This window comes from Phacochoerus africanus, chromosome 15, assembly GCF_016906955.1.
Source record: "Phacochoerus africanus isolate WHEZ1 chromosome 15, ROS_Pafr_v1, whole genome shotgun sequence".
NCBI lineage: Eukaryota > Metazoa > Chordata > Mammalia > Artiodactyla > Suidae > Phacochoerus > Phacochoerus africanus.
In genome coordinates, this window is record NC_062558.1 from 106,735,674 (window position 1) to 106,807,762 (window position 72,089).

A 72,089-nucleotide genomic window follows, 5' to 3' on the forward strand; every position below is an offset into this window, starting at 1 on the left:
TCAATAAAAAAATAATTGTGATATTCCTCATAGGGCTAAGGAATCAGAATTCTCATGGGGAGTGCTCCATAGGTGATTCTGAGGTGGTCATCCCAGTGTTTCTTCAAAGACAGGCTTTAAGGATTGATATTTTGTTCAAGGATCAGAGGTTGAATAAGGGTTTGAGATTTGAATCCTCTATATAGTATCCATGGGATGTTGGATATTAGTTGAAATTCCTTGACCAAGGAATTGCCCCTAATTTATGTGGGGAAAAGGAACTTGCTGAAGGTGCTCATATGGGGATTAATTGCAGTTTGTACCAATTACCTGGACCATTGCCTTGCACATCACAGGACATCCATAAGCCAGAGCTATCATCATCATCATCATATTTATGTATTAAATTCAGAAATAGTTTAGGCTATATGTGGTAGAATAAAGACATAATGGTAGGCTGATAATACATTCTGCATCAGGCCCAATATATGATCAGATATTGACTTCTTTTGCTCTTACATGCATCGCCATTCCCAGCTCTCAAAAGCCTATGGCCCCGCATACACTCTGTATTTTGGCATGAAGCCAGTGGTGGTGTTCTGTGGATATGAAGCAGTGAAAGAAGCCCTGATTCATCTTGGAGAGGAGTTTTCTGGATGAGCCAGTAACCCAGTGTGTGAAAAATCTAGGAAAGGCCTTGGTGAGTGTGCATGTGCACATGTTTGGCATTGGTAATAAGATTGGAGTGGGTGAAAGAGAGGTATGTGAAGAGGCTCCCAGCAGAGCTCAGTCCTTCTGCGAGGCTTCCAAGTGTCAGCTCACTCCTCATGGCCTAGGCCTTCCCTTGTTTGGTTCCCTTCCTGGTAGGAATCATGTTCAGCAATGGAAAGAGATGGAAGCAGATCTGGTGCTTCTCCCTCATGATGCTGTGGAACTTGGGGATGGGGAAGAGGAGCATTGAGGACGGAGTTCAAGAGGAAGCCCTCTGCCTTGTGGAGGAGTTGAGAAGAACCAATGGTGGGTGAGTCTATGCTCTGTAACTGTGACCTTAACAGATGCTCGCTCTCTCCTGCGACGTCCTTGGAAACATTTCAGGGGCAGCCACATCTTCCATATAGGCTGTGGTTGTCAGCCCTCGTGTGGAGGAGGGAGCGTGTGAAGCAGAGCCAAGGGGGCTTTTGAGTATCTATGCTTCTCGTGTGTGTCCACCCCTGATGGTGCACACTGTGTGGGTACAAGGGTCACTTAATCATACTTTACCCTGACTTTTGTGTGTTTTCAATCCAGGATTCACAAATTATAGTTTGAGACATTTCCTGAAAGAGTTAGAGAACAATGTTTTTCCTATAATGTAAATGTGATGATCTATTCCAGAACATTTCCCCAGGGAATACTGGTTAAGCAGACAGGGTGGGAATGACCTCATCACATCCTTACAGAGCATGAAACAAGTGCTGTGTGTTTACTTAATTGGACTGTATTTACATGTTCGGCCTCACAGACATGTCAGAGAGTTACTTACATGAGGCTAGGCATACAGTTCTGGTCAAGAGTAACCCCATCTCTGTTTTGACCATTTAGGGATATCTTACTGAAATTCTCATAAATTATGATTTCTCTACAAAGGCAACACTATTTAAAAATATCAGCATTCATTGTTTCTTGTTAATCACTACTCTCTATATTGACATATTTTGAATAAATATTTGCTACATTATAACTCTGCAAAATACCAAGTTATAAAATGTTTTATTTAACTAGATTTCAGCGTTATTAACACCTGCTTCTCCTATTTTCTCTAAGTGGACTTTGACTCTCTTTACCATTTGCAAACTTTGCCCCATCCTTTTGGATTTTTGTAACAAATGTACGGTAATTATTTACCTTCCATTACCTAGTGTTGCAATGACTCTGATTTTCAGCTATTACAAATTGTACTGGGTTAAAATTCTTTCTTCTACATTAAGTGAAATGAAAGATGGAAAATCAGATTTTACCTGTGAATCACATAGAGACAAAAAAGTGTCCAAGGCTTTCCAGATTACCCTCTACCCATCCATCTAAAATAAAAGTTGTTTTAAGTCTTTGAGGGAGTTCCTATCATGGCTCAGTGGAAACGAATCTGACTAGCATCCACAAGAACACAGGTTTGATCCCTGGCCCAACTCAGTGGGTTAAGGATCCGGTGTTGCTCTGAGCTGTGGTGTAGGTCTCAGATGTGGCTCGGATCCTGTGTTGCTGTGGTGTAGGCGAGAGACTACAGCTCTGATTTTACCCCTAGCCTGGGAACCTCCATATTCTGCAGGTGTAGCCCTAAAAGATTAAAAAATAAGTAAATAAAAATAAAATTAAAAAAGACTTTGAGCCCAGGAATGCTTAAAAGAGCATGGCATAGAAGCCACGAACTCTACACATTTCTTTTATTATCTGACCTACCATTTGTTCCCTACACTTTTAGAAAATTTATAGCAAAAAAAAAAACAAAACAAAACACATAACATGAGATCTGCCATCTAAACAAACTCTTAAGCGAACACTACTGTGTTGAGTATTGGTAACTATAATCCCACTGTTGTATAACAGATCTCTAGAACTTTTCATCTTGCATGGTGACCCTCGGTACCCACTGAACTGTCACTCTGTTACCAAACCAGATGGAGTTCACTTTTTGGTGAGTTTTTAATCAGAGACGACACCAAGATGAATTGTCACACAAGGCGAAGTTTTTATTTGCAGCAAGTAAGGAGACCACAGGGAATCATTTCTCAACGCTGTGGCACCCTGAGCAAGGAAAGATTAGTTGTTAGGGCAGGGGATGGATCTTCAAGCAAGAAAGTGTTGTTATTGTATGGAAAGAGGGGGCATAATCTTACATAAGCACAGTTTGGGAAGATGCTTCTTCATATATTGCATGTTATGTTAATGGATCTTAAGCTCTAACTAGGGAGGGGATTATATTATTTATTTTTTAATTAAAAGTTTTAATTAATCATTATGTCTTTAATATTTATTTCCCCAATACAATTTTTTTCTATTGTACAGCATGGTGACCCAGTTACACATACATGTACCCATTCTGTTTTTACACATTATCATTTTCCTTCATAAGTGACTAGACATGGTTCCCAGTGCTACACAGCAGGATCTCCTTGCTAATCCATTCCAAAGGCAATAGTTATCTATTAACTCCAAGCTCCCCAACCACCCCACCCTCCCCCTCGCCCTTGGCAACCACAAGTCTATTCGGCAAGTCCATGATTTTCTTTTCTGTGGAAAGGTTCATTTGTGCCTTAGATTAGATTCCAGAGATAAGTGATATCATAGGGTATTTGTCTCTCTCTTTCTGACTGACTTCACTCAGGATGAGTCTCTAGTTCCATGCATGTTGCTGCATATGGCATTATTTCATTCTTTTTTAATGGCTGAGTAGTATTCCATTGTGTATATATACCACACCTTCCGAATCCAACCCTCTGTCGATGGACACTTGGGTTGTATCCATTATTTGACTATTGTGAATAGAACTGCACTGAACATGTGGGTGCATATGTCTTTTTTAAGGAAAGTTTTGTCTTGATACATGCTCAAGAGTGGGATTGCTGGGTCATATGGTAGTTCTCTGTGGAGATTTCTAAGGTATCTCCATACTGATCTCCATAGTGATTGTACCAGCTTACAGTCCCACCACCAGTGCAGGAGGGTTTCCTTTTCTTCGGGAGGGGATATTAGCATTAATATGAAGCAAAAGTAACTTCTGGACAATTTTTGGCTTGAGTGCTCAGGTTCCCATCTTGTTGTTGAGCCCAACTTGTGTTGCTTCTGTATCTTGACTATTGTAAATGATGCTACAAAAAATGGGGTTCATATATCTCTTCAGATTAGTGTGTTTCCTTTCTTTAGATGTATACCCAGCAGTGGAATTGATGGATTATAGATCTATTTTTACTTTTGGTGAAACTCCATCCTGTTTTCCACAGTAGTTGTACCACTGTACATTCCCACCAACAGTGTATGAGGATTCTCTTTTCTTGACATCCTCTCCAACATTTGTTTTCTGTGGTCTTTTCTTGGCAGCCACTTTGACAGGTATGAGGTGATATCTCATTGTGGTTTGGATTTGCATTTCTCTGATGATTATCAATGTTGAGAATCTTTTCATATGCCTAGTAGCCATTTGCATGTCTTCTTTAGAAAATGTCTATTCAGGTCTTCTGCCTGTTTTTTAATTGAACTGGGTTTGTATTTTTTTATTGAGTTATAAGAGCTGTATATATATTTTGGATATTATATATTTATATAATATATATTTATATATAACATATTTTGGAAATTAACCCTTTATCGGTCACATCATTTGCAAATATTTTCTCCTATTCTGAGGTTGTCTTTTCTTTTTGTTGATGACTTCCTTTGCTGTGCAAAGCTTTTAAGTTTAATTAGGTCCCATTTGTTTAGTTTTGCTTTTGTTTCCTTTGCCTAGGAAACAGATCCCTCCAAATATTTCTATGTGATTTGTCAAACAGAATTATACTTACATTTTCTTCTAGGAGTCTCATGGTTTGCAGCCTTATATTTAGGTCTTTAATTTGTTTTGAGTTTATGTTTGTATGCACTCTGAGGAAATGTTCCAACTTTATTGTTTTACATATAGCTGTTTCATTTTCCCAGCACCACCTATTGAAGAGACTGTTTTCTCACTATTGTATATTCTAGCTTCCTTGGTCATAGATTAATTGACTATAGGTGTGTGGGTTTATTTCTGTGCTCTCCATTCTGTTCCATGGATCCATGTGTCTGTTTTTGTGCCAGTTGCATACTGTTTTGATTGCTGTGGCTTTTTAGTGTATAGTGTGAAGTCAAGGCGCATGATACCTCCAGCTCTGTTCTTCCTTCTCAAGAGTGTTTTGGCTTTCTGGTGTCTTTTGTGTTTCCACATGAATTGTTACAATTCTTAGTTCTCATTGTGTGAAAAATGCCATTGGTATTTCATAGGGATTACATTGAATTGGTAGGCTGCATTGGTTTTATGGTCACTTTAACAGTCTATGAACAAAGTACATCTTTCCCTCTGTTTATGTCATCTTCAGTTTCTTTCAACAGTGTCTTATAGTTTTCCAAGTATCTGTCTTTTTTGTTGTTGTTTTGGTTTGTTTTTTTTTTTTTTTTTAGGTCCACACCCACAGCCTATGGAAGTTCCCATGCTCGGGGTTGAGTGGGAGCTGCAACTGCTGGCCTACACCACAGCCACAGCAGTGTAGGATCTGAGCCTCATCTGCAACCTATACCACAGCTCATGGCAATGCCAGATCCTGAGCCTGCCAAGTGGGGCCAGGGATCAAACCTGCATCCTCATGGATACCAGTTGGGTTCATTACCACTGAGCCACAATGTGAACTGTCCAATTACACATCTTTTACCTCCTTAGATAATTTTATTTCTAGATATTTTCCTCTTTTTGATGTGATTCGAAGTGGGATGATTATTTTTTACTCTCTTTCTGATAGTTTGTTTTTAGTGTGGAGAAATGCAAGTGAAATATGTTTGTTAATTTTGTATCCTGCAGCTTTACTGGATTCATTGATGATTTCTGATAGGTTTGGGTAGCATCTTTCGGCTTTTCTGGGTCTAGTGTCATGTGAATTTCAAACAGTTCAATCTGTTTTACCTCTTCCTTTCAAATTTGGGTTCCTTTAGTTTTTTTCTTGTCTGATTGCTATGGTCAGGACTGCCAATACTCTGTTGATAGAGGGGGCTTACTTGTTTTGTACCTGGTCTTAGGGGAACCACTTTCAACTTTGCACCATTATTTATTTTTATGGCTGCACTCATGGCATATGGAAATGCCTGGGCCAGAGATTGAATGTGAGCTGTAGCTGTGACCTATGTCGGAGCTGTGGCATGCTGGATCCTTTCACCCTCTGCACTGGGCTGTGGCTCTAACCCATTCCTCTGTAGCCAGTCCTGCTGTTGAGTTGGAGTCTTAACCCACTGTGCCACAGGAGGTCAATGTGCCTCACCATTGACCACGATGTTAGCTCTGGACTTTATTGTGCGGAGTGATGTTCCCTCTGCACCTGCTTTGTGGAGAGTTTTTTATGATGAATCTCTGTTGAATTTTGTCAAAAGCTTTTTCTGCATCTCTTGAGATAATCTTATGGTTTTAACTCTTCGGTGTGTAGATGTGGTATATCACATTGACTGATTTGCAGATATGGAACCTTTCCTGTATCCCTGAGATACATACCACTGGGTCATATGGTGTGTGATCCTTTCACTGTATGGTTGGATCCAGTTTGCTAATATTTTGTGGAGGCTTTTTACATCTGTATTCATCAGTGACATTGGCCTGTACATTTCTTTTTTTGTGCTATCTTTGTGTGATGTGGTATCAGTGGTGATGTTTGGCTCCTAGAATGAGTAGAGGATCATTTGTTCCTCTGAAATTTCTGGAATAATTTGAGGACAGGTATTAACTCTTAACTCTTCTCTAGATGTTGGGTAGAATTCACCTATGAAGCTGTCTGATCCTGGACTATTATGTATTTGGAAAATTTTTTAAAATAGTTGATTCAAATTCGTCACTGGTAAATGATCTATTCCAGACACATGTACTCTGATGTTCGTTGCAGCACTATTTGCAGTAGCCAAGACATGGCCACAACCTAAATGTCCATCGACAGAAGAGTGGATTAAGAAGATATGGTACATATACACAGTGGAATATTACTCAGCCATTAAAAGGAACAAAATACCAGCATTTTTAGAAACATGAATGGACCTAGGAATTACCATGCTAAGTGAAGTCAGCCATACAATGAGACACCAACATCAAATGCTTTCACTTACATGTGTAATCTGAAAAAAGGACAGACTGAAATTCTTTGCAGAACAGATGCTGACTCATATACACTGAAAAATTTATGGTGTCCGGAGGAGACATTTTGGGGGGTGGGGTGATGTGCTTGGGTTATAGGATGGAAATCCTGTGAAATTGGATTGTTATGATCATTATATAACTACAGATGAGGTAAATTCATCTGAGCAATAAATTGTTAGTAAAGACATGACATTTTATAGTCATAAAATGTGCAATCCACCATGAATGTATAGCAATTGTAAATATATATGTATGTAATACCAGAATACATAAAAAAAAAACCTGACAGAACTGAGTAGTACATTACTCAGAACTCTTGAATGTACTAAGAATTCTTAAAACTCAACAGCTGAAAATATAACAACCCAAATGTCATCACCAGATGACTGGATTTGGAAGATGTGGTATATATACACAATGGAATACTACTCAGCCATAAAAAAGAATGACATAATGCCATTTGCAGTAACATGGATGGAACTAGAGACTCTCATCCTGACTGAAGTCAGTCAGAAAGACAAATACCATATGATATCACTTATCTCTGGAATCTAACATATGGCACAAATGACCCTTTCCAATGAAAAGAAAATCATAGACTTGGAGAAGAGACTTGTGGTTGCCAAGGGGGAGGGAGTGAGATAGATTTGGAGCTTGGGGTTAATAGATGCAGCCTATTGCCTTTGTAATGGATTAGCAATGACATCCTGCTGGGTAGCACTGGGAATTATGTCTAGTCACTTATGATGGAGCATGATCATGTGAGAAAAAAGAATCTATACATGTATGTATAACCGGGTCACCATGCTATATGGTACAAAAAAAATGTATTGGGCAAATAACAATTGATTACAATCAAAAAAATTTAAATTAAAAAAATATAATATCCTGATTTAGGAAGTTCCTATTGTGGCTCAGCAGTCACAAACCTGACTCAGATCCATGAAGATGTGGGTTCAATCCCTGGCTCTGCTGAGTGGGTTAAGGATCTGGCATTGCTCTGAGCTGCAGTGTAGGTTTCAGACATGGCTCTGATCTCACATTGTTGTGGCTGTAGTGCAGGCCAGAAGCTGCAGGTCCTATTCAACCCCTAGTCTGGGAACTTCCATATGCTGTGCATCCAGCCCTGAAAAGACAAAAAAAAGTGCACAAAAGATTTGTACAGGCACCTCACCAAAGTAGATATACATCTGACCAATGGACGTATGAAATGCTCATCATCATATATCATTAGGTGCTTGTAAACAAAAACAGCAATGAAATACCACTGCACACCTAGGATGGTTAAAATCCAATTCATTAATGAAACCAAATATTGGCAGGGACATGGAAACAACAAGGGATAGTGGTTGTTGTTGGGGGAAATGTGAAATGGTACAGCTACTCTGGAAGACACTTGGCAGTTTCTTATAAAACTAAAGGTATGCTTATGAGATGATCCAGCATTCACACTCCTTGGTATTTATCGAATGAGTTGAAAACTTATGGAGTTCCTGTGGTGGCTCAGTGGAAATGAATCTGACTAGCATCTGTGAGGACCCAGGTTCAATCCCTGGCCTCACTCAGTGGATTAAGGATCTGGCATTGCCATGAACTGTGGTGTATGTCACAGACGTGGCTTGGATCCCGTGTTGCTGTGGCTCTGGAGTAGGCCGGCAGTTACAGCTCCAGTTTGACCCCTAACCTGGGAACCTCCATATGCCATGGGTGCGGCTCTAAAGGACCAAAATAAAAAGGAGAGAGAGTAAAGTAAACTTATGTCCCTATAAAAACTTGCACATGTGCTTAGAAACCTGGACAGTTACATGCGAAAGAATGAAACTAGACCATTCTCTAACAGCGTCCACGAAAATAAACTTATTGACTAAAGTTCTAAACGTAAGACCAGATGCTATACATCTCCTAGAAGGAAACATAAGCAGAACACTCTAACATCAAATGCAGCAATATCTTTTGGGATGCTTCTCTTAGAGGAATGGAAATAAAAACAAAAATAAAGAGTTTCCATTGTGGCTCAGTGGTAACAAACCTGACTAGTATCCATGAGGACGAGGGTTTGCTCCCTGGCCTTGCTCAGTGTGTTAAGAATCCCATGTTGCTGTGGCAGTGGTGTAGGCTGGTAGCTACAGATCTGATTCAAACCCTACCCTGGAATTTCCCTTTACCACAGATGTGGCCCTGATAAAAAAATGACAAAAAAAGGTTAAATAAACTTAGAATGTTTGCACAGCAAAGGTAACGAGAAACAAGGTGAAAAGAACCTACAGAATGGAGAAACTATTTGCAAATGATGTGACCTACAAGTGATTAATATACAAAGTGTATAAACATCCCATGTAGCTTAACAGCAAAGAGAAAGAAATAAACAAACAAACAAAAAAACACCCCGAAACACATAAAAACATGAACTGAAGGTCTAAATAGACATTTCTCCAAAGAAAACATGGATGGCCAGAAGGCACATGAAAAGATGCTCAATATTACTAATTATTAGAGAAACACACATCAGAACTGCAATGAAGTATCATCTCACACCAGTCAGAATGGCCATCATCGACACGTCTACAAACCATAAGGCTGGAGGGTGTGGAGAAAAAGGAACCCTAGTACACTGTTGGGGATGTAAATTGGTACAGCCACCATGGAAGACAGTATGGATGGTCCTTAAAAAACTAAAAATAGAGCTACTGAATGATCCTTCACTTTCACCCCTGGACATATATCTGGAGAAAAACATATTTGGAAAGATAAATGCACCTCCTTTTTCATAGCAGCACTATTTACAATAGCCGAACATAGAAGCAATCTAAATGTCCATAAACAGATGAATGGACAAAGAAAATATGGTGTGTGTATCCATCCATCCATACATACAATGGAATATTAGCCAGAAAAAAATAGAATGAAATAATGCCATTTGTAGCAACATTGATTAACCTAGAGATTATCAAGCTAACTGGAGTAAGCCAGACAGAGAGATACAAATACGGTATAGTGTCACTTATATGTGGCATCTTAAAAATGATACAAATGAACTTATATAAAAAACAGAAATTTACTTATATATATAGAAATTAAACTACTGGGTAAAGGAGAAAGGAAAGGGAGAGATAAATTGGGAGTTTGAGATGAACAGACACATGCTACTAAATATAACACAGTTAACCAACAAGGATGTGCTGTATATCTCAGGGAACTATACTCATCATTTTGTAATAACCTAAAACAAACAAAGCTGGTATGGTTCTCTTAGAGTCATATGAGTTAGGAAGCAAATTAGTGCTTCAGTTTGTCCACATTAAAGTGTTCATGGAGACCTAGGTTCACTCAGCCCTAAAGTTTACAAAACCGAACTTTTCTAACCCTCATTTTAGTAAACAGCTGCCATAATTATTAACTACATTTTGAAATTCACTTTTCATTTTGAAATTCACTTAGGAGGGTCAATCATGAACTACTGAACAACGGCACATCCTCAGTAAATGTCAGTGAACTTATTCAAACTGAATGTTTTGTTGGAAGAGTCCAAGACCAGGCATAAGGGTTCCCATGTGAGCTCAAAAACTTGCAGTCTGTGTGGCCTTGCCTTAACTACTGACTCTGAGAGAGCCTGCTTCTTCCTTCCTCAAATGGGAATAATGTACATGAGGCAGATTTAATTGAGAAAATCCAAAGGGAAATGGTGGCATGGAAATCGTCTAAATTGTCAATCTCCCTAAACATATGCGGGATAAAATACTTTGTATATCCTGCAGTTAAGTGCTAATGACATCATTCAATCCTTAAGCAAGGTAAGTCTGCTCTGTGGTCCACTAGCATCCTGGAAAGGGGAAGGAAATTGATCTGCATGTAAAAGATAAAATACATTCTTGGAGGCACATTATTAAAATCGGTCATTGTGATGTAAATAACTCCTGTCAATTTTTCTGTTTGGTTGCCTTTTCTGGTCTGGAAATATCAGAAATAGAGCAATGAAATAATTCATTTTTGTGAGTAAAAAACCATTTAGGTCTTTTTGTGGTAGAATCCAAATAATAAAGTGGCAGAAGTGTGATTCTTTCTTCTTTTCTTTGTTTCATGGCCATTTTCTAGATTTTTGGCAGAAGGGAAATGTTAAGTAACATGTTTTGTAAGTATGGTATTTCATTCAAGAGGTCATGTGGGGAGGTCCCACGTGGGCTCAATGGGTTAAGAACCTGACTAGTATCCATGAGAATGCAGGTTCAATTCCTGCATTCCTCACTCAGTGGGTTAAGGATCGAGTGTTGCCACAAGCTGCAGTGTAGGTTGCAGATGCAGCCTGGATCTGGCATCACTGTGGCTGTGGTGTAGGGTGGCAGCTGTGGCTCCAATTCAGCCCCTAGCCTGGGAACTTCCATATGCTTTGGGTGCAGCCCTAAAAACACAAAAGAAGTCATTTTGTTCACAATGGCCATGAAAATGGAATTTCTCCACAGAATCAAATTAGGCATGATGTCAAGAAAGTAGCTCTGGTTTCAGCATGAGTATGATTGAATGAATGAAAGTGGGAAGCAGTGTATCAGAGCCCAAATGGAAGAAATTCTTTCATCACATGCTGCATGTCTTGGCACTACCTCTGTGGTGCTCAGACTCTTTCAGTGTCCATAAATGTAGTTAATATCAAAATAGGGTGGGCATTAAAATCACCTGGGATAATTTTAAAGAATACATATGTATATAAAGTTTATATCCACACATGCACACATATATACATTATACAACATGTAATATTCATCACAGGGATAGGGAGTCAGAATCCCCATGGGAACACTATGCAGGTGATCCTGAAGCAATTAGCTGTGTATTGGTCCAAATGTAGTACTGGGGACTGATAAACTTCTGAAGCATTTTTTTAACTTAATGAATTTTATTACATTTACAGATGTACAGCAGTCATCACACCCAAACCACACAGCGTGTCCATCCCAAATCCTCAGTACATCCCCCATCCCCAAAACCTGTCTCATTTGGAAACCATAAGTTTTTCAAAGTCTGTAAGTCAAGATCTGTTCTGCAAAGAAGTTCATTGTGTCTTTTTGTTAGATTCTACATGTAAGTAATAGTATTTGATGTTGGTGTCTCATTGACTGACTTCACTTAGCATGATAATTTCTAGGTCCATCCGTCTTGCAAAAAAAGCTGTTATTTCATTCCTTTTCATGGCTGAGTAATATTCCATTGTGTATATGTACCACCTCTTCTTGATCCACTCCTCTATCAATGGACATTTAGGTTGTGGCCATGTCTTGGCTATTGTAAATAGTGCTGCAGTGAACATCAGAGTACGTGTGTCTTTGCGAGTCATGGTTTTCTCTGGAGAGATGCCCAGGAGTGGGATTGCTGGATCAAATGGTAGTTCTCTTTTGAATTTTCTGAGGACTCTCCATACTGGTTTCCACAGTGGTTGCACCAGTTTACAATGCAACCAACACTGTACTAGGGTGCCTTTTTCTGCACACCCTCTCCAGCTTTTATGGTTTGTAGACTTTTGGATGATGGCCATTCTGGCTGGTGTAAGGTGGTTCCTCATAGTGGTTTTGATTTGCATTTCTCTAACAATGAGTGATGTTTCACATCTTTTCATGTGTGTTTTGGCCATACATATGTCTTCTTTGGAGAATTGTGTGCTTAGATCTTCTGGCCATTTTTGGATGGGGTTGTTTGTTTTTTTGGTGTTGAGCTGAAGAAGGTGTTTCTAAATTTTGGAGATGAATCCCTTGTCAGTTGATTCTTTTGCAAAGATTTTCTCCCATTGTGTGGGTTGTCTTTTTGTGTTGTTTAGGGTTTCCTTTGCTGTGCAGAAACTTTGAAGTTTGATTAGGTCCCATTTGTTTATTTTTGTTTTTACCATCATTACTCTAAGAGGTGGATCTGAGAAGATGTTGCTGTCGTTTATGTCAGAGAGTGTTTGGCCTATGTTTTCCTCTAGGAGTTTGATAGTGTCTGGTCTTATATCTAGGTTTTTCATCCATTTTGAGTTTATTTTTGTGTATGGTGTTAGGGAGTGTTCTAATTTCATTCTTTTCCATGTGGCCATCCAGTTTTCCCAGCACCACTTAATGAAGGGGTGGTCTTTCCTCCAGTGTGTATTCTTGCCTCCTTTGTCATAGATGAGTTGGCTGTAGGTGCATGGGTTGAATTCTGGGCTTTCTATCCTGTTCCACTGATCTATATGTCTGTCTTTGTGCCAGTACCATATGGTGTTGATGACTGTTGCTTTGTGGTATGATCTGAAGTCATAGGGCCTGATTCTTCCAGCTCCGTTTTTCTTTTTAAGGATGTCTTTGGCTATTCTGGGTGTTCCGTGGTTGCAAACAAACTTTAAAATATTTTGTTGGAGTTCTGTGAAAAATGTTCTTGGTAATTTGATAGGGATTGCACTGAATCTGTAGATTGCCTTGGGTAGTATCATCATTTTGACAATATCGACTTGTCCAATCCACGAGCATGGTATATCTTTCCATCTGTTTGTGTCATCTTGGATTTCTTTCATCAGTGTCTTATAGTTTTCATGGTACAGGTCTTTTGTCTCTTTAGGTAGGTTTACTCCCAGGTATTTTATTCTTTTGGATGTGATTAGAAATGGGATTGCTTCCCTAATTTCTCTTTCTGCTCTTTCATTGTTAGTGTATAGAAATGCCATCAATTTCTGTGTATTGATTTTATATCCTGTGACTTTGCCAAATTCATGGATGAGCTCTAACAGTTTTCTGGTAGAGTCTTTTGGATTCTCTAGGTGTAGTAGCATCATGTCATCTGCAAATAGTGATAGATTTACTTCTTCCTTTCTAATTTGGATTCCTTTTACTTATTTTACTTCTCTGATTGCTGTGGCTAGGACTTCCAAAACTATCTTGAATAGCAATGGTGAGAGCCACTTGCCTTGGTACTGATCTCAGTGGGAATTCTTTCAGCTTTTCACCATTGAGAATGATGTTAGGTGTGGGTTTGTCATATATGGCCTTTATGATGTTGAGGTGGGTTCCCTCCAGGCCCACTTTCTGAAGGGTTTTTATCAGAAATGGGTGTTGGATTTTGTCAAAGGTTTTTTCTACATCTATTGAGAGAATCATATGGTTGTCATTCTTCTGTTAGTTCATGTGGTGTATCACGCTGATGGATTTGTGGGTATTGAAGAATCCTTGCATCTCTGGGATAAATCCCACTTGATCATGATGTTCAATCCTTTTAATGTATTGTTGGATGCAGTTTGCTAGTATTTTGTTGAGGATTTTTGCATCAATGTTCATCAGTGAAATTGGCCTGTACTTTTCTTTTTGTGTGGTACTTTTGACTGGTTTTGGTGTCAAGATGATGGTGGCCTCATAGAATGAGTTTGGGAGTGTCCCTTCCTCTGTGATTTTTTTTTTTGGAATAGTTTCATAAAGATAGGTGTGAACTCTTCTCTAAAAGTTTGATAGAATTCGCCTGTGAAGCCATCTGGTCCTGGACTTTTGTTTGTTCGAAATTTTTTAAGTCACAGTTTCAATTTCAGTTCTTGTGATGGGTCCATTCATCTTTTCTATTTCATCTTGGTTTAGTCTTGGAAGATTGTACTTCTCATAGAACTTCTCCATTTCTTCTATGTTTTCCATTTTATTAGCATATAGTTGCATGTAGTAGTCTCTTATGATCCTTTGTATTTCTGTGGTGTCCATTGTTACTTCTCCTTTTTCATTTCTAATTTTATTAATTTGAGTCCTCTCTCTTTTTTTCTGATATGATTGGCTGAGGGTTTATCAATTTTGTTGATCTTTTCAAAGAACCAGCTTTTCGTTTCACTGGTCTTTTCTATGGTTTTCTTTGTTTCTATTTCATTGATTTCTGCTGTGATCTTTATGATTTCTTCCCTTCTACCCACTTTAGGTCTTGTCTGTTCTTCTCTCTCGAGCTGCTTTAGCTGCCAAGTTAGCTTGTTAATTTGAGCTTTTTCTTGCTTCCTGAGGTAGGCTTGTCTTGCTATAAGTGTTCCTCTAAGAACGGCTTTTGCTGCATCCCATAGGTTTTGAATGTCATATCTTTGTTGTCGTTTGTTCCTAGGTATTTTTTAATTTCCTCTTTGCTTTATCCAGTGATCTATTGGCTGTTTAGTAGCATGGTGTTTAGTCTCCACGTGTTTGTGTTTTTGCAGTTTTGTTGTTGTTGTTGTTGATTTCCAGTCAAGTAGCATTGTGTTTGGAAAAGTTGCTTGGTATGATTTCAGTTTTCGTAAAGTTACCGAGGCTTGATTTGTAGCCTAGGATGTGATCAATCTTACAGAATATTCCATGTGCACTTGAGAAGAATGTGTATTCTGTTGCTTTTGGATGGAATATCCTATAAATATCTATTAAGTCCATCTGGTCTAAGGCTTCCTTCAGGGCCTGTGTTTCCTTATTGATTTTCTGCCTAGATGATCTGTCAGTTGCTGTAAGTGGGGTGTTAAAGTCCCCCACTATGATTATATTATTGTCAATTTCTCCTTTTAAGGTTGTTAGCAGTTGCCTTATATATTGTGGTGAACCTATGTTGGGTGCGTATATATTTAAAATGGTTATATCTTCTTCTTGGATTGATCATTTGATCATTATTCAGTGACCGTCCTTGTCTCTTAAAATATTCTTCATTTTAAAATCTATTTTGTCTGATAGGAGTATGGCTACTCCAGCTTTCTTTTGATTCCCGTTTGTATGGAATATTTTCTTCCATCCTCTCACTTTCAATTTGTATGTGTCCCTAGAAGTGAAGTGGGTATCTTGAAGACAGCATATGTATGGGTCTTGTTTTTGTATCCGTTCAGCCAGTCTATGTCTTTTGGTTGGGGTGTTTAGTCCATTAACACTTAAGGTAATTTTTGATATGTATATTCTTATCGCCATTTTATTAATTGCTTTGGGTTTGTTTTTGTTGCTCTTTTTTCTTCCCTTTTTCTCTCATTTTCTCCTCTTGTGGTCTGAGGACTATCTTTAGTGTTGTATTTGAGTTGATTTTTCTTATTGGTTTGTGTATCAATTGCAGATTTTTGGTTTGCAGTTTCTCCAAAGTTTTGATATAAGAGACTATGTATATATGGGATTGTTTTAAGTTGTTGGTCTCTTATTTGCAAGTGCATCTCCAGTGTCCTGCATTTGTACCCTCCTCTTCTCAAGATTTCTGATTTTGGTGGCATAATTGTATGTGGATCATTTCATCTCTTTAGTGTATATATACCTTTACTGGTGAGCTTTGTCATTTGTGGTATTTTTGTTTCTTGTTGTGGCCTTTTCTTTTCTACCTAGAGAAGTTCCTTTAGTATTTGTTGTGAAGCTGGTTTAGTGTTGCTGAATGCTCTTAGCTTTTGCTTATCTGAGAAGCTTTTGATTTCTCCTTCAAATCTGAATGAGAGCCTTGCTGGTTAAAGTCTTATGGTTGGGGTTTTTTTCCTTTCTCCACATTAAGTATATCATGCCACTTCCTTCTGTCCTGCACAGTATCTGCTGAAAATTCTGCCAATAACCTTATTGGGGTTCCCTCATATGGTTTTGTTTTATTTCCCTAGCTGCTTTCAAGCTTTTCTCTTTGTCTTTAATTTTGGTTAGGTTGATTAATATGTGTCTTGGGGTGTTCCTCCTTGGGTTTATTTTATATGGTAGTTGTTGCACTTCCTGTATTTGAATGAGTGGTTCCTTTCCCATGTTAGGAAAGTTTTTGACTATTTTCTCTTAGAATATTTTTTCTGTCCCCATCTCTCTCTTCTCCTTCTGGCACCCCTATGAAACAGATGTTGGTGTGTTTAATGTTGTCCCAGAGTTCTCTGAGACTCTCTTCACTTGTTGTCAATCTGTTTTCTCATTTCTGTTCCACATCCGTGATTTCCACTAATCTGTCCTCCACCTTGCTTATTCATTCTTCTGTCTCCTGTATTCTGCTGTTGGCTGTTTCTAATTAATTTTTTATTTCAGTTATTGTATTTTGCATCTCTTCTTGCTTAAGTTTTATATCTTGTATCTCTTTGCTCAGTGTTTCCTGTAAATTATCCATCTTTGCCTCCAGCTTATTTCCGATGTCTTGCATCATCTTTGGCATCCACAGTCTAAAGTCCTCTTCCTGGAGGCCAAGAAGGCCACGAATCTCCTGATCACTTAGCTGTTGTTCTGGGGTTTTTTCTTTCTCCCTTCTCTGAGTTATAGTTGTCTGTCTGTTCATTGTTATAGGTTTTTGGTGTGGTGCCCTTTTTACAGAGAATAGAGTTGTAGCCTCTCTTAACTTCTGGTGTCTGCCTTCCTTGTGGCTGAAGTTGGTATGGGGACTTCCTGTAGGCTTCCCGATGGGAAGGACTGATTGCCTGCCCACTGGTAGGTGGAGCTTATTCCTATCCCTCTGGTGGGTGGGGCCTTGTCTCTGGGTAAGAATAGAGGGGGCTGTGTGCCTGTGAGGTCTTTAAGCAGCCTCTTTACTGAAAGGCGGGGATTGTTGTTTGGCCTGGGGCTTCTCAGTGCTGATGGGTGGGGCCAGATTTTCCCAAAATGGCCACCTCCAGAGAAATGCAAGCAGATGAATATTCCCCAGGGCTTTGCTTCCAATGCCATTCCCCCACAACAAGCCACCTTCACCCGCTGTTTTCCCAGGAGGTCTTCCAAGAATTGCAGTCAGGTCTGACCCAGATAGGGAGTCTTTGCTTTGCCCTGGGACCCTGCACACGTGAAAGTCTGTGTGTGCCTTTTAAGAATGGGCTCTCTGTTTCCCCCACTCCCGTGGAGCTCCTTCCCACAAGCCCCACTGGCCTTCGATGCCAGATGCCCCAGGGGCTCTTTCTCTCAGTGCCAGATCCCTAGGCATGGAGACTTGACATGGGGCTCAGAACTCTCACTCCTGTAGGTGAGTCTCTGTGATACAGTTACTTTTTTCCAGTCTGTGGGGCTCTCCATTCAGGAGGTATGGGGTTGTTTATCTCATGTAATCACCCCTCCTACCTCTTGATGTGGCCTCCTCTTTGTCTTCCTGGAGTAGGGAATCATTTTGAAAGTTTCTGGTCCATTTGGTCGAAGATTGCTCAGCATTTGGTTGTAATTTTGTTGTTTTTAGGAGAGAAGTTGAGCTCCAGTCCTTCTATTCTGCCACCTTAACCCTGTATCTCTCCGGAAATTATGTAACAGCTAATCTTAGCTTACCTAACCAGCCTGCCTTGCCCATCCCATCATTTCATCTACTAAAACCACAGCTTTTTCCCATGCGCTCCCCTCATGCCAGCTCTGCCCCCTGACCACCCTGGGGGCATCTTCATGTGGCTCTGCCTGGTGTGTCCTGATTCTAGGGAGCTGTGAGCAACATCTTCTTTCACTTCAGGCCTTTTTCTATCTCTGTGTCTTACCAAATCCAATTAAAAGAAATCCTGTGTACATATTAATGTAAGTAGATTTTACAACCAAATGCAGATTTTTCTACACATAAATTCATATCTGTAGTGAAGATGGAAATTCTTACCTCCTCCTTTTCAATATTCTTGTCTGTTTTCTCTCTCTGTCTCTCTCTCTGACATATTTCACTTACTAAATCTGTTACCTAATGTTGAGTAGAAGTGATGAGAGCTTGCCTTGTTCTCCCTAGTGTGGGAGAACAGTTCCATGTTTCACCGGTAAAGATAGTGCTAGCTCTAGACTCCTCACGGATGTGCTTTATCAATAGAGGAAATGTTCCCTGTATTCTAATTTTTCTGTGATGTTTTTACATAATGAATGGGTAATGATTTTCTTCCAAATTTCCCCAAATCTACTGAGATGACTTTGTCTTTTTTTCCTTAGTTAACAACAGTGGACTTAAAATTTGTATTTTTAAAAGTTTACTTTCATTTCTGTTCATAAAGGCCACTTGGTAATGATATTATGCTTGGTGCTGGATCAATATATTTTAAGACAATGTGAGCATGATCCTGAACATATTGTGGCATAATTCTATTTCTGAGTGATGTCTTTCCCACATTTGGTGTCAGGATAATAATTGGTTTCTGCAGGACATCAGGAAGGGTTCTTTCTTCCTCTAACTTTCTGAACGAGTTTGCTGTTGGTTCCTTCAATTTGAGGGAAGTTATGTGGAAAGCCATCTGAACTCAAAGTTGACTTTGTGTGGTCAATTCTGATTATCAAATCAATTTATTTGACCAACATGACTTCTTAGATTTTCTGTCTGATCCTCTGTCATTTGTGCGAAGATTGATAGTTGGTGCATTTTGTAGCCTATCCTCAGATGAAAAGCTCTTCCCTTAGTGATCTCACCCTTCCAGTTGCTTTTTCTCAAGTAAGCTCTTCTAGCATCTATTGGATTTGGTTGGGGGGCTCGCCAATGTGTTCTGTGAATTGTTTTCTTATGAAAAAATTTCTCAGACTTGAGAGTTGTTCTCTGTGAGAAGGTGAGATGAGATTAGCTTGTCCAGCATTAGTAGAAGGTGAAACTCTCCCCTCACATCACTGAACTGAAAGGAAAGGGGCCCTCCTGCTTCAGGATGAGTAAGGGGAATAGTTCTGGGCAATAGGTTTATCCTGATTTGAAGACACTACTCATATTGGAAGCTTCCCAGGATGACTGCTGGGACGTTCCTAATGGTGGATCCAGGTAGCAGTTGGGAACCTGAGACTTGGTGGTGGTCAGACCATGTGCAGTTTCTCTTGGCTGACACTAAGGATCTGTAACACAGCTCCCTTGATGACTCTGGAAGCTGCTTTGCCCTGAATGTTTGTGTTTCTGGATGGGACTCAGGATCAGCACAGTGTGGTCTATTGCTTGTAGGATGGAACTGGCCTGGGCCTCAGACTCAGGACACTTTGCCTAAATGCTTGAGACTGCAGTTGTGCTCTCTGCTCCCAAACCCTTCCACATGCCAGTCCTGGGGATATGCCTGACTCTGTGTCTGCCTTGCTACTGAGCAGAGCTGCCTCCAGTCCTTGTCCTCCAGTCCCAAGGCCCCATACCCAAGATCTTGGGGCAAGATACCACTGAGCACATGATCATATGAAGCCTAGAGACACCAGTTTGAAGAGGGGGTGATACTGGGATAGGTCCATCTTTCTGATAAAGATTTGCAGGGTCCCAGTGGCCACCAGGTCTCCTGATGAGTTAGGGCAGAGGCAAGGAGCAATAGCCTGAGGCTGCCTCCCTCTTCTTTGAGCATCAACACTCACACTGAGCATTACAATTACACTGAGCATTTATAATTAGTAGAGCCCCGTCCAGAGCTGCACACAGTCAGAGGTCACTAGACACGGATGGGCCTAGTCTTACTAAGCTCCCCGTTCATAGATGGCCCTCTCCACTCAATCATCACACATTAGCCATTCAAAAATTCAACTACAGGAGTTCCTTTGAGGTGCAGTGAGTTAAGGATCTGGCATTGTTATTGCAGTGGCTCAAGTCACTGCTGTGGTGCTGATTGGATCCCTGTCCCAGGACCTTCCACCTGCTGTGAATACAGCCAAAAAAAAAAAAAAACTCCCCCAAACAAAAACACTCATCTCTATTGGAGCCAACAGCAATTAGAAAAAATAACAAACTTAAAAATATTCAACTCTAATTTATTGAGACCTTGAAATAATTTCCATCTCTCATAACACTGATGGATAAAACATTAACAGAGAAAAGTATTTTTAATTTCAAGCTTTTTGGTGGCTCACACTGCTCACAGTATTGTATTGTTTAAAGGAAAATGAAATGTCTCATCAAATCAATATCTACTGCTTCTAATTTCTAGACATATAATGTAAGTGGAATGACTTAAATGGAATCAATTCTGAAATATTAGTGTCACGATGAAAGAAAGTAAATCTCTTTGCCAAAAATGAGCTTTGTATTCTAAAAGCAATACACATAGAGTTCCACAGTATTTTGAGGAAATAAGAAACTCAGTGCGAAAACGTTTTCCAGTGTATTAGGGATTTTACAACTAGTATCACAAGTAACACACTTCAATTTTCAGAATGGAGGTGTCTAGGGAAAAAAGCCAGGCCATGATGGACAAAAAGATGGACAAACACCCCTTGATGGGATCTGATCCAGAGGGGTGTATGCACACAGGCTTCCTGGAATGGTGGGGAATATCCTCCTGCCAGGAGCTGCACCCTTAGACTCCCAGGGACATGGGTAGGGGAATGGAGACACAGGGGGAGGTCTGCCTGTCGCTCAAGGGTCTGTGGAGAGGGAAGCCCATGCACAGGGACTGGGGAGCAAATGGTCCCTGCCAAATGCTCCTTGGGGAGCATCAGATGTCTGAGGAGCCACTTCTAGAAGCTCAAGTTTAATCACAGGGTTTCTCTTTGTCTCAGAGCCACAACCTCTTCTCTGTAGATGATGAACTTTCATTCACTTCCCTCCCAAACTCTCAGGAAGTTTCAGTTCAAGGGATATATCATGCCTCTGGGAAGAAAGTGTTCTTTCCCGCTTTTTTTGGAGATATTTGAATTATTTTCAGTAAGTCCTGAGCTCATTTCTTTCATGGTTCATCAGGTCATATGCTTTAGAACTTCTCATCTCTTGCTGCCAAGTCATGATCCTCCATGACATAATTCTGAGACATTCTTGTTTCTGTTGCTAAAGCTCAACAACGCAGTCATTTCACTTCCTCCCATCTCAGGATGTTGATATGACCATTTGATTGAGGCTTCTTCAGTTTGGACATCTTCCTGATGACCTGTCTGGTGGGCTTTTTCATCTCTGCTTTAGCTGTGTTTGTGTAGCATGTATTCTTCTTGCTACTCTGAGTGCTTGAATGCGCATTTGACTTTGGAGCATCCCTCTAGGTCCTCCTGGATCCTTCTGCTGGGTGGTCAGCATTCTCCCAATCCTCTGAGTCCAGGTTATCACCTGTGTCCACTTCCTCCAGCATCCCGCAGAGACATGACTAGACTCTACACTCGGGCCCTAGACCTCACAGGGAATGCCCTAAGCCTTTTCTCAACCACCACAGTAGTTTTTACTGTGGTTTAGTTTCTTCCACATTCTTGATAGGATGGGTTTCATCACCCAAAGGCTGGACATTTTTTTTAGGATCATAGATGAACTGCTCCTGGCCTGAATACTGAGGGGTTTCTTTCCCCCCATGTATTACCATGGTGCTTATGATCTTCCCCACCATATGGCTGAACATATCCAGGACACCAGATGCTTCTGCATTTGTATCTTCTTCCCTCACAGGACAAAACTGGACAAGAGTGCTACATTTTTCTACAGCTCTGGCTAAACTGCTACTGGCAGATTCCTTGTCTCCCTGTAGAGGAAGACTCTCTTTGACTGTCTGAAAAATTCTGCCTAAAATTAAGTGAGCTATGAGCATCTGAACAATCATAACACACTCTACCAACTCCCATTGATATCTAGGGATAGCTAGACCAGATGTCTCACTGTCATTGGGTTCTGCCAGGAAACTCTTCAGAATCTGGAGCGGTGGCTATAAGTATACATCTTTGCCAGGACATCGTTCCTCTATAGTGTCCTTTGTTACAGGGGATGGGCAGTGGCCGCTTACCTTGACCAGGTGGACCACACCACACTGTGGGGAAATTGAGCTAGGTTCTGCCCAGCATCACTCCTGTGGCAGATAACTGGGGCAGACCATGCATGCAGAGGCTAGAGAGAGCAACACCAAAGGGAGAAAAAACACACACCATGAGTTGGCATTTTCTTTCCTCTACTTCAACTCCTTTCGCTGTGGCCCCAGAAAGCCCATCCAACCCTCTAGGCATTCTGTACTCTCAGCCTGAAATGGGCTCCCCCGCAACTGCCCATGTGGGTTCATGCCCCTTCCTTTAACAAGTATACTCAACTACTTGAGAACAACTACTTGAAAAATGGGCAAAAGACTTGAATAGACATTGCTCCAAAGAAGATATACAGATGACCAACAAGCACATGAAAAAGTGGTCAACATCACTGATTATTAGAGAAATGCAAATCAAAACTACCACATGATTCCACCTCATACCCGTCAGAATGGCCAACACTAATCAGTCCACAAATAACAAAGGCTGGAAGGAGTATGGAGAAAAGGGAGCCCTCCTTCACTGTTGGTGGGAATGCAAGCTGGTACAACCACTATGGAAACCATATGAAGGTACCTTAGAAAACTATACATAGAACTACCTTACAACCCAGTAATACCACTCTTGGGCATATATCTGGGCAAAACCTTCCTTGAAAAAGACACCTGAACCTTCATTTCATTGCAGCACTATTCACAATAGCCAACCCAAATATCCATTGACAGATGACTAGATTAGGAAGATGAGGTATATGTACACAATGGAATACTACTCAGCCATAAAAAAGAACAAAATAATGCCATTTGCAGCAACATGGATGGAACCAGAGACTCTTATCCTGAGTGAAGTAAGTCAGAAAGAGAAAGACAAATACCATATGATATCACTTATATCTGGAATCTAGTATAGGGCACAAATGACCTTTCCATAGAAAAAAACCTCATGGACTTGGAGAATAGACTTGTGGTTGCCAAGGGGGAGGGGGCGGGATGGATAGGGAACTTGGGGTCAACTGATACAGATTATTGCCTTTGGAATGAATAAGCAATGAGGTCCTGTTGTGTAGCACTGGGAACTCTGTCTAGTCACTTATGATGGAGCATGATAATGTGAGAAAAAAAATCTATACATGTGTGTGTAACTGGGTCACCGTACTATACAGTAGAAACTTGACAGAACAGTGTAAACAAGCTATAATTTTAAAAAAGTCATTATATAAAAAGAAATCAAAACAAAAAAACACCTTCCTGGAAAAGTACATGCTCCTGTACTAGTTACCATAATAAAAGAGAAACAGACTCACAGATATATAGAACGAACTAGTGGTGGGAGATTAAGAGGTAGAAACTGTTATGTATAGAATAAGCTACAAGGATATACTGTACAACATAGCCAATATTTTATGATAACTGTAAATGGTGTATAACCTTTAAAAATTGTGAATCACCATAGTGTACATTTGTAACTTATATAACACTGTTCATCAACAGAAAAACCAAATATGATAATATCTTTACAGAAGATGTCTTTGTACAAGATTACTATTAGTGATCTAGTAATGTATCAGTGGCATTCCAGTGACATTTAGGTCCTCATGACCACTAAATGTTGTTTCCTTTCTTTTTAATAATTGTGCCCACAGCATGTGGAAGTTCTCATGCCAGGGATCAAACCCATACCACAGCAGTGACCCACATGAGAGCAGTGACAATGCTGGATCCTCAACCACTAGACCACCAGGGAACACCTAAATGTTGTTTCCTGTTCAGGTTTCCAGGTTGTGATGGTTCTAGGCTATGAGTCTGTTGAATGAAGTCCCTGCCTCCCATACTCCACTGAATCCACACCTGCTCTTCTGTCTGAAATCTCCCCTCTTCCTGGGCCTCCTTCATTCCATTATTTCTGACGATGACAGGTCAAAGAAAGCAACAGAAACAGCAGGATCTGGAAGTAGCTGGGACCTGGGGGAAATGATGGGTTCTCAAGCCCTTCCCCCTACATTCTCTGAGATGGGCTCTTCACATTGTTACCTGAGCAAGTTTCACCTCTTTTATGTCTTCTCCTGAGAATCCATGACTCTTTCAGCCTTGGAGTCAAGTAAGGAGCATCTATTTAGTGTGAACCTTGTTAGTCTGAGGACATTCAGCAGGGTGTGTATTCAGAGAAGCTAATATGTTGGGGTGGTGGTTTTGTTTTCCTCAAACTGATCTTGAGACAGCAGTGGTGCAAGCCATGGTAGACCACAATGGACCTTAGAAGATATTAGTTCAAATCCCTGTTTTGTCACTTCTGAGCTATATGACACTGGACGCATCTTCTGTTCTTTCTGAATTTCCCTATATGAAAGGTAAAAATTAAAAATTTCTTCCACCTTTTTTACTTGAGGGGAGGAGGATAGTTTAAGGTTAAAATTGTGTATCAATTTAGTTCATTACTTGATACATGTTTGAATTTTCAAGATGTATCAATTGTATTACCTAGTTTATGTTTAGGAAGCTATAATGTTAGTATATTATGGTATATTATTTCAAAAGGCTTTTATTTTCAAGGACAAAGTATATTAATGTTTGGTAAAGAATTAAAGAATAAGCATTTTTTTTACATTTTTTAGTTATTTCCTTAATATATTTTTTCTACTATATAGCATTTTTTAATATAGAAGGATTGCTGTCAAAATCAAATTCTAAACTGGTTGTTAATCTGAGTGTCCAGAATGTTGAGCAATTTATTTCACTCATTTTCAGTCACCTGGGGTGTTTACCTGGGCTTCCTCCCAGACCTGCTAAAACAGAATGTTTTGGCCGTGGCGCTGTAACAAGGGTGAGAGCTAAGAACACCATGTTTTAATATTTATCAAGGGGCCAAAGTCCCTTCAAAAGACATTAAAGTAGACTTGGCTTATTATTCACTTTATAAGTCAAAGAGTGACAAGTAATTAGCAGGGACTGTTATAAAAGCTTTAGATTTCAGGCTCACAGTTGTCTAACTAAGAAGACAAGGCATCATGGGTCTAGTTGTGGTCCTGGTGCTCGGTCTCTCCTGTCTGCTTCTCCTCTCACTCTGGAAACAGAGCTCTGGGAAGGGGAAGCTCCCACCTGGGCCCACTCCTCTCCCAATTCTTGGAAATATCCTGCAGCTAGATATTAAGGACATCAGCAAATCCTTAAGCAATGTAAGTATGTTTTACGACCCTTTGGAGTGCAAAGCGTAAGTGAACAACTATTTTTAAAAAATATATTTATTAAAATATATTTTAAAAAGTTATATTAAAATATGTCTTCATTTTTTTCTCTTTTTAGGGCTGCACCTGTGATACATGGAGGTTCCCAGGCTAGGGGTTTAATCAGAGCTATAGCTGCTAGGCCACACCACAGCCACAGAAATTCCAGATCCAAGCCACATCTTTGACCCACACCACATCTCATGGCAATGCTGGTTCCTTTACCCACTGAGCGAGGCCAGAGATCAAACCCGTGAGCCCATGGATCGTACTCGGATTGGTTTCCACTGTGCCACTATGGGAACTCCCAAAATATGATCATTTTAAAACAATACTTCCTGTTGCAGACTTTTTTTTTGCTTTTTTTTGTCTTTACCTATGGCATGTGGAAGTTCCCATGCTAGGAGTTGAATATGGCAAGGGAAGTGTTTTGTGATTAGAGATTTCATTCAAGAAGTCATCTACCCTATAAACTGTGTGTTTTGTTCCAAACAGACATGAAAATTGGACTTCTGTGAGGAGGCATTTTTTGCCTGATGTTAAGGAAAGATCATGGGATCAGGACAAGTATGAGCAAATGAAAGAAAAAAGTAATCAGTCAGGGCTAGCTGGATGGTAACAAAATCCTTTTGGATTCTGCACAAAGCTACTGTGTGTGGCCAAGAATGCAAGAAATTGTCCTTCCATGAGCTGCTGCGTGACCTGGCACTGCTTCTGTGATGCTTGCATTATGTTTTAGTAAGACCAGCGGATCTCAAACTGGGCAGGGCATGTGAATCAACTGGGGTGGTTTTTAAAAATATAGATTTCTAGCTCTTATCATTACTGAGTCAGAATCCCTGTGGGATGAGCTTTCGAGTGGTCCTGAAAGAGTCAGTATCCAAGGTAGTCATGGGAACAGATAAATTGCTCAAGCATCAGAGGTCAAGGACACAGTGTTGAAACTTGGTTCTTCTATTTATTACCTGTGAGACACTGGAAATAAATAGGAAATTCTTTGAATCTCAATCTCTTTACCCATAAGCCAGAGTAAAGAAACTTAGCTCAAAGTAGTGATATGATGATTAGTAATAATCTGAGTACCAATTGCCCAGGCCATGGCCTGGGACCTCAGAGGTTATTATTAATCACCATCATATGTATCTTTTAAAAATCTTGTATTGAAGTATAGTTGATTTACAATATTGCCTTAATTTCAGGTGCACAGCATAGTGATTCAGTTATTTCCAGAGCAGATTATATTCCATTATAGATTATTACAAGGTATTTTTAAATAAAACAGGGTGAAGGCTTATTATTTAAAGACAAATATCTGTATACACACACATACTCCTAAAGGCCTTCAGGGGGTTGAGAGAAAGGTTTAGAAGATATAGATATTTTTCTGAAATTCCACAGGTAGTTCTTACTACAAATTACAAGTTGTAAGAGAAATTATATATTGAAGATAGCCAAAAATTTAAAGTAATGACATGTATGAAGTGTATTGGCAGGAAAAATATGGCTGTGTCTTTTATATTTAGCTACTGGTACTTATTTACTAAGAAACAATAGGTTCAGCACCTGATCTCAACATATACAAATTCAGGAGTTTCTGTCATAGCTCAGTGGTTAATAAACCTGACTAGCATCCATGAGGATGAAGGTTTGATCCCTGGCCTCGCTCAGTGGATTAAGGATCTGGCATTGCCATGAGCTATGGTGTAAGTTGTAGACATAGCTCAGATCTGGCATTGCTGGGGCTGTGGTGTAGGCCAGTGGCAAAGGCTCCAATTTGACTCCTAGCCTGGGAAACTGCCACCAGTGTGGCTCTAAAAGGCAACAAGATTAAAAAAAAAAAAAACACTCCAAAAGATAAACAGACTCATTCTGATCTATTATGGTGTTGCTTTGAATCTATTAGCTGTACCATCTTCAGAGAATACACTTTTCCTGGAGTTCCTGCTGTGGCATAGTGGGTTAAGAACCCAATGGCAGCAACTCAGGTCACTGCAAATGCTTGGGTTTGACTCCTGGCCTGGTGCAGGGGGTTAAGGATCCACGGCTGAGGCATAGGTAGCAGCCATGGCTTGGATTCATTCCCTGGCCTGGGAACTTCCATTTACTGCAGATATGGCCATAAAGTTAAACAAACTAAAGAATATGTGCTTCCAAGTGTTTGTTAGCACACTTCAAAATCACTCTGCCATCATCAAACATCAGTTTTGAATTTATACCCATCCATGACTTACTTATTGCAGATAGATCAGATAACTATTATTCTATTCTAGCTGTTTGAATTTGTAAGGGAAAAAAAACTTATAATGCACCTTTCTCCTCCAGTGTATCAAACACGTTTCAAATTGAAAATGTTACCTGACATGGTAATGCACTTGCTAGTACCACAAACCTTGTACAAAGAAAAACAGAGGCAAGAGAGGTATGGAAAAAGAAAACCTTTTGTTGGTCCTCAAACTGAGTGAAGTTCTGAAATGTAGAGATGATCTCTGACATCATAATGGACACCTGTTTGTTCTTACTATGTAAATGAAGTTGCCAATATGAAGTGATACTACAGTGTGTCAACAAATAAATTCTTCCTGTTTCAACAAATAAATGAGTCCTCATGGATACCAGTCAGTTTCATTGCCACTGAGCCACAGTGGGAACTACTAATCTATAGCTTTGTTAACAATTAAATCTACTTTGGAATATAGCAATACAGCTTATGGTGTATGAAAGTTTTATGACTTTTCTGCAAATAGATTTTTATAAATGACGAATATTATTACATCTCTATTTCTGCATATGAAGATAGCAACTTGCTCCAAGTAATCCAGGTAGTACGTGGGTAGAATCTGAACTCTAAAGCCATGCTTTGCTGCCTGTCAGACTTTCTAGAACAAACCTCATTGTAAACCATTTTATGTGTATGTTTGTGTTTCATGTGATCTTCGGGGAAAAGATGGGTGTTATTATCTTGATTTTTCAGATGTTGGAAACAGTTCTGGAGGAGCAACTTGCCTAATGAATATAGAGCTTAATTTCACTAAATCCTTTTTTTTTAAGGGCCTCACCCACAGCAGCATGTGGAAATTCCTAGGATAGGGTTTGAATTGGAGCTACAGCTGTGGACTACATCACAGCCACAGCAATATGGGATCTGAGGTGCATCTGTGACCTACACCACAGCTCATGGAAAGGCCAGATCACCCACCCCAGTGAGCAAGGCTGGGGATCAAACCTGCATCCTCATGGATACTAGTGGGATTCGTTTCTGATACACCACCACAAGAACTCCCAGCTAAGTCTTGATTCTGAATCCTTTAAATTTGACCCAAAATTTTTTTATTACTTTTATCTTTTGATACACTCATGTGATTATTTTCTAATTTATTTTGTTGGTTACCTAACTTTTCAGTTTATCTCAAGTTCCAATCAGCTTTGGGACATAATTTGACACTTAAAACTCAAAACTCATAAAGTTATAAAACACTGCAACATTTTTTACTAAGTAAGAAAAAATGCATGGCTGTGACTAATTTTAATTATTCAGAAACAAAGGCAAGGGACTGGAAAACTGAATTAGAAAATTTTTGAATAGTCAAATCAACTTAGTCATTTTTGTTCTTTTTTTGAAAAGAAACTTTTTCTCCTCTAATTTCTAATGCCAACTATGGCTTCCTTTAACTTTTCTCCTTTTTAACGGAGATCTGTATTGGCTTCATAAACAAACAACAAAAATCCAGTGAGATATACACCTGTTATAAAAGTACCCCCAGTTTCTTATACTACCTCTTTTTCATTGCTCCTCCTTGTCTACAAAAGAGCAAGAAGGGCAGGATAGCAAAGACAACATTTAGTTTTTCATGAAGAATAATTATTGAAAGAGATTTACCCTGGAAATCATGCCTTTCTATGGCAGTCCTTAATGTTTAAGTATCCAGAAATAAAATATCGTGCCATTAAACAAACAGCCCATATAAATAATGAAATGACTCACACTGTGAGGCCTAGAGTATATTCCATTCTCTGCTGTTTGATTTGCATAAGCGAATGTAAGTTCACATGTCTTGAAAATGAATGATGTTAAGTCTGAGCCACCAGAAGGATTTTCCAACCAAGTTGAAGCCATTTCAGAAACCCCTTGTTTCTATTTTAAGTAATGAAAGTCCATTCTTAAGAATATGTTGTCCAATAACTAAAACACTCTGAGGATTTGTTACTTGTCTCTGATTTATACTGACTTTGCCTTCTGTCATCAATTGACACCCTGGGGAATGGAATTTGCTTTGCTTCAAGCATCCAGGAAGTCTGTTCCAGGGTCAAGAACTAATTTGGAAAACGAAGCTTGTTTCAACAACTCAGTTAACTCTTGATCAGACAAGCTCCAGGGAAACTATGCTGCTATGATAAAGGGCTTGTGTAGACCTTTTAGCTGAGTCCAGTCCTTCTTGTCCATGAACAAGCTTTGTTACTTCTGTAGCCAAGTCCTTTCTGAGGGCCCTGCTTTTCTGGCTCTTTGACATGCAACCACATTATGGTCAGTTTCTGGAGGTGGAAGGCAAGTGAAGAGCTTCAGGTACCTTTCTACCAAATTATTCTGCTGTCTCAAAACAAGGATACAATTCAAATGAGGATGTCTTATCTCTGTGTAGCCAAACAATAGTTTCAGCTGACGTTCCCAGTTTTGTTTCAGTTGTATTTGTAATCAGAGGTAGAGAGAGTCTGAATCTGTCTTCTCCTGTCAACTTGTGGATGAACTCGGATCTGGACATGATATTACCCAGGTGATCATATCAACCCGGTTGGACCTGGCATGCATAACCCTGGAACAGGTAGCAGAAGTCATAGATTTGGAGCGCCTGGTATAAAAACTTGGCCAAACTCATTCCTCCTGGATCTTAAGTTGAGTCAGCCCACTCTCTGCCTCAGCAGTGAGCCCATGAGGAAGTGGCAGCCCACTACTGCTAGGAAGTCCCCCAGGGCTGCTTCTGGTACTAGGCCAAAAGGTCCAGCACCTCGAAGCTGCCCGAGGGACATCCGTTAGGGAAGAGCTCCCAGCCCCTAGCCTGCCCAGGCCTGGAGCCCTTGTCGCAGGCGCATGCATTGCTTTGCAAGCCCTCTGCATGCAGTGCCCTGTGCATGCTGGGCGTTACTGCTGAGGTCTTAGTCCAGAGGCACTGTAGCACCTCCCACCAGCATGATGATGTTGTGGTTTGCTTCTGGGAGGGAAACAGGACCAAGAGCGCCAGCAAATCCCTCCTGTGAAATGAGATGGTGTCAAAGCCTCTGAGGAAGTTGCCTGCCTTGCCCCAGTCAGAGAGCCCTGGGTGCTCTGTCTTGGCACCCCTCTTGGGGGAAGAACTCCTTGAGCAGACCCCAGGTGGCCTGCACCACCAGCAACCCCTGAACGGTGGAGTGGGGTAAAGTCTTGACCCACATGGAATAGCAAACCACCACACATGGAAATGCACTCCAGTATGGGTGCCAGCATCTCAGTGGAAGTCTGTTACAAGATAGTGAATATAAGTATCTGTGCTATGAAGTAAATCCTTGTTGCTTACCTTTTACATGTACTGGTTTGCATCTGTTAACCCCATACCTCTAATTTGTTCCCCCTCCCCACTTTGGTAAGGATAAATTTTTTCTGAGTCTTGTTTCTATTTCTTTTCTTCTTCTTTTTTTTTTTTTCCCTTTGGCTCTGCCCACTGCTTAGGGAAGTTTCCAGGCCAGGGATGGAACTGTGCCTCAGCAGCGACTCAAGCTGCTGCAGTGACAACGCTGGATCCTTAGCCCATTGTACCACAAGAGAGCTCTTTTCAATTTAATTTTCATTTGTGTCATATTTTAGTTTCCACATATAAGAGATATCATACGGTATTTGTCTTTCTCTGTCAACTTGCTTGGTGTGATAATCTCTAGGTCCATCCATGTTGCTGCATAGGGCATTATTTCATTCTTTTTATTGCTGATTAATATTCCATTGTACACATGTACCACGTCTTCTTCATTCACTCATTTGTTGATGGACATTTAGGTTGTTTCCATGTGTTGTTTATTGTAAATAGCACTGCTATAAACATAGAGATGCATGAATCTTTTTTTTTTTTTTTTTTAAGGGCCACACTTGTGGCATATGGAAGTTCTTGGATTAGGGGTTGAATCAGAGCTTCAGCTGCCGGCCTGTGCCTCAGCCACAGCAGTGCCAAGTCTGAGCTGCAATAAGTGGCCTGTGCTGCAGCTTGTTGCAATGCCACATCCTTTCCTCACTGGTCGAATTATCAAATCCACATCCTCATGGACACTGTATCAGCTTCTTTACCCACTGAACCCCAGCAGGAACTCTGTATCTTTTCACATGAGAGTTTTCTCCTGATATATGCCTAGGAATGGGTCTGCAGTATCATATCATATGGCACCTCTATTTTTATGTTTTTGAGGAATCTCCATACTGTTTTCTATAGTGGCTGCACCAATTTACATTCCCTCCAACAGTGCAGAGGTTTCTCTTTCCCACACCCCCTCCAGTGTTTGTTACTTGAAGACTTTTTTATTTTTTTGGCTGTGCCACAGGATACATAAACTCCTGGCCCAGGGATTAAACCTGTGCTATAGTAATGACCACTGCAGTGACAATGCCAGATCCTTAACTGCTAGGCCACCAGGGAACTCCCTGTAGACTTTTTATTGATGACCATTCTGACCAGTGTGAGGTAGTATCTCACTGTAGTTTTGACTTGCTTTTCTATAATAAAATGCCTAAGCCAGTTGTCTGTTGATGGGCACTTGGGTTGCTTCCATGTATATTGCCTGTTGTAAATAGCACTGCTATTAGCACTGGGGTGCAGGTACTTTTTGAATTACAGTTTTTATTTTCTGGATATGTACCCTGGAGTGGAATGGCTGGATCATATGGTAGTTCTATTTTTAGTTTTTAAAGGCATCTCTATGCAGTTTTGTATAGTGGCTGTAGAACTTCACATTCTCATCAACAGTATAGGAGGGTCCCCTTTCCTCCATACCCTCTCCAGCATTTATTGTTTGTAGACTTTTTGTTGATAGCCATTCTGACTGGTGTTAGGTGGTCTCTCATTGTGGTTTTGATTTGCATTACTCTAATAGCAATGTTGAGCATCTTTTCTTGTGTCTGTTGCCCATCTGAATCTCTTCTTTGAAAAAATGTACATTGAGGTCTTCTGCTTTATTATGTTATGGTATGTTCCCTCTCTACCCACTTTGGTCAGAGTTTTTTGTTTGTTTGTTTATTTTTAATCATGAATGGGTGTTGCTTTTTCACCATATTTATATATAAGATCCTGAAATGCCTGAAGGTATGTATGGTGGAATAACAACTTCAACAATACGATGTTGATTGCAATCTTAACAATGAGTAAAATAGATGAAATTGTGACTTCTTTTGCTAATATTTGCATTTTCTTTCCATTTCCCAGCTCTCAAAAGTCTATGGCCCTGTGTATACCGTGTATCTTGGCTTGAAGCCTGCCGTTGTGTTGCATGGCTATGAAACAATGAAAGAAGCCCTAATTGTTGGGGGAGAGGAGTTTTCTGGAAGGGGCCATTTCCCAATGGCTGAGAGAGTCAATAAAGGACATGGTAGGTGTGCATATTCAGTATTAGTAATGGGGGTGGGGAGGTTGAAAAATTTTGAAGAGTCCCCCAGAAGAGCTTGGTCCATCTGTGAGGAGGCCAAGTGTCAGCTCTGTCCTCCCTGCCTGGGACCTCCCTCCTAGTTTCTGCTTCCCCTCCTGGTAGGAATCATCTTCAGCAATGGAAAGATATGGAAGGAGACCCGGCGCTTCTCCCTCATGACCCTGCGGAATTTGGGGATGGGGAAGAGAAGCATTGAGGAACGCGTTCAAGAGGAAGCCCACTGCCTTGTGGAGGAGTTGAGAAGAACCAATGGTGGGTTAGTCTACACTCTGTAACTGTGACCTTAACAGATGCTCGCTCTCTCCTGTGACGTCCTTGGGAACATTTCAGGGGTGGCCGAATCTTCCATATGGGCTGTGGTTGTGAGTCCTCGTGTGGAGGAGGGGGGTGTGAAACAGAGACAAGGAAGCTTTGGTGTATCTGTGCTTCTTGTGTTTGTACCCTTATGATGGTGCACATAGTGTGGATTGAAATGTCATTTAATCCTATTCTGTTTTGAGCTCTTTGTTTTCAAATCTTTGTTATACAGGGAGAAGGTTTTAAGTCTCATTTTTTTTAGTATTAGAGGACAGTGTTTTTCCCATAGTGTAAGTGTGGGTTATCTATTCCAGAACATTTCACCAGGGAATACTTGTCAAGTGGACAGGGTGGGAATGCTGTCATCATGACCTTATGGAGCGTGAAACAAATGACATGTGCTTTAACTTAATTGGCCTCTATTTGTTTGGTCAGCCTCACTTACGTGTCTGAGGCTTTCTTCTGAGACCCACTGCCTACTGTTCTGGCTCGTAATGATAGTTTTCTATGGTTTTACTTGCTTAGGTGTTGATTAGGGCAGATCTCATCAGTTGTGATTTCCATGTTAACAGCTGTTTTAAAATTATCAGCTTGAGTTATTTAATGTTGCTCCCTACGTACAGCATTGTTTTATTTATTTATTTATTTATTTATTTATTAATTTTTATTTATTTATTTTTTTGTCTTTTGTCTTTTTTGTTGTTGTTGTTGTTGTTGCTATTTCTTGGGCCGCTCCCTCGGCATATGGAGGTTCCCAGGCTAGGGGTCGAATCAGAGCTGTGGCCACTGGCCTACACCAGAGCCACAGCAACGTGGGATCCGAGCCGCGTCTGCAACCTACACCACAGCTCACGGCAACGCCGGATCGTTAACCCACTGAGCAAGGGCAGGGACCGAACCCGCAACCTCATGGTTCCTAGTCGGATTCGTTAACCACTGCGCCACGACGGGAACTCCTGTTTTATTTATTTTGAAGACATTGATGCAATAGCATAATCTTGAACATTATTCAAATACCAGGTTATATAATAATTTAACTAGATTTCAACTAATATTAGTAATTCATGACCCTGCCTTCCCTATTACTTGCTTCTCTCTCCAGTGGTTTTGTATGTGTGTGTGTGTTTAGGGCCACAGGTGCAGCATCTGGAAGTTCCCAGGACAGAGGTCAAATTGGAGCTACAGCTGCTGGCCTGCACCACAGCCACTGGAATGCCAGATCTGAGCCATGTCTGCAACCTGTGCTGCAGCTCATGGCAATGCTGGATCCTTAACCCAATAAGTGGGTCCAGGGATTGAACCCACATCCTCATGGAGACTAATTGGGTTCATTTTCTGCTGAGCCACAATGGGAACTCACTGTTTTCAGCATTCTTTATCTACCCCTCTATTGGTGTAATAATTTTGTTTTTGCGTTTTAGGGCCACACCTGTTGGATATGGAGGTTCACAGGCTAGGGGTCGAATCGGAGCTGTAGCCACATCTACACCACAGCCACAGCAATGCCAGATCTGAGCCACATCTTTGACCTACACCACAGCTCATGGCAATGCCACATCCTCAACCCACTGAGCAATGCCAGGAATAGAATGCACATCCTCATGGATATTAGTCCTAATGATAATGTTTTTTATTTTCTCTGCTTTATGGTACTTTGACATCTTTGGGGCCTTGCAGAACCAGGGAACAACTCTCTCTCTCAGGGTTAGTTAATTCTGAGACAGAGCAAAACATCTTGTCTATACCATGGCTTTGATTTTTCAATCAACCCCTCCAAAGCCCATACCCCCCTTCCTCCCCTCCCCCCACCTTCTTTGTGAAACCATTGCACAACAAACCAATATTCTGCCTGCCCTCAACCCAGGGACCACCAGGGTCCTATATCCTAGAGGACTGTGAAATTAACTAAACTATCAATTCTAAACTTGAAGTTTAGACCTATGAAGTGCTTGTCATGATGAATCTGATTTTCAGTCTAGATTCTAAATTACCTGCTTCTTAATCCTCTCTCTCCAATGAAGTGAAAGGAAAGATAAACATCAGAGTTTAGCTGTCCCATACACAGAAAGAAATCTCACAGCCTTCTCAAATTATCCCCTACCTTCTAAAAGAAGTTTTCCTAGAAGCTTAGTGAATGGACATGTTTCAGCTGAAAAGGAGTCTCGCAGAGGACCAGTTAACTAAGTAGGATTCCTAGTATTAAAATCACTATCCTTTCCTCTCAGTACTTTGATACGTCATGCTTAATTGCATTATGATGTGATTTTTTGCATATAAAATTTATAAGGAGTTCCTGATGTGGTGGAGTGGATTAAAAATCCAACTGCAGTGGCTTGGGTTGCTGTGGAGGTGCAGGTTTGTTCCCAGCCCATGACCTTCCATATGCTGCCAATGTGGCCATTACAAAAAAAAATATTAAGCAGTTATGTGACTATAGCAGTTTCATTTAAGTATTGGCCAATAAAAAAGAAAGCTACTTTTCCTCTGCTTTAATTTTTTTATCCGTAATGTGGTAGAATTGATCTGTATTCAAAGGTTGAAGAACATAATATATACTGTTGGTGGCTATATTAACAATATCCTAGAATTCCATCAGAGGGAAGAATCTGTCCAAATAAGTGAAATGTGAGGGCTGATTGGTGGTGAGGGTCCCTGTTTCTTAAAGCAGGACATTGCTTTCCCCCCCCATCCCTCGCCTTATTGCAATAAAGAAACAAAAGGACTCCAGTTATCAATTTAACCTTCCTTGTTTGCCCTTTGATTTAAGTTTGAAATGAATAATGCTTATGTCCTTTTCTTTTAGGCAAACAAATCTTTGAAATATTTATTTATTTATTTATTTATTTATTTATTTTGTCTTTTTAGTGCTGCACCTGTGGCATATGGAGATTCCCAGCTGCTGGCCTACACCACAGCCACAGCAATGCCAGATCTGAGCCTCCTCTGTGACCTACACCACAGCTCACAGCAACACCATAGCTCATGGCAACACCTAATCCTTAACCCACTGAGCAGATCAGGGATTGAACCTGCAAACTCATGCTTCATAGTTGGATTCATTTCCACTGTGCCACGAGGAGGACTCCAGCAAACAAATCTTAAAATTTGTGTTTGTGTTAGTTTTTCTTCTCATAACAACATAGGTGCCTTTTTCTTGTTTTCATTGTTCTTTCAGATACTTGAAGCTTTATCTCTTTAATCTTTTCCTTTCTTGATTCTACCAGTTGTTCCTTCAACTATTCACTACATATAAAAGATTTCCAGATCCTAATTATTTCCTCCTTCCTACAGCAATGCTTAAATTTCTATGTGATTACCAAACAGATATGATTCTTCACTGACAGTTAACCTGAATTATTGTTTTAAAAACTGATTCTGACTTTTTTTTTCTTCTCTTCACAATAGCCAGCTCCTTGGGTCAAGGCAGTGATATAAATAGAGTATTTAGAAAATAATTATTAAACAAACCAGGATGGAATGGTCAATTCGTGTTTAAGGGGAAAGTGATGCATTGATTTCAAGGATGCTGAAATTTTTGCTGTTGAGGGAATTTCTAGGTAGATATTACTTTAGAGATTCTAAAAGTACCTATTATCCACAAAGAAGTTATATATATATATTTTTAATGGTATTTTAAATCTTTTTAAATCTTTAGCTTCACCCTGTGATCCCAGTTTCCTCCTGAGCTGTGCTCTCTGCAATGTGATCTGCTCCATCATTTTCCACAATCGTTTTGATTATACAGATCCGAATTTTCTTACCTTGTTGGAAAAATTTAATGAAAACTTCAGGATTCTGAACTCCCCGTGGATCCAGGTGAAGTCAACATTCTCTTTTTCTGAATTCTTTGTGCTCTTCTCTTTGACAAGTCCAAAATTCCATATGGACCATGCTTGGAAGTGAATGTTAGGAAACGAATTATTTTGTGTGTTTCAATGTGGTAACTCTGGGAATCAGATTCTCCCCTTTCTGTGTGTGTGTTTTAACTTGCTATAGGTTTTCCTTTTTCTTTCTGCTTTATGTAGGCTATAACTACTTTTTATTGGCTATGCATGCAGCATACAAAAGTTACAGGGCCAAGGATCGAACCCCAGCCACAGCAGTGAGAACACCAAATCCTTAATCGCTGGGTTACCAGAGAAGTTCCTGTTTATTTACTGACTTTTCTAAAGTATTTTGGCAAAGTCTCTTTCTCTCTTTTTGTCATGTGGTCTCTGAAATCACTTTCCTTTAGCTTATTTTCAGCTAGCATCTGATAGAGACAGCATTAAATATAAGGATCCACACACACAAAAAAGACAGATGAAGAGAGAGAGATGGAGAGAGAGAGAGAGAAAGGAGGAGAGACAGAAGGAAAAAGATAAAGGAAGAGCGGAAGAAAGAGAGTTCCCATTGTGGCTTAGTGATAATGAAACCAACTACTATCCATGAGATGTGGATTTGATTCCTGGCCTTGCTCAGTGGGTTAAGGTTTTGGTATTGCCAGTAGCTGTGCTGGAAGGTCTTAGTTGTGGCTCTGATATCATGTGGCTGTGGGTGTGGCCACCAGCTGCAGCTCTGATTGGACCCTTGGCCAGGGAGCTTCCATATGCCCCAGGTGTGGCCCTCAAAAACAAAACAAAACAAAAAAAAAACAACCACAAAAAAAAAAAAAAGGAAAAGGAAAGGAATGAAGGAAAGGAAGGAGGGAAGGAGCAAGGAAATGACTCTTCCAGGTGAGCTCTGTGCTGGGGCACTCATTATAGCCTCAGCCAGGCTGTTTTGGACTCTGTCTTGGTCTTCCCTTAGTGCTTGTACTGAGCCTAGAGATCAGGCAGAGGTGAAAGCACAGTGTCTTCTCAGGACTTTTTGTGCTTAGCTTTCTAATTTCCTCAGTTCACGTGGGTGCTTTTGAATGTCCTAATTTCCCAAGGCCCTCCCTTTGCAGGGGCTGGGTTGGATGCTCTCTCCTATGCCTTAAGTGTAATTGTTTGCCCCCAGTGGTTGCAGGTTGTTATTCATTCATCTTGCTAGGTTTGTGCAACATCCCTGCTGCATTTCCAACCCTGAGTTTTAAGTTAGTGGAAACAAAAGCAAGTACCTGTGTCAGCCTTGCAGGTGGCCTCAGAGAGGTCAGAACACAGACACACAATTCTTTGTGAGTGAGGACTGTTTTGGTTTCTCTGGAACCAGGAACCAAGCTCCCATCCCTCAAGCCGCCTTTGTTGGGACCACTGCCAAGCTGAGGAGGGAGGTGGGACAAGTGGCAGAAAAAAGCCACAAATCTTTCTTGCCATTTAAAGTTGCCTGTTTCTCGCTTCAGCATTCCTGTGATAGCTGTAAACCTTTGTGTTTCTGGCAAGTTCTGACAAGTTGATTGTGACAGTGTTTGCTTGATTTTCTGACATATTTTGTGGAGGGATTGACCTTTAGAGCTGTCTCCTACACCATTCTTGCTGATGTTATTCTATGCAGTGAATGTTCAAACATCACAGTCGTGCCTTAGCATCATACATAGCATAGTGTCATAGAGTGCATATTTGAAAAAGATGACAGAGCCTTTGTTTTACAGACAAGAAAAGAAATGCCTGAATATAAAGCTGGAATTCAAGCCTATTCACTCTCTGGCTGTGGTTTTTCCACTACTCCTCCAAGTCTAGCTTCCATAATCTTCTTTGATGATGGCCCAAAAGCATGGCCATAGCCCTCAGTGGTCAGCCAGACCCTTCCTGAAAGGCTTCCATTGCCCACAAGGCTTGTCTTCCAATGACCCTTAGTGATTTCTTCGTCACATTCCTTCGCATAAGTATCCAATTTAGGAGGAAGAATCGGTCTTTCAAGGAAGAGACTGTTTGTGAACACAGATGCTACCAGGGAACACTGACTAGGGCAGGGGTGTAGCTAGTTGGGAATGTGGCTGACAAGGTAATTGGGCTTGGGATGTCAGAACTGGTTTTAGGGTGTATGAGCCTTAACTAGACACCACAGATTTGCCCTGTGCTGAGCCAATGTACTCTACCGAAATAAAATCACGTGATCTTGGAAAAGTCATTTACCTGCTCTGGTGCATAGGTCCTTTATTGATAAAATGCTGAGTTGGGTTTTGCGTCATATTTGCATCCCTCTGAGTTATAAAAATAGTGATTCTGTTTCTGAGGCTGCTTGATAATAGTAAAAATAGCAGGGAGTGGCTTTGTGTTCTGGATCAGGTTACCCAAACTTTCTCAACCTGTTTCCTTATGTGTAAAATGTGAATCATAGTCATTCATCTCATTCTGTATTTCAGGGTTGTAGGGAAGAGTTAATGTAAAAACTGAGAGAATTGACATGCAGATATTTTAATATCATATGTTTGATATATGAGTATAGGAAATGACTTAACTTTCATCATCTAGTCAGAGTGTCCCCCTTAAATATTTCTATCGGCATAAAGTATTACTTTAAATAACTTTTTTTTAGGGCGACACCTGCAGCATATGGAAGGTCCCGAGCTAGGTGTTGAATCAGATCTACAGCTGCTGGCCTATGCCAAAGCCACAACAACACTAGATCTGAGCCACATCTACAGCCTGCAGCACTGCTTTGTGGCAATGCAGGATCCTTAACTCACCGAGTGAGGCCAGGGATCAAGCCCCCATACTCACGGATACAAGTCTGGTTCTTAGCCTACTGAGCCACAGTGCAAACACCCAATAATTACTTTATGTGTACAATGTAAAATGCTCCCCCTGAAGATAGAGAGCATTTTTTGTTCATCTCAGTTTTTAAACAGGGCTTGGCATCAAGATATATTTTCAGATTACTAAGTGTATTTTTTAATCTTTAAGGCCTGCAATAATTTCCCTGCCCTGATTGACTATCTCCCAGGGAGTCATAACAAAGTGTTTAAAAATTTTGCATACATAAAAAGCTATATTTTGGAGAAAGTAAAGGAACATCAAGCATCTCTGGATGTTAACGACCCTCGGGACTTCATTGATTGTTTCCTGATCAAGATGGAACAGGTAAAATGTTAATGACAGACTGATGTCTCTTTGCCTAAATTTTTTTGTTTATGGACTATTTCTGTACTTAATTAGTGATGTTTAAATGGTGAGGCAAGAAATGCTTGACTGGCACTTTAAGGGTTTTTTAATATTTATTTTTTTAATTAAAGTATGGTTGATTTACACTGTTGTGCCAATTTCTGCTGTACAGAAACACACACATATATATGTACATTCTTTTCCTTATATTATCTTCTATCATTTGACCAGCACATCAGATGATTATGTGTGGAAGGATCTGAACTGAGCACCATGGGAGGTTTAAAATTGACTTGTTGGAGTTCCCTGGTGGTCTAGTGGTTAAGGATCCAATGTTGTCACGGGGGTGACTCAGGTCACTACTGTGGAATGGGCTCAGTCTCTGGCCTGGGAACTTCTGCATGCCATGGGCATGGCCAAAAAAAAAAAAAAATTAAATAAAGATGAATGGTTAAATAACTAGGATACCTGAACCCTATTTGTTAGATACTAATAGGCCATCTGAGGAGAAAGAGAATGTACATCTCAGGTGAGATGGAAATACAAACAAGTGAGAAATACAGAGTGTTGAGCCATAAAAGGAAGGTGGATGTGATCACTTCACACAGCATGTGGGAGAATGAGAAGGAAGAGTTAACCCTGGGTGGGCTTCCTGTCTGTCCTGAAGTTTGATGTAGAGCTTCAAATATTTGCAATAAGTCATAGGGGAGGGAATTTTGGTTTCGTAGAATGGTGCAATGAGAGGTTCAGAGATGTGTTGTGGTAAGGAGAGTAGATGGGTGGGAGAGAAGCCTTATCTGGATGTAACCAGAAAGAAATTTGGACAGACACAGAGTTTGTTGGGAGAAGAGAATTGCAAACTCTTGAGTCGGGCTTGTAATATTTTTCAAGATATGGCTCTAGTTTGCTCATTTCTGTCAGTTAAGATTGTATTTGTCCACCATTAAGAAAGATGACACAGGTTTAAAGAAATAGTACTTTTTCTGATCTCACATACAGAGAGTCTCATGTTGGGCAGTCTAGGGCTAGCTTGGAAGTATCCTGGACCCAAGTGCTTTCCATTCATCTTTGGCATACTTAAGTATACAGGCTTCACCTTCATGCTCAGAGACTCGTGTTCCAAGATAGTGTCTATAACCACATGCACCTTCATGTCTGTGTTTTGAGTAAGAAGACAGAAGGGGAGAACCTGGCCTCAGTAGGCCTTTGGTAGGAAGTATGTTGCTTGTCCATTGTAGCTGCAAAAGAGGCTTGGAATGATATTTCTAGGCAAGCAAGTTATAAGGAATAGGAAATGAAGATCTGTCACTCCTCACGCTTTGTCCTACCATACAGTCATCTTGTTTTTTTTTTTATTTTATTTATTTTTGTTTTTAAATTTTTTGGCCATGCAAACAGCCTGCAGAAGTTCCCAGGCCAGGGGTTGAATCTGCACCATGGCAGTGCCCTGGGCCACAGCCGTGAAAACAGTGGACCCTTAACATGCTGATCCACTGGGAAATTCCCATAGTGGTTGTGTTAGTACTGTACTCTCCAGTGTCCAGGTTTACTTAACTTTATAACAGTGCGTTATTTCAGATTGGTTGCAAGTATACATGCTGGCAAAGTATCAGATAATCACATGAAATCATTCCTAGGAAAAACACAATCACCAGATGGCGTTTACTCTTGAAAACTTGATAGCCACTGCAGTTGACTTGTTTAGAGCTGGGATAGATACAACGAGCATCACTCTGAGATATGGGCTCCTCCTGCTGCTGAAGCACACAGATGTCACAGGTATGACCAACAGGGTGGGCGGGGTGATTTCAGCAGAGTGGTTGGGAAGACATGGAGAGAGGCTTCCCTGTTATTTCATTAGAGATGCTTTATTTTTGAAATTACTGTGCCATCAACTACAAGTTGTCCAAACATTAAGAAAAGGATAAAAATAAGACAAGTTTGTGTAACAGGAAAGGACAACTGAAAACAGGGAATTCAGCATGAGCAATAGCAAAGGCACTAAAGGTATGGATTTCATAAATAAAAAATTCTGGATAAATGTCTGGACTTCATGAGAAGGGATTTGCAGCAGGCATGTCCAGCATAAATTGGCCCAGGCTTGGATATTAGTTTTCTTGAGAAGGGTACACTTTGTCTTTTTTTCTCCTTTATTTATTTATTTATTTATTTATTTATTTGGTCTTTTTAGGGCCACACCCATGGCATATGGAGGCTCCCAGGCTAGTTGTGTAATTGGAGCTGTAGCCGCCAGCCTATGCCACAGACAGAGCAGCACCAGATCTGAGCCTAGTCTGTGACCTACACCACAGCTCATGGCAATGCCAGTTCCTTAACCTACTGAGTAAGGCCAGGGGTTAAACCCTCATCCTCATGGTTTCTAGTCAGATTCGTTAACCTCTGAGCCATGAGGGGATCACTGAGAAGAGTTGACTTTTAATAGTTATTTTTTTTTGCAGAAATCTTTCCTCATTCTGAATATGCAGCATTCTAATGCTAGGGTAGGGTAGAGAACTATATTTGTTGAAGTACAGCAAAAATCCTAGAAATTTGGTGAGAAAGCAGGAGAAAATTTCCACAGTTTGGGAGGTATTTTAAAAGATTAGATTTAGAAAAAAAAAACCATGCTATTTAGACAGAAGATATGCCTAAAGGAGTTTTATCTCTTTTTAAACAACTTTATTTTTTCTAGTTTTATTGAAATATAATTAACAAATACAAATTTATGTATTTAAGGTATACAAGGTGATTATGTAATATATGGACAAATTATGAAATGATTTCCACAATCAGGCTTATTAATGACTAAGCAAACTTCAAGGATGTAATACAGCATTGTTAACATAGTTACCATGTTGTAATTAGATCTCAGAACTTGATCTTATAACTGAAAGTTTGTACCCTTTGACTAACATTTCCCCATTTTCTCCACCCCAGCCTCTGACAACCGCCCCCTTCCCTCTTAGTTTCTATGAGTTTGATTTTTTTATTTTTCATTTAATTATTGTCTTTTTAGGGCCATACCCATGGCATACAGAGGTTCCCAAGCTAGGGGTTGAATTGGAGCTGCAGCTGCCGGCCTACATTCCAGCCACAGCAATGCCAGATCTGAGCCACGTCTGCAACTTACACCACAGCTCTCAGTAATGCCGGATCCTTAACCCACTAAGTGAGGCCAGGGATTGAACCTGCATCCTCATGGATACTAGGCAGATTCGTTTCCACTGAGCCATGATGGGAAATCTGAGTTTGACTTATTTAGATTCCACTCTAAAGTTAGATCATGCAGTTTTTGTCTGTTTGAGTCTGGCTTACTTTGCTTAGACATAATATCATCCAGGTTCATTCGTGTTGTTGCAAAAACCAGAATTTTCATCTTTATTGGCTGCATAATATTCTCTATATACACCGTCTTTTCCTTATCTCTTTATCCATTGACAGACACTTGGGTTGTTTCTGTATCTTGGTGGTTTAGAGTAGTGTTGCAGTGAACATGGGAATGCAAATATCTATTTATATTTGAAGCGTTTTATTATTTCTATTTGTATTCATCTGTGTGCTGATATGTAGGTGTGTATAGATTGATCTCAAAGCCTGCCTTGTGTGAAAGTCACTTGTACCTATAATTAGACAACTCAGTCTCTGTGTCTAGATGTACTTCTGAGCATGTGAGTGATGTGTATAATGATGTTGGGACACCTTGGTAGAGCTCCATGTGTCCCTGAATTGGTATGCAAATACGATATAGCTCTTTTTCCATCAGTCTTACTTGTGTCTTATCAGCCAAAGTGCAGAAAGAGATTGACTCTGTGATTGAGAGACACCGAAGTCCTTGCATGCAGGACAGAATCCACATGCCCTATACAGATGCTGTGGTGCATGAGATCCAGAGATACATTGACCTGATCCCCATCAGCCTGCCTCACACAGTGACCAGGGACATTAAATTCAGAAACTACTTCATCCCCAAGGTAAGATTTGTTCCAGTGAGCTCAATGCTCTTAAAGTTCCCATGTTCACAGTATGGTTTCAATTCAGTAGATGAGAGAATTGCAAAAATTATATGTGTGGTGGGTTGATGGGTTCTGTGGTGTTTGTCATTTGTGGCTATGAGTTTTTATTTTTTATTCTTTTTTAAATATTATTTTTTATTATTATAGTTGGTTTACAATGTTCTGTCAATTTCTGCTGTATAGCAAAGTGACCCAGCCATAACATACATACACTCTTTTCTCATATTATTCTCCATCATGTTCTGTCAGAAGTGATTAGATATAGTTTCCCTGTGCTGTAGAGCAGGACCCCATGCTTATCCAATCTAGATGTAATACTTTGCATCTAATAATCCCAAACTCCAGGTCCATCACTCTCCCTTGCCCTCCCCCTTGGCAGCCACAAGTATGCTTTCCCTGTCTGTGAGTCTGTTTCTGTTCTGTAAATGGGTTCATTTGTGCCATTTTTTACATTCCACGTGTAAGTGATATCATATGGTATTGTCTTTCTCCCTCTGACTTTCTTCACTTAGTATGAGAGTCTCAGGTTCCATCCATGTTGCTGCAAATGGCATTATTTTGTTCTTTTTTAATGGCTGAGTAGTATTCCATTGTGTATACATACCACATCTTCTTAATCTATTCATCTTTCGATGGACATTTAGCTCTGTTCAATTGATCTATTCTTCCTTGATTCGGTATTGTCTCTGGAAAGTTGTCCATGTCTTCTAGGTTGTCAAATTTGTGGGCATATCATTCTCTTATTTTTTTTGTATTTCTGCATATCTTTTGAGATTTCTCCTTTTTCATTTCTCCTATAGTTTGAATTCTTTCTTTCCTCTTGGTGAGTCGGTCCAGAGGTTTGTCAATTTTGTTTACCCTTTCAAAGAACCAGCTCTTGGTTTTATTGACTTTTTTCCTATTTTCTGAATCTCTCTTTTAATGATTTCCTCTTTGATCTTTATGTTTTCTTTCCTTCTGCTAACTTTAGGTTTTTGAGGAAGGCCTGTATGGCTATGAAGTTCCCTCCGAGAACTGCTTTTTTTTTTTTTTTTTGGTCTTTTTGTCTTTTCTAGGGCTGCTTCCCATGGCATATGGAGATTCCCAGGCTCGGGGTCTAATCAGAGCTGCAGCTGCCGGCCTACATCACAGCCACAGCAACAGCAATACAGGATCTGAGCCTTGTCTGCAAACTACACCACAGCTCATGGCAATGCCAGATCCTTAACCCACTGAGCAAGGCCAGGGATCAAACCTGCAACCTCATGGTTCCTAGTCGGATTCATTAACCACTGCGCCATGACAGGAACACCTCAAAGAACTGCTTTTGAGGCATTCATAGATTTTGTTTTTTTTAAATTACTCAGTGAATTTTATTACATTTATAGTTGTATAACAATCATCACAACCCAATTTTATAGCATTACTATCCCAAACCCCCAGGCCATCCCCCCACCCCAACCTGTCTGCTTTTGAAACCATAAGTTTTTCAAAGTCTGAGTCAGTATTTATTCTACAAAGAAGTTCATTGTGTCCGTTTTTAGATTCCACATGTAACTGACAGCATGTGATGTTGGTGTCTCACTGACTAACTTCACTTAGCATGATGATTTCTAGGTGCATCCATGTTGCTGCAAATGCCATTATTTCTTTCCTTTTAATGGCTGAATAATATACCATTGTGTATGTGTACCATATCTTCTTATCCTATCGTCTGTTGATGGACATTTAGGTTGTTCCCATGTCTTGGCTACTGTATATAGTGCTGCAGTGAACATTGGAGAACATGTCTTTTTGAGTCATGGTTTTCTCTGGATAGATAGCCAGGCATGGGATCACTGTATCAAATGGTGATTCTATTTTTAGTTTTCTGAGGAATCTCCATACTGGTTTCCACAGTGATTGCACCAATTTACATTCCCACCAATAATGTAATAGGGTTCCCTTTTCTCCACACCCTCTTCAGCATTTATTGTCTATAGACTTTTTGATGACAGCCATACTGGCTGGTGTAAGGTGATACCTCATAGCAGTTTTGATTTGCATTTCTCTAATAATGAGTGATGTTGAACATTTTTTCATGTGCTTTTTTTTGGCCATCCATATGTCTTCTTTGGAGAATTGTCTGTGCAGATCTTCTCATTTTTTGATGGGATGGTTTGTTTTTTTGGTGTTGAGCTGCAAGTAGTGTTTCTAAATTTTGGAGATGAATCCCCTGTCAGTTGCTTCATTTGCAAAGATTTTCTCCCTTTCTGTGGGCAGTCTTTTTGTTTTGTTTAGGGTTTCCTTTGCTGTGCAGAAACTTTTAAGTTTAATAAAGTCCCATTTGTTGATTTTTATTTTTATTGTCATTACTCTAGGAGCTGGATCTGAGATGATATTGCTGTGGTTTATGTCAGAGAGTGTTTGGTCTAGAGACATCCATAGATTTTGAATGATCATGTTTTCTTTGTTATTTCTCTTGGGGCATTTTGAAATGATCCTTCTGGTTTTCTCATTGACCCACTGGTTTTTTAGAAGCCTGTTGTTTCATGTCCATGTAGTCAGTTTTTCTCTCATTTCTTTTCCTGATGGGATTTCTAGTTTCATGCCATTGTGGTCGGAGAAGATAGTTGAAATAATTTCTATATTCTTAAATTTGTAGAGGTCAGTTTTGTATCCCGATATGCGGTCTGTCCTTGAGAATATTCCATGTGCACTTGAGAAGAATGTATATTCTGATCTTGTTTGATATCATGTCCTAAAAGTATCAATTAATTGTGTCATTTAGGATCTCTGTGGCCTTATTGATTTTCTGTCTGGAGCAATTGCCCATTGATGTGAATGGGGTGCTAAAGTCCCCTAGTATTATTGTATTCCCATGAATTCTCCTTTTATGTCTGTTAGTATTTGTTACATGTATTTGGGTGATCCTATGTTAGAGTCATATATATTGTCAAGTGTAATATCCTCTTCTTGATCCTTTTATCATTAAATACTGTCCTTTTTTGACTTTATGGCCTTTGTATTTTTAAATTTTTTATGTTTTATGCTGTTTTTAGAGCCACACTTGCAGCAAATGGAGGTTCCCAGGCTAGGGGTGCAGTCAGAGTTACAGCTGCCAGCCTATGCCACAGCCACAGCAATGCCAGATCCAAGCTGCGTCTGCAACCTACACCACTGCTCACGGCAACACCAGATCCTTAACCCACTGAATGAGGCTTGGGATCAAACCCGAAACTTCATGGTTCTTAGTCAGATTTGTTTCCACTGCGCCACTCTGGGAAGTCCTTCATTCTCTTTAAAATGTCTTTTACAGAGGAGAAAATTGTAATTTAATGAAGCCTAGATTATCAGTTCTTTCTTTCATAAATTGTGCCTTTGATGTTGCCTTTGAAAAGTCACTGCCAAACCTGAGGTCATTTAGATTTTCTCCTGTGTTTCTTCTGGGAGTTTTATAGTTTTGCATTTTATATTTAGATCTATGATTCATTTTGAGTTAATTTTGTGAATGGTATAATATCCTTTTTTTTTTTTTTTGCTTGGAGGCATTCAGATGTTCTGGCAACAGTTTTGAAAAAACTGTCTTACTACATTATATTGCCATCTGCTCCTTTGTCAAAGATCAGTCAACTATATCTATGTTTGTCTGTTTCTGAACTCTATATTCTGTCCCATTTGATCTTGTTTATTCTTGTATCAATACTGCACTGTTTTGACTTGTGTAGCTTTAAATTAAGTCTTGAACTTGGGTAGCATTAGTTCTCTAACTTTGTTCTTTAACATTGAATTGGTTATTCTGAATCTTTTGCCTTTCCATATAGACTTTAGGATCAGTTTGTCATTATTGTCATAATAATTTTCTGGGATTTTGGTTGAGATGCATTTAATTGATAGAATAAGTTGAAAAGAGCTAATATTTTGACAACATGAAGACTTTCTGTCCATGACCATGGATTGTTTCCATATATTTGATTCTTTTATTTTATTCATCAGCATTTTGTGATCTCCCTCGCATAGATCTTATACTTACTTTGTTAGATTTACAACTCTTTTAATTTTTTCACTGCTGATGTAAGTGGCATTATGCTTTTAATTTTAATCTCCAGTTGTTCATTTCTGGTATATATGAAAACAATTGATTTTCATGTATTAACTTTGTATCTTGCAATCATGGTATACTCCCTTATCAGTTTCAGAGAAAAGTATTCCCTTCCCTTGGATTTTCTACATAAATGATCATGTCACTTGCAAACTAAGACAGTTTTATTAATTTTTCCCCAGCCTGTATACCTTTTATTTCCTTTTATTGTCTTATTGCTTTAGCTAAGATTTCTACTATGATGTTGAAAAACAGTGGTGAGGTGAGACCTCCTTGTCTCATTCCTGTTCTTAGTGGGAGAGCTTTGGGTTTCTCAATAAATTGAATGTTAGCTCTAGGTGGATTTTTTTGTTTTTTGGGTATTCTTTATCAAGTTGTGGCAGTTGCCCTTTATCCCTAGTTCACTGAGAATTTTTATCATGAATGGGTGTTATATTTTGTTAAATGTGTTTTTCTGCATCTGTTGATAATCAGCATGTGGGCTGATTTTTCATCTTTGATTTTTCTTCTTCCTTCTTCTTTTCTGATTTTTCTTCTTTGTCTTGTCAATGTGATGGATTACATTAATTGGTTTTCAGGTGTACAACTAGCTTTGCATACATGGGATAAGTATCACTGGCTTGTGGTATATGGTTCTTTTTATACATTATTGGATTGGATTGGCTACTATTTGTTGAGGATTTTTACATATATGTTCCTGAGAGCCATTGTCCTATTGTTTTCCTTCCTTTCAATATCTTTGTCTGGTTTTGGGATTAGGGTAATGATGGCCTTATTGAAAGAGTTAGGAACTACTCCTACTTCTCCCTTCTGACAGAGATTTTAGTGATTTGATACTTTCCTAATTAAGAAAACTAAAACAAAATGTAATTTTCTTGTTTTGAGAACACAGATTTTATTATTTTTAATTATTATTATTTTGAATAATATTTAAAATTTAGATTTACTTAAATTTGCTAAAATCCTAGCAGATTTTAAATGTACAATATATTATTGTTAAATATAGGCACAATGTTGTATAGCAGATCTCGAGAACTTACTCATCTTGTATTACTAGTTGTTTATACCTACTGGTTAGCAGCTCATCAATTCTCCCTCTCCCCTAATCTTGGCAGTCAATTCTCCCTCTCCCCTGATCTTGGCAATCTATAATTTTTTTCATAAATGTGTATCAATTTCATCAGATGGATTCTCTGCATCTCTTTACATGACATATATTTTGTCTTTGCTCTCTCTGTCTCTCTCTGTGTCTGTCTCTGTCACATACACCTAGCTGGATTTGGTTTGCTACATTTTATTGAGAACTGTTGTATTTATGTCAGAAGAGACAGGTCTGAATATTTTCTCAGACTTTTGCTATCAAGGTACTGTTGGCCTCAAAAATTAGGTGGGTAATTTTCCATATATAACCATATATGTGTGTGCGCATATTTTATGTAGCTTTAATTTATCTTTTGAAATGATTTTAATGTTTCCCATTGTAGTTTATTTACCGTGTTCTGTCAACTTGCTACTATACAGCAGTTATATATATATATATATATATATATATATATATATATATATTTACCCCTTCTCTCTTCTTTTTGTGTTCACTTAGTAGTCTTTCCCATGCCTAATTAGTTTGCCTAAGTTCAGATATTACATAAGAAAAAAAAAATCCTTTCTCAGATGATGTTTATCTTCTTCCCCAAAGCATTCCTCCTTCCTCCACTAGGCATACAGAATTACATAATACCTCCTGCCTCCAAATTAGATATTAACACACGTGTAAGTTCATTATAGATGCTGGTTTACCTATCCAGGTTTCTTCCAGCTCTGGAATTTTGAACCTAATTTTTGTCAGCAGCTTTCCTCTGCTTTCTAACACATGGTTTTTGTTTTTATTCAGACTGTCTAGTTGGGATCCTACAAGCTACTCCAATTTGAAGCCTTGCACATACCATCTTATTATGTATAAAAATCAGATAACTAGACATTCTACTTTGAAGAGAAGGGGGTTGTAAATTTATTAAGATTGAAATTACTACTGCTATCTTCCGGGAAGAGGGAATTCTGAGTATCTGTGTTGTCCCATGTGGTAGCCACAAACCACATTGCCTAGTGAGTGCTTAAAATGTGATTAGTGCAATTGAGGAACTGAATTTTAAATGTCATTTCCTTTTATGTAGCTTTAATTTGTCTTTTGAAATGATTGTAATGTTTTCCATTGTAGTTGGTTTACAGTGTTCTGTCAACTTGCTGCTATATAGCAAAGTGACCCAGTCATACACACACACACACACGTATTCTTTTTCTCACATTATGCTACATCATGATCCATCAAAAGTGACTAGATAGAGCTCCCAGTGTTATACAGCAGAATATTTAGCTTTAATTTAAATATAAGTAGCCATGGATCACTCAAGGCTACTGTGTTAGAGCTGATCTAAGGTTTTTTTGGTTTTTATTTTTTTTCTCCTATAGCATGAATTTAGAAATCCCTCATCCTTAATTATGCAGTAGTAAAAACTTGGAAAACTGCTGTTCCCAACTTGGCACGTTGGAAATGAATCTGATGAGGAAACGTGAGGTTGCAAGTTCAATCCCTGGCCTCGTGCATTGGGTTAAGGATCTGGCATTGCCATGAGCTGTGGTGTAGGTCAAAGATGCAGCTGGGATCTTGCATTGCTGTGACTGTGGTGTAGGCTGGCCTCCACAGCTCTGATTAGACCCCTAGCCTAGGAACTTCCATATGCCATGGGTATGGCCCTAAAAAGACAAAAGACAAAAAATATAAAAACTTGGAAAACTAAAACCAATGTAAGTTTGGTGCAATTTCATTTGATGGTCAAAACCTCGCTTGAACTATTTAAATTTCTTATTGATACTACTTTGTGTAAATATTCCTGTCCTGGTAAAGACATTTGTGAACTTTTCTTACTTTTAACCTTGTTTACTTAAGTAAAATGTGACAAGAATTAAATCAGGTAACATATGCAAAATATAAGGTAAAAAGTTGTTTTCATCTATCAGCGTGATGAAATCAGACACTAAGAAAACATTGTATTGGTGAGGCTATTTGTATGTAAGAACTTTCAAATGCCACTGGCAGGATTACTAATAAGTACATCTTTTTTTACATGACAGTGCAGTCATATCTATTAAACTGGTATATTGTAGCAAAGTAATTAAAATTCTTAGTATCCACTGCAAATGCTAATGAAGGAATGTCCAAAAATTCATCCTTGCATTATTACTTGTGGTAAAAAAATATCTTGATGGAGTTCCTGTTGTGGTGCAGCAGAAAATGAAGCCAACTAAGAACCATAAGGTTGTGGATTCAATCCCTGGCCTCACTCAGTGGGTTGTGGAAATGACATTGCAATGGGCTGTGGTGGAGGTTGCAGATGTGGCTTGGATCTGGCATTACTGCAGCTGTGGCGTAGGCCGGCAGCTGTAGCTGTGATTGGACTCCTAGCCTGGAAACCTACATATGCTGTGGGTGTGGCCCTAAAAAGACAAAAGCCAAAAAAAAACCTCGACCTATCTAAATGTTCATCAGTAGTGTAATGGTGCATTTACATTATGTCACTTGAAAAAGGCAGATGTATGTATATTGATATGGGACAATATCCAAATCATTTTATGGAAGAAAAAACTCATGATCCAGTAGATGCTTGTCATTGGGTTAAAAAAGAGAAGACAGTGCTAAGTGGCATAAATGTATGTAGGATTATCTGCCTGATATGCTTAATATCTCTAGAAGGACATATAACTCGTTCGTGGAAATGGTTATGTTTGGAAAGTCTAAATGGGTTTGTATCGTTAGATTTGATTTCCTTTTCACCATATATACTTTTTGTGACTTAATATATTCCTCAGTTTTTTTTTACTTGAGATATAAGCTATGTCAAAGAAAATTCACCTTTTTAAGTGTAGAGTCTAAAGAGTTTTGAATAATATGTAAACTATCATCACAACTAAGATAAAACATTGTCCTCACCTCCAAAAGTTCTCTTATTCTTCTTTTGCAGCTGATGCATTTCCCCTAATTCTACCTGGTGGTAACCACTGATCTGTTTTTGGTCCTACAGTTTTGCCTGTTCACGAGTGCAATATAATAGAATGTGACACGAAGGACATAACCTGTCATTAACTCATGCCTTTATCTCTTTTTTATGTGGCAGACTATGTTTGAGATTTATCTTTGTTATTGCATGTGTCATTAGTTTATTCCTTTTCGTTGATGGGTGGTCCATCACATGGAGTAACACAAATTGTTTACTCATTTACTAATTGGTGGATATCTGGATTATTTCCAGTTTGGGGCTCTTTGAAAAAGATGCTACAAATAATTGCATTCAGGTTTTTGTGCTGACCTAAGCTTTTATTTCTTTCAGATAAATATTGAGGAATGGAATTGTGGCTTAAATGTTTACTTTATTGAAAAACGTGCCACACTGTTTTCTGTGTGGCTGTGACCTTTTACATTCCCACACTAGCAACACCTGAGCGTTCCAGTTGCTCAAGGTCCTCTCGTTGGTGTTAGTGGTCTTAAATTTTATTTAAGACACTGCAGCGATTGTTTAGTGATATTACATTTTGTGTTACTTCTGTTTTCCCAGTGAGTGATGATATGTGGCTTCTTTGCTTTTTCTTTTTGGCTGATCCCATGGCATGTGGAAGTTCCAGGGCCAGGGATGAAACCTGCACAATAGCGGCAGCCCTGGCTGCTTCAGTGACAATGCTAGATCCTTAACCTGTTGCAGCACAAGGAAACTTCCTGGCTTCTTTTCATGTAATGATTGGTTATTCATGTGTGTTCATAGGTAAAGTGCTTTCTTAAATTATAGTCCTGTTTTTATTGGACTATTATTATTTACTTATTACAGCTCTTTCTGTATTTTTGTATGCAATCTGTTTATTGTGCCTAAGTGTTGCAGGTCTTTACTCCCAGTGTGTATCTTTTTCTTTCTGTTTTTGGTGTCTAAGAATGTCTTTCAGAGAGCAGATGTTTACAATTTTGATGGGGTCCAGTTTATTCATTATTTCTTTTATGACTTGTGCTTTTTCTGTCATATTTCTTTTCCAGCATGTGTTATTAAAATACTTGTGCTTTTAATAAGTTTTTTACTTGTATATTTAGGCCTATGATCCCTTGAAAGTTTATGTGTACTTATGATGTGAAGTCGTGATTGTACTTCATTTCTTTCTTTATGAATATCCACTTGTCCTGGCACCATTGGCTGAAAATATATCGGGGTGTTTTTTTTTTTTTAATTTTAATTTTTTTTAAGATATCCGCTTTTTAAAATCTTAAAGTAACAGTTTCCTGTATTATTATTATTCTTTTATTGTATCGTGTTTTTTGTCTTTTTGAAAGGCTTACCCACATTATATGGAAGTTGCCAGGCTAGGGATTGAATTGGACCTACAGCTGCTGGACTTTACCAATAGCCACAGCAATGCAGGATCTGAGGTGCATCTGTGACCTACACCACAGCTCATGGCAACACTGGATCCTTAACCCACTGAGCAAGGCCAGTGATCAAACCCGCATCCTCATGGATGCTAATCGGGATCATTACCACTAACCCACTGTGGGAACTCCTATTTGTTTTATTTTTAAAATTTTTTAGTCTTTTTAGGGCCGCACCGGCAGCATATGGAGGTTCCCAGGCTAGGGGTCTAATTGGAGTTGTAGCCGTTGGCCTATGCCACAGCCACAGCAAAACCAGATCCGAGCTATGTCTACTACCTACACCACAGCTTATGACCTTAACCACTGAGTGAGGCCAGGGATTGAACTTGCATCCTCATGGATACTAGTCATGTTTGTTAACTGCTGAGCCATGATGGGACCTCCTTGAATTTTTATTTGTATTTTTTTAATGGCTATAACTGCGGCCTATGGCATTTCTCAGCCAAAGGACTGAATACAAGCCTCAGCTGAGACCTACACAGCAACTGCAACAATGCCAGATCCTTTCACCCACTGTGCCAGGCCAGGGGTTGAACCTGCACCTCCATAGTCACCTGAGCTTCTGCAATTGGATTCTTAACCCACTGTGCCCTGGTGGAAACTGTCTGTATTATTTGTCTTAAAATATACAAGGCAATACTTTTAAAAATAAAATTAGGGACCTTAAATATGATAAAGGGTGGAATTACCCCCCAGTTTTGAATTTAAAATATTTTAAAATTTAAATAGTATTTAAACATAAAATGGATGTATATAATATAAATGAAATTTGTATGTGTATCTACATTTTAACTGCATATCTATGAGTCTTCTATGATACTTAACATCTAAGTACTTCAGTATGTACCTGAACAAGGACTTTATCTGCATAGAAATAAGGCCTTCACACTAAGGGAATTATCATCTATACAATAATTTTATCTCATATATATGCTACAACTACATGTTCTTAGTTATCCTAAAATATCTTGTAAAGCTTGGTTTTTTTGTTTTTTGTTTGTTTGTTTGTTTTGTGGGGACATCTAATATCCAGTCAAGGCACAGTACTTAATTTAGTTGTCCCTTTAGTCCCTTGTTTTCAAGAAGAGTTCCTTTTCCTATATTTCATTTTAGTACATTGACAGTTTTGAAAACCTGGGACAATTATTATGTTTAATGTTCCTCATTCTGGCCGTGTGTGATTGTTCCCTTGAGATTAGATTCCAGTTCTGCGTATTGCACAAGAAAATTACATATGTGATTTTGTGTATGTCCTACTGCATCACAGTTTGGCTGAAGACATGTAATCTCAGTTTATCCTGTTATTGGTGATGCTAAGGTAATCCGTTATTAAGGATGTGTGTGCATATGGCTCCTTTGTTGGGGTTCTAGTTCTCACAGGCAATTAATAAAAAAATATCTATGGCATAGTACTTTAAAGACCTTGTGAGTACACTGTTTCCTAACTCATTCATCTAATAAGTTTAGCATTAATTGATAATCTTTACCTGAACTGTTGATAAATGATAATTTTTCTAATTTGATCGTCTCACATTTTTAAACCTAGAATGTGTCCCTAATGAACTGTTCCCCCAATTTTTAAACTGAGGGAAACAAATTTGCATCCCAAGATAACTACTCAGCAGTTGTTAGTGTATTTATAATATTATCCACAAAGTTATTTTTCCTCTTGGGCAAATTTTCTTTTTTATTGTGGTAAAATACATATAAAATGAAAATTTCCATTTTAGCTGTCTTAAAGTGGACAATTCACTGCAACATAGTGCCTTCACAATGTCATGTATCCATAGCTACTCTCTAATACCAGAGCATTTTCATCCATCCAAAAGGAAATGCCTCACACAGTAAGCACTCATTGCCCAGTCCTCTGTCCCTCCATCCCCTGACAACCTCTGATCTGTTTCTGTGTGTATGGATTTTTCCCTTTGTTATTTTTAATCAGATCAGACCTCTCCTTTCAAAAGCCCTATAAACAGTTTCCAAACACATCTGACTTTTCAAGAGCCAACCCAGGCTTCCATTTTAAACCATAATCTACACACGAGATGTGTGTAAAACTGAAGTACTGAAATAGAGCAAAGGGTGGGACAGAGAACAGTGTCCAAACACTGTGATAAATAAAAGGGGATTCGGATATCAGCACACAAGTGACTGCATACTCAGTCTTTCAAATGCTTTTGGAGGCCACTTGAGTAACCTCATTGCCACTGATGTTAAGCTCATCCCTCTTTTGCACTTGGCCTGTCTGTCTGGGATTGCCATTGCCCTTATGTAGACCTGGGACCCCTCAACTATGGATTGAAAGATTGGACTAAATGATTTGCAACATTTCTTCCAGCTCCATGACTTCCTTATAACGAAGTTCATCTTCATTTTCATCCCAGGGCACAACTGTATTAACATCACTGACTTCTCTGCTACATGATGTCCAAGAATTCCCCAACCCAGAGGTGTTTGACCCTGGCCACTTCCTGGATGAGAGTGGCAACTTTAAGAAGAGTGACTACTTCATGCCTTTCTCAGCAGGTAATGAACATTAACTGCCTTAGGCACTTTAGGGGACAAGGTACCTTTCAGGGCATGGTTGGAACTCAATGGTGCTCAGTCTGGAGCTGGTGGAATTGCTTTTTGTCCATGATCCTGAGCACCAGTCCCAAAGCCATGCACTTTCCACCCCATCATCATACATCCCCTGTATCAGAAGTCTGGGAAAGTGACCCAGTTCTGCCAAAATGAAAAGGCTAGAAAATAGGTGGATTGAATCCTACCTCTTTGATAGATCCCTGAGCTCCCCAAGAGCTCCTCTTAGCAAGTGAAACTCATTTAGGTTTTCCTTGCCTGACATAAGAAAGGCATAAAAGTCCACAACTTTTGAGTATTTGCTGTAATGCCTCTCAGTCTCCAGGCTGAGCTCTGGGGCTACAGCTCTTCACAAGCACTGAAGGGGCAACAAACCGGCTCACATCCTAGTTAGGGAAGCAGATTAGTAAACATATCACTGTAATGCAGGAAGAGTAGTGTGGTGGGAGAGAAAAGCACAGGCTGCTCATGAGACCAGAGGGGAAACTGCCCGCTTTCTGGTCACTGATACCATAGAGTGAGGCATAACATAGAATAAGTAACATTCTAATCACAGAAAGGGAATTTGAGCTGCCTCACAAGAGCAGAGTAAGAAAAGAGGATGGGGTGATTTTTATATCAACAGGACATTTCCTCTAGATTGAAAGGGTCAGAACTTGCGATACAACTGTAGTATCAGGATTCCTTGGAGTGTGGCCGGATGTTCTCCAGTGGTTCCAGAGCACCATGATCTTCCTCCACTCATGATTCTAGGCCTTCGAAACTGGTTCTCCATGGCTACAGTGTGTGCCTTGCCTCTGGCCATAGAGTAACCTTCATGCAATTGAAGCTTTTGATGCCTGCTTTGGGTCTTGCTCAGTTTGTACCAAGATGTCAAGGACTGGGCCTTCCCTTCAAAAGTGCACATTTTAGCAGAGCTGAAAAATAATTAAATGGAGAATTATGATTCAGGGTGATCCATGCTTCAGCTAAAGCATGAATATAATTCTGAGGAAACCCAGAGAGGGCAAGATTCTATTGCCTGTGAAGATCATAAAGAGGAAGTGACATGGGGCATGGGTCCTGAAGGAAGTTTAGGAGAAGAGCACCTTAACCAAATGGAAAAGCACGAGTCAAAGCTAGAAACCTCATGGTGTGTTGGAGATTGTTGAAGAGTGTATATGGCTAGGTGAGTGTACAGAGGGAAGACAACATGAGGGCATGGTGAGAAGATAGCCGTCTGCCAGCTGAGGGTGAGGCCTTTGAAGAAATCATAACTGCCAACACCTTCATCGTGGATGTCTATCCTCCAGAACTGTGAGGAAATTAACTTCTCTTAAAAGAAACCCAATATACCACCTAAACTAACACAACATGTGAGTCAATTATACTCCAGTGAAATTTTTTTAAAAAGGAGGCAATGGGCTGGAGATCACCCTGAGCTGTGCCAGCATTTAGAGAATGATGGTTTTTATGAATATTAAGTGTGTACATAACCAACGAATGCACATTATCTTTTTCCTGTGCACAATTTTTGGGGGTTAATCTCTGTTGGCTTGATCTTTAAGTTCCTTGAATATGTCAAAATTTCCAGAGTAAATTTTTGACTTCTTGCTTTTTCTTAGTAACAACAACAACAGCCACTACCACCAGTATGGAGATTCCTTAAGAAACTAAAAATAGAGTTGTGATAGGATCTAGCAGTCCCACTCCTGGTCATATATCTGGACAAAACTCTAATTCAAAAAGATAAATGCACTCCAGTGTTCATAGCACTACTCTTTGCAACAGCCAAGACATGGAAGCAACCTAAATGTCCATTCACAATGATTAAAGAAGGTGTGGCAGCATATATACCCAATGGAATATTACCCTGCTATAAAAAAAGAATGAAATCATGCCATTTGTAGCAACATGGATGAACTTAGAACTTATCATACTAAGTGAGTAAGCCAGAAAGAGCAAGACAGACACCATTTAATATCACTTAAATGTGTAGTCAAAAATGTGGTACAAATGGACTTAATTGTAAAACAGAGATAGACTCATAAACATAGAATACAAACATATGGTCACCAAAGAGAAAATGGGGTGGGGTTGGGTAAGTGTGGGGTTTGGCATTTGCAGATGCAAATGACTCTATACAAAATAGATACACAGTGAGGTCCTACTGTATAGCACAGGGAACTATATTCACTATCCTATAATAAACCATAATGGAAAGGACTGTGAAAAAGAATATATATTTAATACATATTCAGTTTTATATCGGTACGTATATAGATCAATATAAAACTGAATAACTTTGCTGTTTACCAGGAATTAACACCACATTGTAAATCAAATGTACCTTAATTTTTTAAATGCCTGGATATGGCAAGCCCTGGGAGTAGCCGGTACAGTAGCATAGCACTGAAGAATGAAAGGAATGATATGGAACATTAGACTGGGAACAAAGTATGGAGGGCCAGTTCAACCGATCTGCACCTCATCTCATGAAACAGGTGGGAGAGAGACATTGACTATTTTCCAGTGGGAGAGTGACACATTTAGCCACGTGCTTTTGTAAGTACATGAAGGAAAAATCTTTGGCTGAATTTGGTGCCAGAGGTAGAAAGGAAAATACAGATACATGAGGTCCCTCCTTTCAGTTCTTTTCCTCTCAACCCACCTGGACAAGCAGAGTGGAGGTGTTTCTGCAAAGTCGGATAGAAGCTGGAAATGGAAAAGAGCAATTATAATGTGGGAATATGTAATGAAGTGGTTGACATAGAGCTGAATGCAATAAATATTTGTTGAATGGAAGGTTCCCTTTAATCTATTTGGTGGATCGAGAGTATATCCAACCTCTGTCTCTCTAACCATCCTTCCAACCCTCCTCCTATTCAGTTATTTGTCAAATAGTTATTGCATATTTTCTGTGAGAGTTCTAAACAATATTCTGGGGTCAAATCCCCTATGTGTGTTATTTTTAGGAAAACGAATTTGTGTGGGAGAAGGCCTGGCCCGCATGGAGCTATTTTTATTCCTGACTAGCATTTTACAGAAATTTACCCTGGAACCTGTGGTTGACCTAAAGGACATCGACACCACCCCTATACCCAGAGGCTTAAGCCACGTGCCACCCTCATACCAGCTCCGCTTCATTCCTATATAATGAAGAGCAGACCCTGCGGCTGCTACGATGCTGTTCTCTGTATCTCATCCTCCTCTGGGCTTTGCTCACCCCTTTCGCATTACCAGGGATGCTCTCTCTGACCTCCCATCTTGTATCTCCACATTCTCTCAATACCCAGTGAATATCCAACCTCCATTAGAAGTTTCCTGAGTTTTACTGCGCAAATGTATGTACTAACTTTATACTCTGTAACACTCAGATTGGTTATCACATGTGTTCATTGCTACCTAATATTGAGTTAGTGTTGTGTTATCACTGTGAAACAGTAGAGTGATTGATATAAGCCAGTATGTGGCTGTTTGTCCTCTGCATTTCTAAATAAAAAGCATCACACTTTGCTGAGCCAGTCTCAGACTTTCCTTCTTTTGTGTGTAATGCAGGTAAGAAATGAAAGAAAATAGAGTCCAAAGAGGCCTTTCTTGTCTTCATAGTGATAAGAACAGAGAAGGAGCAAGGGGAAGAGGGCAGAAAAACTCTTTTTGCTGAGTGTCATCTAGAGTTACTTGAGGTTTGGGTTGGAAAATGAGAGGAATTGTGTCTAAGAGCAGCCCTACCCTGTAGAGAAATGGTGAGAAGATCAGCATTAGGGAGGAATGAAGAGAAAGAGTTAGAATTCATTCCTCTTGTTTTTGTCAACACGAAAGATGTGAAATATTCTCATTACTTTGTGTTTCAAACTTACAGGCAAATGTTAATGTATACTTTCATACTTACAATCATGTGTTCTAAGTGTTATTCTTTTCTCTCTAAACAAGAACAAAATCCTGGGAAGATGTGAGCAGCTTCTGTTTTTCTTTCTATATCCCATCACCTTGTTTTCTTCTTAACATCAGTGTGTTGAGAGTTATGACACTTTGGCATTGTGAAGTCTTTAGTCTCATGACAACTCTGAAGTGTAGAGAACTGGGAGATAAAGGGTATGTTTGGGACTTATCCCTGAAACACCAATAGAAATGAGAATTAGAAAATCCTATTGCGTAGGTATTATTTTCTTGATTTTGAAGGTTTTATTACAGTTATGTAGGTGATTTGCCTTCTTTTAAGAAAAGATCTACTAAAATAATTCAAGTCTTTGGAATCAGGTCAGCAATTTACCTTCAGGTTGTTCAAAGTAAAGTAATTCTTTGTACATACTTCCTTGTTTTCTTTCTGATGCTTATATTTGTTTAAACACAGCGTGGAGTCACCTATTGGCTCATATCCAAAATAACTTAGTTGTTCCCATATGAAGACTCAGTATTGCCAGTGGACATCTGAAAAGTGCTCAGCAACATTAATGGTCATGGAAATGCAAGTTAAAATTTTAATGAGATATTCTTACGAGCCATTAGAATGGTTAAAATGAAAAAAGAATTATACAAAGTGTAGGCAAGAAAGCAAAGCACATGGCCTTTGGAGTAAAACTGTAAATGGGTTCAACCATGTGGACAATTCTTTGGCATTCTTTACTGGAGGTAAACGCATGCATGTCTAGCAGTTCTACTTTTAAGTATGTACTTAAGAGAAATGCAATACATTGAGATATGAAGAAAACATGTATTGGAAGGTATGTAACAGACCAATCAAATGATCACCACACAGGAAGGAAATGAAATGTCCATAACAGTACAATGAAAAAAAATCATGGAATTCTTTTTCATGACCTGTATCTTGGTTATACAGATATATTCCCTTGGTGTTAGTGTGTTGACCTGCACATTTAGAACATGTGTCTTTTCCTCTCTGTGTATAATGCTTCAGTGGAGAAGATTGTTTAAAGGCAAAGAGTTCTCCAGAAGAAATATTTGAGCAGTAATTTCAGAGAGTTTCCCACAATTAATGTCAGACACTATGCCACAGATTCAGGAAACTCAGAGAACACCAAGTAGGAAAAATATCCCAAAGTCTACATGTAGGCACATCATAGTCAAATGCAGGATATACAGACAAAGGAAATGAAAGCAGCCAGAGGAAGAGAACATCTTACCTAGAGGGGAACAGAATAAAAATTACATTGGAATTATCTTCAAAATGAAGGCAGAAAGAGAGTAGAGTGAGATATTTGAGGTATTTAAAGGAAAAAACTCCCAGCAAGTTTGATTTATGTATCCTGTGAAATTATCTGTAAAAGTGAAGGAGAGGGAGTTCCCATCATGGCTTAGCAGTGAGGACCCAACTAGTATCCATGAGGATGTGGGTTCCATCCCTGGCATTGCTCAGTGGGTTAAAGATGTGGCATTGCTGCAGCTGTGGTGTAGGTTGTAGATGTGGCTTGGATCCCGAGTTTCTCTGGCTGTGATGTAGGGCAGCAGCTGCAGCTCCAATTTGACCCCTAGCCTGGGAATTTCTTTATGCCTGTGAGGCCCTAAAAAGCAAAAAAAGAAAAAAGTGAAGGAGAGGAGTTCCCTGCTGACCTAGCAGTTAAAGACTCAGCCTTGTCACAGTTGTGGCTTGGATTTGATCCCTGGCCTGGGAACTTCTGCAGGCCATAGGAGTGGCTACAAAAGTGAAGAGCAATAAGGACTCTTGGAGTTCCCATTTTGGCTCAGTGGAAATGAATCTGACTAGTATCTTCGAGGTTGCATTTTCAATCCCTGGCCTCAGTCAGTGAGTTAAGGATCCAGCATTACCCTGTGCTGTGGTGTAGGTTGCAGATGAGGCTCAGATCTAGCATTGCTGTGGTTGTGGTGTAGGCTGGCAGCTACAGCTTGGATTCCACCACTAGCCTGGGAACCTCCATATGCCGCAGGTGCGGCCATAAAAATGACAGAAAGAAAAGTGCAAGAAAGAAGGACTCTCAGACAAACCAAATTGAGAGGATTTGTTTCCAATACTTGACTGGCAGAAATATCAAAAAGAAGTTTTCTTCAGAGAGAGGAAAAAAAATACAGGTAAAGAACTCGAATTCACATAAACAAAGAAAGAGCATTACAGAAGAAATAATGGAAGGTGGAAGGTAACATAAGATTTTCATTTTTATTCTTAATACATCTCACAGAATAGTTCATCTGCAACAATAAAAGCAGTAATGTGTCTAGTGATTATAGACTGTGGATAAATGAAATAAGTGAGGATAGAGATATTCATGATGCTAGACAATATATTCCCATAGTATGTTAAATAGAAGTGGAGATAGACATTCTTTTCTTTTTTTTCTTTTCTTTCTTTCTTTCTCTCTTTTTCTTTTCTTTTTTCTTTCTTTTTTTTTTTTTTTTTTTGCTTTTTAGAGCCACACTGGTGGCATATGGAGGTTCCCAGGCTAGGGGTCCCATCAGAGCTACAGCTGCTGACTGACACCACAGCTCACAGCAATGCCAGATCCTTAACCCACTGAGTGAGGCCAGGGATTGAACCCACAACCTCATGTTTTCTAGTTGGAGTCATTTCCACTGCACCACAATGGGTTCTCCCCAAGACAGACATTCTTGTCACGTTCCTGATTTTAGCAGAAAATCTTTCAGCTTTTTACCATTGTATATGACATCAGCTGTGGGTTTGTCATACATGTTTGTCTATTATGTTGAGATATATTCTCTCTGTCTCCTCTTTGATGAGACTTTTTGTCATGAATGGATATTGAAATTTATCAACTGTTTTTCTCACTTACTGAGATGATCATGTGATTGTTATTTTTCCTTTTGTTAATGTGGTATATCATAATAATTGACTTCTAGACCTTAAACAATCCTTATATCCCTGGAACAAATAGCCCTCCCTCACCCCCCTCCCCTGATTATGGTATATGTTGCTTCCTGTGTAGTGTAGAATTCAGTTTGCTAATACCTCATTGAGGATTTTTTTATCAATATTCATCAGAGAGGAGTTCCCATCGTCATGGCTCAGTGGTTGACGAATCCGACTATGAACCATGAGGTTGAGGGTTCAATCCCTGGCCTTGCTCAGTGGGTCAAGGATCTGGCGTTGCCGTGAGCTGTGGTGTAGGTTGCAGATGTGGCTCGGATTAGACCCCAAGCCTGGGAATCTCCATATGCCACAAAAGGGGCCCTAGAAATTACCAAAAAATATTCATCAGAGATACCAAGCTGTAAGTTTCTTTTTGGTATTTTTTTTTTGTATAGTTTTTGTATCACCATAATGGTGGCATGTGGAATGAATTTTGGAGTGTTCCATCCTCTTCAACTTTTTGGAATAGTTTGGGAAGGATAGGTGTTAGTTCTTCTTTATATGTTTGATAGAATTTCCCTATATAATTTATGTTTGCTGGGATTTTTTAAAAGTACAATTTCTGTTTCACTACTAGTGATCCATCTATTCACATTATCTATTTCTTCCTGATTCAGTCTGCGAAAATTGTATGTTTCCAGAAATGTATCCATTTCTTTTTAGCTTGTCCAGTTGGTTGGCATTAACTGCTTGTAGTATTGTCTAAAAAATTAGCTGGAAAGTCCACAAATATTTGAGGCAAAACAGCACACTTCTACATCAACCTAGGTCAAAGGGGAATCTCAAGAGAATTAAAAGATATTTTTGAATGAAATTAAATGAAACTCCAACTTATCAAAGTTTATGAGATAGGATGAAAGGAGTGCTTAGAGGGAAATGCAGAGATTGCATTCATATATTAGAAAAGAAAGAAGAGGTAAGATCAATAATGTAAAATGTTCACCTTAGGAAATTAGAGAAAGAGGAGGAAAATTATTTAAAATTCCACAGAAGAAGGAAACCAAATATCAGCAGACACCTATGAAATTGAAAATAAGAAATCAATAGATCCTTGTGCTGTGCAGTAGGACCTCTGCCAACCCCAAACTCCCTGTCCATCCCACTCTTTACTCCGTTCCCCTTGGCAACCACAAGTTTGTTCTTTATGTCTGTGAGTTAGCTTCTGTTTTGTAGATGGGAACATTTGTGTCATATTTCTGATTACACATATAAGTGGTATCATGTGGTATTTGTCTTTCTGTTTCTGACTTACTTCACTTGGTATGAGACTCTCTAGTGGCATCCACGTTGCTGCAAATGGCATTATATCCACACAGTACCACGGTGGGCTTCATGCCAAAATAGAGAGTACACACAGGGCCATAGATTTTAAAATTTTTTATTCTAGTTAATTTTCAGTGTTCTGTCAATTTCTGCTGTACAGCAAAGTGACCAAGTTATACATACATATATATTCTTTTTCTCACATTATCCTGCATCATGTTCCATCATAAGTTTTTAGATATGCAGCAGGAACTCATTGCCTATCCATTCCAAATGCAATAGTGTGCATCTACCAATCTCAAACTTCCACTCCTTCCCCCTTCCCCTGGCCACCACACATCTGTTCTCCATGTCCGTAAGTTTCTTTTCTGTACATAGGTTCATTTATTCTGTATATTTGATTCCAGATATGTGAAAATTTTAAATTGTATTGGTGTATAATTGCCTTACAATCTTGTGTTAGGTTCAGGTGTACAGCAGAGTGAGTCAGTTATACATGTATCCTCTCTTTTTTGGATTCTTTTCCCATACAAGTTATTATAGAATATTGAGGAGATTTCCCTGTGCTACACAGCAGGCCCTTGTTACTTATCTATTTTATATATAGTAGTGTGTATATGTTAATCCCAACCTCCTGCTGTCTGCCTCGAGGCCCCTACATTTCCTCTTTGGTAGCCATTAGTTGGGTAAATGTTTCTTGAATCTATATCTGGCATACTACAGTCCTGACTCCAAGTCAACACCTCTTAGTTTCAATCAGGTCTCCATTTTCTAAAGTTTTGATTAACACAGTGTGTACTTTACCTCATCATTTCTGATGAAGACAGACTCCAAAAGGCAATAGAAGGCCTTGTGTCTGGAGGCAGTTGGGAGGCCTGAGGCATAGTTTCTCAAGCCCTGCCCATGCAATGCTTGAGATTTCCTTTTCCCTCAGTTACCTGAACAAATTTTGCCTCTTTGGTGATGGAGAGGGGAGAATCACTACTTTTCACTTCTTCTCTTGAGGATCTGTGACCCTGTGTTCCTTTGAGTCCAGGCAGGGATGCTGTTTACCATTACTATTTTGTGAACAGTCAGACAGGTGTGCAATTCAGAGCAATATTTTGAGCAAAATCAACTCATTATAGAGTACAAAGTGGATGTAATAGATTGGTTTGTTTCTATCAGAGGGGCAAAAGTTGATGTAGCAGGGACTGTTTTAAAAACTTTATAATTCAGGCTCACAGTTGTCTGTTTAAGAAGAGAAGGCATCATGGCTCTGGTTGTGGTCCTGGTGCTCTGTCTCTCCTGTCAGCTTCTCCTCCCACTCTGGAAACAGAGCTCTGGGAAGGGGAAGCTCCTGCCTTTCCCCAGTCCTCTCCCATTCTTGGAACTAGTCTAGAGTTAGATGTTAAGAACATTGGCAAGTCCTTAGCCAATGTAACTAAGTTTTGTGCTCCTTCATTGTGTTGCAAAGGGTAATTAAATTAAGCCCAACTCTAAAACTAATATATATTCCTGGGAGCGAGGTGTCAGAAATACATCATTGTAAAGCAAATTACTCCCTGTAAGATTTGATACGTCTCTTGGCTTATTGGGCCTGTCATTGTCATAAATAGAGGAACGAAATAATGTGTTTTGTGAGTAGAGCAACATTTAGGTCTTTATATAGTAGAACCAAAATAATGAAGTGGCAAAATTTGGGAGTGTTGCTTCCCTTCTTTGATTCATAGACATTTGCTAAGATTTTGCACTGAAGGTAAAAAGTAAGTGACATGTTTGGTGCGTAGAGATTTCCTTAGAGAAGCCAGGTCCTATGTAAGTTGTGTGTTTTCTTCAGGTGAAAGATGTGATGAGTCAGGGTCCAACTGGTAGTCAGAGCATTCATTTGGATTCTGCAGGAAGCTACTGTCTGGACCCTAGGAATGCTACAGAATGGACAATGTTGTTCTTGCATGAGACGCTGCATGTCCTGGCACTGCCTCTATGACACTTATTCTCTTTTTGTGCTAGTAATACTAGCAGATCTCAAACTAGCCTGGACATTCAAATTGTCTGATTTTTGTTTCTTTGTTTTTGTTTAGTTTTTTTCTTTTTCTTTTTTTTTGGGGGGGGGGCTGCACCAGCTTTGAGTCCTCTCTATAGTAAGCATGGGATGCTAAAAATGAAATAGAATTCCCTGACCTCAGTTTCCTTATTTATAAGTGGAGCAAATAAACCAGCTAAAGGTGCTGATAAGAGAATTAATTTGTAGTCTGTGTGCCAGTTACTCAGGCCATAGCCTGGCACATCACAGGACATCCATAAGTGGGAGCTCTAATAATTACCATCACATTTATGTATTAAGTTCAGAATATTTGAGGCTGTATGTGGCAGAATATTAACATAATAGTAGCATGGTAATACATTCTGCATCAGGTACAATATATTATCAAATAGGGTTTTTTTTTTTTTGCTATTATATGCATCTCCACTCCCAGCTCTCAAAAGTCTATGGCCCTACAGGATCCAAATAGCAGAGGAGTAAGATGTGGCATTTTCCTTTTCCCACAAACACATCAAAAATCCATCTACATGTGGAATGATTTGCACAGAACGTCTACTGAACACTGGCAGAAGACCTTAAACCTCAAAGAAAGAGGAAGAAACCCTCCATCTAACTGTGGAGAACAAAAGAAGAAAAAAAAAGAGAGAAAGGAATCAGGACAGGACTAAAACTCCTGAGAGGGAGCTGTGAAAGAGGAAAGGAACCCACGCCCTGGGAAGCCACCTGATGGATGGGGGGAATCAGCCAAGATGGAGGGACCTCAAAGCCTCCGAGGAAAGTTCAACAGCTGAACTGAGGAGGGCAATGCAGATGGAGAGCTGTACAGATGGTCAGTACCACCTCCAAGGACACCACAGCTTGAGACCCATTGCAGGGGGCTGGGCGCTGAGACTGAGGCTGAGGAGCTCAGGTCTGGGGACAGAACTAGGGTTGGCTGTGTGGAGATAATATGAGGGGGTAGGGAGCAGTGTGCCAAGGGCTGGGGAATGGAGCACCAGAGCTGAGGGAACCTAGGAGTTGGTCTGGGCCCACATGAGAAGCAAGGTGCCATTGTTGGGGAAGGCTGGAGGAGGAGAGGCGGATCTAGACAGAAAAAAAAAACCTGCTGTAAAAAGGATAAACATGCAGAAGTTAAAAAAGCACATTAAAGTCATGAAACATGGGGAAAGAAAGTAAGAAAATCTAAACTCTTTTTTAAATAATGTGTTTGAGGAGTTCCCATCATGGCACAGTGGCTAATGAATCAGAGTAGGAGCCATGAGGTTGCAGGTTCTATCCCTGGCCTTGCTCATTGGGTTAAGGATCCAGCATTGCCGTGAATTGTGGTGTAGGTTGCCGACACACCACAGATCCCATGTTGTTGTGGCTCTGGGGTAGACTGCTGTCTATAGCTACAATTAGACCCTTAGCCTGGGAACCTCCATATATTGTGGGAGCAGCTCAAGAAAAGGCAAAAAAATAAAAGTAAAAATAAATAACGTGCTTGATCCTATATGACCATCAGGCTAAAGCAAACACATATGGGAAAGAATTAACATACCTGAAAAACAGGGCCACCACAATTCAAACCAAACAATACATTCACTAAAACTAAAAAGAGTACACAAGCATAAAATAAAAGGAAATCATACAACCAAAAAAAGAAAGGAACAAAGGAGTAACATAGAATTAACTGGAAAACAAATTTAAAATGGCAGTAAATACATATTTGTCAATAATTACCTTAATGTCAATGGACCGAATGCTCCAGTCCAAAGACATAGAGTGGCAGGCTGGGTAAAAGCAAAACAGCCTGCAATATGCTGCCTACAAGAGACTCACCTTAGAGCAAAGGACACATATCAATTGAAATTGAAGGAATGGCAAAAAGATGCAAATGGAAAAGAGAAGAAAGCAGGAATCACAATACTCATATCAGAAAAAAAGACTTTAAAACAAAGGCCATAGAGAAATACAAAGAAGGACAGTATTTAATGTCCTTGAAGGGATCCATTCAAGAAGAGGCTATTACATTCATCAATATGTGTGCCCCTAATATAGGAGCACTGAAATACACACAACAAATACGAACAGATGGAAAAGGAGAACTTGATGGGAATACAATAATACAAGGAGAAATCTCAACAGATGCTGCAGAAATACAAAAAACCGTAAGAGAATACTATGAACAATTACGTGCCAACAAATTTGAAAACCGGGAAGAAATGCACAACTTTCTAAAGACATGCAGCCTGCCAAAACTGAATCAGGAAGGAATAGAACAATTGAACAGACTGATCACTAGAAATTAAATTGAATATGTAATAAAAACACTCCCTACAAACAAAAGTCCAGGACCAGATGGCTTAACAGGCGAATTCTACCAAACATACAAAGAAGAACTTACACCCACTTTTAAAAAAACTTTTCCAAACGTTGAAGAACATGGAACCCTCCCAGAGGCATTCTATGAAGCCACCATCACCCTGATACCAAAACTGGACAAAGATACTGCCAAACAAGAAAATCATAGGCCAATATCTTTGATGAATGTAAATGCAAATATTCTCAACACAATTTCAACCAACTGAATCCAACAACATATAAAAAAGATCATACACAACTACCAAATGGGGTTCACCCCAATTTCATAGAGATGGTTCAATATATATAAGCATATCAATTAATGTCCTATACCACCTTAACAAAAGCCAAAACTACATGATCATCTCAAGAGGTGAAGAAAAAGCACTTGACAAAATCCAACATCCATTCATGAGAAAAACGCTTATCAAAGTGGGTGTAGAGGGAACATATCTGAACACGATCACAGCCATTTATGACAAACCCTCAGGCAATGTAATAAATGCAGAAAAGTGGAAAGCCTTCCCACTAAAATCTGGAACAAGACAAGGATGCCCACTCTCACCACTTTTATTCAACATAGGATTGGAAGTCCTAGCCACAGCAATCAGACCAACGAGAGAAATAAAATATATTCAGATTGGAAGAGAAGAGGTAAAACTGTCACTCTATGCAGATGATATGATAACTATATGTAGAAAACGCTAAGTACACACAAAAACTACCTGAACTGATCAATGAATTCAACAGAGTAGCAGGGTACAAGATTACCATTCAGAAATCGGTTGCATTTCTGTTTACTGACAATGAAAGATTAGGAAAGGAATATAAAAATGCAATACTTTTAAAAGTCTCACCCCCAAAAATTAAATGCCTAGGAATAAACCTGACTAAGGGGGTGAAAGACATACATGCTGAGAAGTATGAAACATGAATCAAGGAAATTAAAGAGGATTCATTGAAATGGAAAGATATTCCATGCTCCTGGATTGGAAGAATTAATATTAAAATGGCTATACTCCCCAAAGCAATCTACAAATTTTATATGCAACCCCTATCAAATTACCCATGACATTTTTACAGAACTAGAACAAACTAACTATTTATATGGAACCATAAAAGACCCAGAATTGCCAAAGCAATCCTGAGGGGAAAAAACCAAGCGGAGGCATAACTCTCCCAGACTTCAGACAGTACTACAAAGCTATAGTAATCAAGACTGTGTGGTATTGGTCCAAAAACAGACATACAGATAAATGGAAGAGAATTAGAGAACCCAGAAATAAACCCAGACACCTATGGTCAATTAAGCTTTGACAAAGGAAGGAAGTATATGAAATGGGAAAAATTGTCCTCAGCCAGGGGTGCTGGGAAAACTGGACAGCTGCATGTAAGTCAATGAAACTGGAACACACCCTCACACCATACACAAAAATAAACTAAAAGTAGCTTAATGACAAACATAAGACAAGACACCATCAAAATGCAAGAAGAAAATATAGGCAAAACATCTCTGACATCAACCTTACGGGTGTTTTCTTAGGCCAGTCTCCCAGGGCAAGGGAAATAAAAACAAAAATAAACCAATGGGACCTAATCAAACAGACAAGCTTTTGCAAAACAAAGGAAAGCATAAAAAAAAAAACCTATGGAATGGGAGAAAACACTTTCAATCAATGCAACTGACAAGGGCTTAGTCTCCAAAATGGGCCAACAGCTCCTACAACTCAACAGCGAAAAGAACCAACAACCCAACTAAAAAATGGGTGGAAAGCTCAAATGGACTTTTCTCCAAAGAACACATATGGATGGCCGATAGGCATATGAAAAAATGCTCACCATCACTAGTCTTTAGAGAAACGCAATTCAAAACTACAGTGAGGTACCACTCCATACCAGTCAGAATGGCAATCATTGGTAAGTCTATAACTAACAAATGTTGTTGAGGGTGTAGAGAAAAGGGAACCCTCCTACACTGTTGGTAGGAATGGTAGGAATTGGTACAACCACTATGGAAAACAGTAGGAGGTACTTCAGAAAACTAAATATGGAACTATGATATGATCCAGATGTCCCACTATGAGCATATATCCAGACAAAACTTTCATTCATAAAGACACATGCACCCCTGTGTTCATTGCAGCACTATTCACAATAGCCAACACATGGAAACAATCTAAATGTCCAACCACTGATGAATGGGTTAAGATAATGTAAGTCTTAACCATTAAAAGAATGATGAAGTAACACACATGGAGCTAGAGATTCTTATACCAGTGAAGTAATCAGAAAGAGAAATAAAATACCATATGATATCTATCACTTACATCCAAATCTAACATCTGGCATAAATGAACCTATCTGTGGAAAAGAAACAAACTCGTGGACTTGGAGAAGACACTAGAGATTGCCAAGGGGGAGGGGATAGGAGTTGGATGGACTGGGAGTTTGGGATTGGTAGATGCAAATTACTGCATTTGGAATGAATAGGTAATGAGGCCCTATCCAGGCAACTATATCTAATCTTGTGTGTTGCAACATGATGGAGGCTAATGTATGAAAAAGATTGTGTGTGTGTGTGTGTGTGTGTGTGTATATATATATGAATGGGTCACTTCTGTACAGCAGACATTTAGAGAACATTATAAATCAAGTATAATAAAAATTTTAAGAAAAAAAAATCTAGGGTCTGTGTACACTCTGTATTTTGGCATGAAGCCTACCGTGGTGTTGTGTGGATATGAAGCAGTGAAGGAAGCTCTGATTGATCTGGGAGAGGGATTTTCTCAAAGGGGCAGTCTCCCAGTTCTTGCAAGAGCTGCTAAAGGATGTGGTGGGTGTGCCCGTGTGCATGTTCAGCATTGGAAATAGAGGTAGGGAGGATGAAATACGGGACTTCAAAATGTTTCCCTCTCCCACCCCCCAACAGAGCTTGGTCCACCTGCAAGGCTGACAAGTGTCAGCTGGCTCACTTCTTCCCTAGGACC

The 72,089-nt window shown here is 39.5% G+C and overlaps 1 protein-coding gene and 2 pseudogenes across 1 annotated transcript; all 3 read left to right on the forward strand.

Annotated features, from left to right (window-relative positions):
- The window catches only part of LOC125115479 (cytochrome P450 2C18-like), a 1,955-nt pseudogene extending 951 nt beyond the window's left edge, over window positions 1-1,004 (forward strand).
- A 24,341-nt stretch (window positions 1,005-25,345) lies between these two features.
- LOC125116668 (cytochrome P450 2C18-like) lies at window positions 25,346-60,149 on the forward strand. Its single transcript, XM_047762112.1, has 9 exons — window positions 25,346-25,531; window positions 33,013-33,175; window positions 33,335-33,484; window positions 37,185-37,345; window positions 40,336-40,512; window positions 42,171-42,312; window positions 44,317-44,504; window positions 56,455-56,596; window positions 59,605-60,149. Exons 1-9 carry the CDS (start codon window positions 25,364-25,366, stop codon window positions 59,784-59,786), a joined length of 1,473 nt encoding a protein of 490 aa, XP_047618068.1. The 5' UTR covers window positions 25,346-25,363; the 3' UTR covers window positions 59,787-60,149.
- Window positions 60,150-65,985: 5,836 nt separating this feature from the next.
- The window catches only part of LOC125116988 (cytochrome P450 2C9-like), a 6,294-nt pseudogene continuing 190 nt past the window's right edge, over window positions 65,986-72,089 (forward strand).

Bases quoted from the DNA above. Each gene is read 5' to 3' on its own strand.
- LOC125116668 (XM_047762112.1), top strand. From the start codon at position 25,364: ATGGGTCTAGTTGTGGTCCTGGTGCTCGGTCTCTCCTGTCTGCTTCTC. The intron at 25,532-33,012 runs GTAAGTATGTTT...TCCATTTCCCAG, and splicing joins TCAGCAAATCCTTAAGCAAT to CTCTCAAAAGTCTATGGCCC. The intron at 33,176-33,334 runs GTAGGTGTGCAT...CCCTCCTGGTAG, and splicing joins GAGAGTCAATAAAGGACATG to GAATCATCTTCAGCAATGGA.